We start from the raw sequence: 70717 nt of genomic DNA, 5'->3' as shown, positions 1-70717 counted from the left end.
GCCTTCTCCCAGCTGTCTCTATCCATCAAATTTGATCTGGTAGATTGGGCATGCACGGATCCCGTCAGCCAAAGAATGTCGGTTGGCGGAGAGTTGAGGGCTTGACTTTTCAGCTGTTGTGCCTGCCCTCTGGAACATTCTGCCCCCAGAGATCAGGATGTCCCCGATCCTGTTGGTCTTTCATAAGACTGTGGAGACCTGGTTATGTGCCCGGGCCTGGGCCCCCGAGTGTGGTAATGGTCCCGTTTCTTGGTTGTATTAACATCTTACATTTTTTGCTTGACAGCCATGTATACTTATTTTGTATTGTAACTATTTTAATTGTAATTGTTTAATTTTTTTATGGTTTTTATCATTATAAGCCACCCAGAGTCACTTGCTGAGATGGGCGGTTATAGAAATTGAATAAATATTTAAAATAATAATAATAATAATCAACATATGCTAAATGTATATGCAACTGGACTAACAAGCAAGATACCAATTCATACCATCTTTTAAAAAAAAATTGTTTGAGAGGAAATATGGTGCTGTTGAGAGTTGGATTAGAAATGGATATATCCAGGTAAAAATCAATATTCAGTAAAGAAATGAAATAATCTAAATTCCTCAATATCTAGCAAATTGAAAGGTTTTGTTTCTCTTAGTTAAAAAAAAAGGTAGGGTAATAAAATACAGTATCTTGGGCTATTAAGGAGCAGACAGGATACAAATAGATATATTAGTAAAAATAAATTCAAATATAGTCAGTATAATGGACATATTTGCATGTTATGTACAATAGTCTCTAGAATATGGGCAGATTATCTGACAAATACATATGCAGTACAACATGCAAATTTATCATAGTATGGATATATTATGGAGGGAAAAATAAAGAAAAAGTGAAGTAATGATAGAGAGGATCACTTTAGGCTACTAAAGGCATCATGCCATGACTTTCATATGTGTGCCTTTTAGGATTCTAAACCACAGATGGAACAGAGGACTGAAAAAAAGAAAAAAAAAGTAATGGAAGTTGGTCACTTCACAGAAATTGTTCCTGAACACCAGCACACATACATTAATGTCCCTTATGAAAAGCTTCAAATGTTACTGAAAATATTAGCAGGAACATGAGAGGAAGTTGCAGTGGGAAGTGCAAAATCATGCTAAATAAATCAGAAGAAACACAAAAACTTTTCATAACTAGAGTGTATAACGTACGTTTGCAAAATACAGCCTATACAGTCATTTTATTTTTAAAGAAAGGAAATAAACAATTTTTGTCCCTATTTTCCACATGGCTTCTTTCATGTTCTTGTTCCTGAAGCTATAAATAATAGGATTCAGCAATGGTGGCAAAACTGTGTAAAAAACAGCAGAAAGCAAATCTACAATATGTGAAGAAGGACCTTTTGGTCTCAGGTAAGAAAACAATGCAGTACCGAGAAATAAAGAAAATACAATCAGGTGGGGGATGCAGGTTGAGAAGGCTTTGTATCTACCTTGAATGGATCAAATCTTTAGCACAGCTGAGAAGATGTAGCCATAAGAAACAAAAATAATGCCACAACAATGTAAGCTAATAATGATTGCTGTCACAAAAATCAGAGTTTGACTAGTACTTGTATCAGTGCAAGAAATCTTCTGTAACTGAGGGACATCACAGAAAAATTGCTCAATCCTATACGACCTGCAGAATTTCCACTGAAATACAATTACAGTTTCTAGCAATGCATGGATCATACAGGTGAGCCAGGAAGCAGCTGCCATTTGCATACAAGTGTCCCAGTTCAGGATTAGACTGTATCTCAGGGGATGGCGGATGGCCACATAACAGTCATAAGCCATGATGGTGAGCAAGGCAAGGTCAGAACCTGCAAGGGTGAAAATTGAGAAGACTTGGGCAACACATTCAGCAAAGGTAATCACTTTGTTATCTGTTAAGGAAGTGGCCAAGGATTTGGGGATGGTGGTTGAGATGAAGCAAATGTCTGAAAGTGACAAGTTGACTAAAAAGAAATACATTGGAGTGTGAAGGGAGCAGTTCAGGGCCACTGTGATAACAAGGAAGGCATTTCCCATTATGGCTGTTAAGTAAATGAAGAAAACAATCACAAAATGCATAATTTGAACAACAGGGTCGTCAGAAAATCCCATCAGAAGGAATTCTGCCAGACCGGATTGATTGGCCATTTCATTTATTTCATTTATTTGAGACATTCTGAGGAACCAAAGGAGAATACAGTTAGGATACAAAATCAAATGATCTAAGGGCTTACTAAATTTTATTATACTCGCTGTGAAAGAGATAGTGGTGGGAATTTAGCAAAACAGGCTGCCTTCGCAACAGTAGCAATAATGTCTTTATTAAGGTCTTTGGGGTTGATGTATAGAGTTACATTCATGAAAGTAGAATAGGGATATATATACACAAACACACACAGACAAACACAAACACACACACAAACACAAATACTGTGTGTGTGTGTGTTGCATTACAATGAGGAATTATTATTATTATTATTACTACTGTCATTGAAAGATGTCATCCCTCAGTAGAAACAGAAATAATAATAATAATAATAATAATAATAATAATAATAATAATAATAAAACTGAGGACATACAGAATGGACTCAAGGACACCTCTAAAACCATCTTTCAGCATCTTACAAATCATCCTTTCTGACTTATTTCTTGATTTTTGTTTCTCACAAACAACTAAAAATAATATTTTTCTATATTTTGCACATATCTAACTAATCAAATAGGGATTCAATGGCACTGCGGGTTAAACCGCTGAGCTGCTGTTCTTGCCAATCAGAAGGTCGGTGGTTCGAATCTGCGTGACGGGTGAGCTCCCGTTGCTAGTCCCAGCTCCTGCCAACCTAGCAGTTCAAAAACATGCAAATGTGAGTAGATTAATAGGTACCGCTTCGGCAGGCAGGTAACGCTGTTCCATGTAGTCATGCCGGCCACATGACCATGGAAATGTCTATGGCCAAACGCTGGCTCTTTGACTTGAAACGGAGATGAGCACCGCCCCCTAGAGTCGGACACGACTGGACTTAATGTCAAGGGAAACCTTTACCTTTACCTAACTAATCAAATATAAGTGTAAATAACTTCCATCTGATTTACTTCTGGTAAATGGATATAAATTCTTCCTAGATTTTATTTTATAAGCACACATTAAAAAAACTGAAACTCTATCATGAATATTTGAAAATAGGAGTCAGTACTTGAATTTTTTTCTCCCCCTTATTCTATCAATCAGTTAATGGAGATAAGAAAGTTAATTACTGATAATTCCATAATATTCATATTCATTTGCAACTCTGGCAGTAAAAAAAAGAGGGGACATTAGTACTCAGATGGAATTGAATTATGGAATGGCACTAAAATCACAGCACTGAAAATGGAGGAAAGTGAAAGAGTGTGGGTGTTTTAGAAGCAAACAATATCTGTATGCCCATGTAAAAAAGAAAATGAATGCCAAATATGCAAAACCAGTTAGAAATATTTAAAACTGAATATTGGTGGTGGTAATACAATTAAAAGCATTCATATGTAAGCTGTTCTTGCAATATTATTCAGCATATATTGCTGATGGAACAAGATGCTTTAAAATGCAAGAGACAAATGCTTATGGCAAACAGCATGCCCTATACTACAAAAGCAACAAAGATTGTTTGCATTTACCAAGAAAAAAATACAATTTGGTTTGTTGCAATTGAAGCAGACATGATCCACAATGGCCATGTTAAAAAAAAGAAAATAAAGTATTTCCAAATTCGAATGGACTGACATCAAGAACACAATGTGCTGGAGATCACAGTAGTTGAAGAAAGCCAAGTATTACTAATAGGTGTGGAAAGGCTGTAAAATATCAGGATTTCACTATGGAAATCAGAGATTATGGACTTAATAAGTAAATATTTCCCTTATAATTATTGGAGCATTTGAAGCAAACACAATGGCATTGTCAAAACAGCTGACAAACATTAGAATTATTTTATCTCACAACATTTAGTTACAATAAACAGCAATGCTTGCAGAGAGAGACAGCAGTGAGAGATGGTATTTCGACAGCTATTTGTCTGGGTTTTTTTAGATGAGGATGATGATTACAAACATAAACCTATTCTTGTCTTAATTTTATTCTAATACCCTGATTTTTATACTGTTTTGGCCTACAATCTTAATTTTTAACTGAGAGTGCTATGAGAAGATGTTACTCACTAGAATAAAAGGAAGTATCACTTTTAGGTGTGGCCATACCAAATAACATTAGAGCGGCTCAAAAGAAACTAGGAAAAAAAAATGCAAAAGATCAGGATTTAACAATGGAAATACAGAGCTCTTATCCCATAGCCCTCCCCAACCTGTGGCATACTCAGAATCCAGTGCAGAAGAACCCATGCAAATTGGAGCAATAAAATGATCTCTGTCCAACCAGAAGAGAAATGGAGAAATGTATGCACTGTGGCACACTGTGGCCATGTAGCAAGCAAGCATCCAATGTGCTTCAAGACTGCAGCACAGGGAAACTTCACAGGCCGCTCTCCCTAGAGCTTTGAAGGAGTCCCTCAGACAATTAAGGGCAGCCTTGCTGGCTGACAGCAGGCAAGCCGGCTTTATTGTTCCTGTTATTCTTTGTTTAGACTCAGGCCAGAAAATGCAATCCTCTGCTCTTGTTGACTCAGGAGTGACTGCTAATTTCATAGATGAGACCACAAGACAACCGTTATGTTTGCACACCCAGGTTGTCAAAAAGCCAATGATGAGAGGCACAATAGATGGATAGGTTGGTCTTTCCGGTCTGTCCATAGAGAATCAATTCATAAGCAGAGAGCAAACACATACCATCTGTCCAACGTTGCAAGTCCAGTATGACATGTTCTTTCCATTGTAACAGAATTATCTCCTTAAAAACACAACAATTACAATAAATCCAAAGTTCTTCATCCTTGATAAATTCCAAATTGTCAATATTGAATTCAGCATAATCTAGCACATTTAAACCAAATTTCCCTTACCAAAAACCATTAAAGCAAATATTACTGCGGTGGGACAATTCTGTGCCATATCAAAAGAGGGCCCATTCCATCATATAAATTGTAAGTAATATTTCGGAGTATTTGGAAGACCCATTTAAACAATGATTGCTTCAATATGGAGAGCTTATGTGAGAGAACTGTATGCTATATGAATAAAGCTTATAAATAAAGTAAAAAAAAAAAACCCTATATAGATAAATCTTGCACTTTTACTTTTTAAGCATTCCCCGCACAGCCTTTTGGACGTCCTTGCTCCTGAAGCTATAAATGAGGGGATTGAGCAGTGGGGGCAAAACTGTGTAGAGCACAGCGGAGAGCAAGTCCAAAGTATGGGAGGAAAGACTTTGGGGACTCATGTAAGCAAACACAGCAGAGCTCAGAAATAAAGAAAAAACCATCAGGTGTGGAGTACATGTTGAGAAAGCTTTATATTTGCCGTGAACTGATGGAACTTTTAGCACAGCAGAGAAGATGTAGCCATAGGAAACAAAAATGAACCCACTGCAAAATGAGTCTACAATAACCCCTATAACTAAAATCAGAATTTGACTAATTCTTGTATCACTACAGGAAATTTTCTGTAACTGGGGGACATCACAGAAAAACTGCTCAATCCTATATGACCTGCAAAATTTCCATTGAAACACAATTACAGTTTGTAGCAACGCATGGATCATACAGGTAAGCCAGGAAGCAGCTGCTATTTGGATACAAGCATCCCAGTTCAGGATTAGCCTATATTGCAAAGGATGGCAGATGGCCACATAACGGTCATAAGCCATGATGGTGAGCAAGGCAAGCTCATCACCTCCAAAGGTGAAAACTGAGAAGACCTGAGCAGCACATCCAGCATGGGAGATCAGCCTGTTGTTGGTCAGAGAAATGGCCATGGCTTTTGGGATCATAGTTGAGATGAAGCAAACATCAGAGAATGACAAATTTGCCAAAAAGAAGTACATGGGAGCATGAAGGTGGTGATTTAGGATGACAGCTACCACCAGAAGAAAATTCCCAGTTAAGGCTAGTAAGTAAATGACAAGAAACAATACGAAATACAGAATTTGCATATCACAGTCATCAGAAAATCCCATCAGAAGGAATTCTGTCACAGTGGATTGGTTGGCCATTGAGTTTCTTGGACTCCTTCCGGACAGAAAGAGATGATCATAGGCAACTAGTAGAGGAAATAAATATGGGTAGATAATTATTCCTGGTAATATTGATATACGTGTACTATTAAATTCTTATTATCACATTGTTTGAAATATATACAGGTGTCAAGGTTACCCATTCGTAGAATGCAAAAGGGCACCTGGTACTGTTAAAAACCTTTACCCAACATTTGTTGCCCTTTCTACATGATATATGTCAAGGTATATCAAATCTCTTCTGCCAAACTAGCAGTTCGAAAACATGCAAATGTGAGTAGATGAATAGGTACCGCTTCGGCGGGCAGGTAACGGCGTTCTGTGTAGTCGTGCCGGCCACATGACCATGGAACTGTCTACAGAGAAACGCCGACTCTTCGGCTTTGAAACGGAGATGAGCACAGCCCGCTAGAGTCGGACACGACTGGACGTAATGTCAAGGGAAACCTTTACCTTTACCTATATCAAATCTACCTCTCCCAAAGTGGATTACAATGAGAAGAAAGGTGTTTTACAAAAACCATAGTAATGGCAAAATTAAAAAGAAATGGAAGCTATGGAAAACTTTGATATATTATAGCTGGTTTGTAAGAAATATATTTTTTGTTGCTAGTGATGACCATACTAAATATATGCACTAAAATACACATATTTACACCAAAATGTACTCTTTCTGTGTGTGTCTCTCTCTCTCCATTTTCCCTGTGTGAATGAATAATGCAGGTTTTTATGATATCAAAACAAAACAAACTGCATACAAGAAAGAAAATGAATGCATATATGATTTTCAAACAATAACTTTCTCTAAGTATTCTCAGCTTCCTTAAAATAATTAAGGAATTAAATAATTAATTGAATTAACCATAATTCAACAAGAAATATTTACAGCTATGTTTGGGGGGAAGAGACAGATTAATCTTATGAAGTTCGACATTTCTATTAAAAGATAAGTTTTCTTAAGCTAATCTGTATATAGCATTGCCATCCTGTACTGCACATGCATACACACACATGTACACTTTTACTGAGTATTATTTTACAGTCCTCCTGAACTTTACACATATATCTGTGTGATGTACATTCCCTGAATTCAGTGGAGCCCACAGCTATGTAAGTGGGCATCCAATTGCAGCATAAAGAAGATAATGACTTAATAGGCCCATATACGGTCTGGGTCAAATTAATCACATATTTGAAAATATAATCAGATCATTATTATTTGTTTACTGAGTCAATTTTGGAGAAAAAGCTGTAAAAACTAAACAATAGATGTAGGTTTGAATACTTACAAAGAGTTATTCTCTAGTATTATAGATATATACTGTATATATACGGAGAGAGAGAGAGAGAGAGAGAGAGAGAGAGAGAGAGAGGTCTAGTGGTTAAGGCAACAGGCTAGAAACCAGGAGACTGTGAGTTCTAATCCCACCTTAGGCATGAAAGCCAGCTGGGTGATCTTGGGCCAGTCCCTCTCTCTCAGCCCAACTCACTTCACAGGGTTGTTGTTGTGGGGAAAATAGGAGGAGAAAGGAGTATTAGGTATGTTTGCCACCATGAGTTATTTATAAAAACAATAAAGGTGGGATAGAAAATAAATAAACAATAAATAAATAAATAAATCATGACATCATGAGTGATGATGTAGCTGGCATATTTTTCCTAATAAAGCCATATTTATACCAGTTTATTCCTCTGATCATCAGACATAATGAATCGTAATGCTTGAAAACAAACACATACGCTACAGTTCATATATATATTTTAACAGGGATGAAGAACTTCTTTAGTAGGACCATACCTCAGATCTTAAAGCTGATCACTACATCTGTGAAAAGTAGCAGGCTTCTACCACCCTAGATAAAAATCACATTCAGTCCAAAAGGGGATTTTTATGGCATTAGACATTATGGTCTTCCTGTAAGAAATATTGCACAGTGATTTCATAGCTAAAATCCTGGGCACATAGGAATTGTGGTCTTTACTTAAGTGTTCTACTCACCACACTTTTTCTTGCTATGTTGAATTATGCCTGAAAGGTGACAATACAAATTCACCGGTGCTTTTCCACCATTTTATAGATTCTAACTCCTAAGAAGAATTGAAGGAAACAATAATTATGTCAGCCTTGTTTTCTATTGTGCTTCCAGGAGTCACTCCCTGGAGATTGATCAGAATTCTCATGCTGAATTGAAACTTTAAATTACAAAACAAGAAAGGGACTGATTATCATCTGCTATCTATCTGTCATTTATCATCATATTCTAAGGATAAACAACAACAACAACAACAACAACAACAACACTGAATTAAATGAGCATCTTTCCTGGTATCCTGCTGAAAGAGCCAGCCATAGATCTTTTTCCCTGACCAAAAGCTTAAGATTCACTAGTATTGCTGCATAATAACCATCAGAATAATTTCCCACAGTACTACCAATGATAAGGTATTACAAAAGGTTGCAATGGAAGATTTAGGTAGCCTTGTTTATGTAACGTTGTTCTTGCCACTTTCTCAGCAGGTGGAATGTTGTATTCGGACCTCTGTGCTGTTCAATAAACTTGGCTCAAGCAGATCTCATGGTCGTCATTGTCAATTGGATTGGGGGGGGGTTCCCCTTCCACTGGGGGCTCCTCTGGGATTGAGTGGAATACTGGGGTGAAGCCAGGAAGGGTATTAAACTTGGCTCAAGCAGACTGTGCCGGTCAATTGGTCATGGGAGTTTTTGTCCTTCAGTCTGTTTTTTTCTGGCCACACACTTACATGTTGTTGTCTTCTTCACACTGCAATTCACACAAACCCATCTAATCTATTCTCTAATGCTAGTGTGGCTTTTTGGTCCCTGCTATTGTACAGGCTAGTTAGCCCTTTTTTAAATGTAACCCATTGCAAAGGTTACATTTGAAGAATGTGCCAGAGAACAACTAGTCAGTGGCACATTCTTCCCCTCCGGAACAACTCAAACTAACTCGTACTATGGTCAAAACAAAATATAAGAAACACAAAGGTTTCAATTCCTTTAAAGTTTAATTTAAAAAAGTAAATTGGTTGCAAGTTCCTCATTCAGGTACAGATGAGATGAAGAAGGAATTTTGATTGGAAGTACTGGAAAAGAACTAGGACTTCATGGGTTTTTGGTAAGATGCTAAAAGGTCTTTGCTGATAAACATTTTCCCAAACCCTAAAAATAATATAATGAAAACTTTGGCAGTTGAATCTTATCTTCTTCATTGAATGAAGCATATGTCATAATGAGGTTGAGGATTTCTCTGACATGTCTTATTTTTTCAGGAACCTTTATTTGAATTTATAAGTTAAAACATGTTTTAGAGTAATCTGGTGAGAATTACTCTAAAACATGTTTATTTTGCCTGAAAAGTCATATTTTGACCTTTTTGAAGGTGCTTTGTCATATTTCTGCTTATTTTTTTAACAAATGTCATATTTTGGTCATATTTTGGTCCGTGGCAACCCTCCTGATAAGCCAGCAAGTTCAAGCCAGCAAAGAAAGTGAGAATTTTCCTTTTTTTTCTGATAAGGACTTGCTGATAGTGATCTTTTGCCTGATGAGGACATCAAACCTGAAAAGCAAACTGAAGATCTGTCTGATGAGACAGATGCTTCTCAGGAAAGTGATAGGAGTCAAAATTTAAGCCCTGTATTACCTCTCAAGTTTCAGAGGTGTAATAAAGTTGTTCCTCCATCACGTTTTCAGGCTGAAACAGTAAAGGCTTTTCACATATTCACACAACCTGAGTCCTTAGAGCAAGTGAATGCTTTACCACCTGAGATTGCACAAAATTGGCATTCTGCCATGAAACAGGAGTTAGCATCCTTGAAAGAAAATAAAACATGGAATGTCAGAAAACAACAATAGCTCTTAAATTCATTGGGAGTTAATCTTCCAGTCTACCAATTTGTCTCTGAGATAGCAGTTTTCGGCTTTCTTATTCAACAGCTAGAACAGCTCCTTGAAAGGGCAGAATGGTTGAAAAGGATGTACATATTGCCAGGCCTTCAAAGTAGGTCAGGACGACTTTGGAATGTTATTGACATTCCAGACTCCAACATATTGGAAGTGAGGAGTAGATAGAAAAGAATTTAGGACAGTTGGTGCCACACATACCATTCTACACACAAGAAAATACCCCAGCATAAACCAATAAAACAGTTGTTGCAAGGCCTGGTAGTGACTGATAGGTGCAAGGCCCAATATCTGCAAGGCCCAGTAGTGATTGATAGGTGCATCCTTTTTGAATTTACTTGTCCCTTTTTACAGTCATCTTACTTGCACATTTCCCTGTTCAATTTGGTGTTTCTTTGGCCAGAAGTAGAGTTTTAATTCGTAGGATCTCAGTAAGACATTAAATCACACTGATATAGTCTAATAAAGAATTTAAGTGGAAACACATAAGAAAATGCTTAAATCCCTTCCATATGGGAAATGGCTTAAGCAGTGAAACCCGTGGTGCAATTGAAACATCTTAATCTCTAATGGTTATATGAGGATTTATAATCAAGATACAGCTACCATAAGAGATAAAAGTAAAAAAATCCTTCCATGAGATAAAAGCAGATATAATTTATTTATATTTGTTACTTTTCTACTGACTGCACAAGATAACAACACTTTCCACTCCAGCCTTTGAACTGACTGTATGTTGGATAGGTCATGTTGTTTTATGGCTAGCATAAAAATCTTCTTATTCAGTTCCTTAATCTGGTAATACATGAACCCCAAAAGTAAAGTGTCAAATAATAAGAACCATACAATAGGTGTATAGCTATGTTAATAAATTTGGTAGCAGACGGTGACCATCCTATAAACTATCAAAATGGTGATATTCTAGTAATGGAGTCCCTTGTGAATTTCTTCTGTAATTTTAATAATTTGACCCGTGCAAGAATTTCATAGCTATATGCTGCCTATTGCATTATTTCTTAAACCTTGGTAGCAGTGTGGGGATGTTCCTCTGATACCTCAGTTAATTCCTGATAGTGCTTTTATTGAATTGTAATTTTATTCCTTGCTTGTTCCATACGCTGTTACTAAATCCATTATTTCGGTGATATTTATTCTGCATTGAGAGACCATCCATCAGTAACAACCCCATTTCTTTTTAAAGGATGGTTTAATTGACCCTTGTGGTGTTTAGTCTCACCTCTTGTATAGATGCCAACTAGTTATGCCATTAACTTGTCGCTACATAATGGTGCATTTGGCAATATATATGAAGGATCTGTCCTGATTACCAGGAAACACACTGAGGCGAGGACTTGGTCTCTAATATTTATTAGTAGTACTTAACAAGAATCCTAACAAACTGAGAAAGCGTGGGAAAACCCAGCCATATAAACCCCAAAGGTTAAGGCGGTCCCGATCTGTGTCTCTTTGAATGGCTGAACAGTTCCTCAGTGCTACGCATGCGCTTGACAGTCTGGGTGAGAGCCCCCTGCTCGCCATCCTTACTCATGACAGGATCCCTGTTAACTGGGCATACTAATCCTATGGCCCAGGACTGGCATGCTGTGCCCTGTATAGTACTGATTCTCGGTGTTTTTAATGATTATCCATGTTCTCATGAACTGAGGCAACCAAAGTTGATTACCTCATACTATGAGCATCACATTAATTTTATATTATATATCCCAGAATAGTGTTTTGGCTATTTTTTCATTTCAGTTGACATATCAGCCAGCGCTACTGAATAGTATTTATTTATTTATTTACTTTTCAAATTTCAATAACCGCCCATCTCCCCCCAGAGAGGGGTACTCTGGCAGTTTACAATAAAATTATCCATTTTAAACCTCGACATATAAAGACAACATCCAAAATACTAAAATAATAAATAAATATAAAATCCAAGTGGGAGAATTTACATTTGGTAGGGAGACCTCTATGCCACCAGCCACCCCCAGGAAGAGCTGTTTCCCTTCCCATCCCAGGTGAGGCAGCAGAACCAAGTCTTCAAATCCTTCTGAAAGGTCGGGAGCAAAGGGGCATGCCTCACCTCAGGAGGCAGAATGTTCCAAAGGGCTGGCACCACTGCAGAGAAGGCTTGCCTCCTGGACCCCACCTAGTGAAACTCCCTTGCTGATGGGATCTGTAGCATGCCCTCTCTGCATGACCAGGTGGGATGGGTCAATGTTATGGGGATGAGATGGTCTCTCAGGTAGCCTGTCCCCATGCTTTAAGGGCTTTAAAGGTGATAAACAACACCTTGAATTGGACCTGGAAGCAAACCGGTACCCAGTGCAGCTTGTGCAGCAGTGTTGTCATATGTGCCAATCTTGGGGCACTCATCACTGTCCGTGCTGCTGCATTCTGAACTGGCTGAAGCTTCTGGATATGCTTCAGGGGTAGCACATTCAATACTCTATTTCGGAGATGATCAGGGCATGAGTGACTGTCCAGAGGGCATCTCAATCTAGGAAAGGCCGTAACTGGCAGACAACATGAAGTTCTGTAAAGGCCCACCTAGCCATGACTGCCACCTGCTCTTCAAGCAGGTGTCATAATTCCAGGAATACCCCCAAGTTCTGTACTGGTTCTGAATGGGGTAGTGCCACCACATCCAGAACTAAACACGACAACTTCCTGGATACGGAAGAGCCATCAACCCACAGCCACTCCATCTTACCATGGTTCAGCTGAAGCTTGTTGTTCCCCATCCAGACCTCCACAGCCCCCAGGCACTGAGAAAGGGCAGCCATCGCATCACTTACATCACCTGGGATGGAGATATATAACTGAGTGTCATCAGTGTATTAATGGTAGCTCATCCTGTTGTGATGGATGATCTGACCTAGTGGTTTCATGTAGATGTTGAAAAGGAGTGGAGAGAGAAGCAAACCCTATGGCACAGCAGAGGTCGAGGGTTGGATCTCTCATCTCCTATCACCACCAACTGGGACCAGCCCTGAGGAAGGAGGTGAACCAGTGCAAAACCACGCCACACACCCCCAAGTCCCTGAGCCGCCCCAAAAGTATACCATGGTCAACGGCATCAAAAGCTGCTGAGAGGTCAAGAAGAGCCAGGATGGATGCATTCCCTTCATCCTGCTCCTGCCAGAGATCATCCATAAGCATTGCCAGTGCAGTCTCTGTCACATATCCAAGCCTGAAACCTGACTGAAAGGGCTCTAGATAATCCTTTTCATCCAGAATCCTCTGAAGTTGTAATACCACCACTTTCAAAACCACCTTCCCCAAATTGTCCAGAACAGTAGGGTCCAGTGATGGTTTCTTGAGGAGGGGGTGTACCAGTGCCTCCACCGGAAACACCCCCTCTGTCAAGAATATATTAACCATCACCTGGACCCAACCACATGTCACCTCCTGGGGCGCCATCACAAGCCAGGTAGGGCATGGGTCTAGATGACATGTGGCATTTACAATCCAGAGGATCCTGTCCACTTCCTCGGGCCGAACAGGATCAAACTGTTCCCAGATAACAGGGTAAGTACATTCCCTCAGCATCTCCTCAGACTGTGCCCCACACTTAGTGTTCAACTTGGAATGAATCTGAGTGATTTTATCCTTCAGATGTTCAGAAAACTCCTCCACATGGCCCTGTAGGTGGGAGACTAAACCCCCCTTACCTAATAAAGATGTAGTAATTTTAAACAGGGCCATAAGGTGGCATTATGCTGACATAATAAGAGCAGAGAAAAATTGAAGTTTCACTGCCCTTACCACCACATGGTAGGCCTTAATAGCAGCTCTAGCTGGTGTTTGGTCAGATTAACTTTTTGTCTTCCTCCAGCAGCTCTCTGGGCATCTCTTAACACTCTTCAAAATCCGCAATTCCTCCATAAACCATGGGCAGTGTTGAGTAGAGTGGGGCAAGAGAGGCTGCATAGGCGCAATCCTGCCCAAGGCTCCAGCCACCTCCCTATTCCAGGTTGCAGCCATGACCTCCACTGGACCGTGCAGCAGATCCCTGGGTATAACCCCCAGCCCCCTCTCGAACCCTACTGGGTCCATCAGTTGCCGGGGACAGACTAATAAATGGGTCTCACCTCCCTGCGGAGGGGGGCAGCACAAGAGAATCTCAGGGCCACCAGGGCATGGTCTGACCATGACAATGGGGATAGATCTAAATCTCCACTCAGATCACATTGCCACTGCTCCAACAGGAAAATCAAGTCTGGAGTGAGGCCACTGTCTCGAGTTGGGTCCTGAATAATACTGAATAATCTGGGACAGGCCTATGGCTGCCATGGTAGTAATGAATATTAAAAATATAGGCTAAAACTAAAAAAAAAAAAAATAGCAATGCACACATTCTGTATTTACATTTGACTTTGGGCCAACTTATCTAAAGCCCATCTCTTGATTCTCTTAAATGACCAATTCTATTTCTTTATGTTTCTAGATCTAAAGCATTAACAAAACGACTGTTGATCTCCCTGAAATAGTTTCCCCATGCTCCTCCTTGGGCTTAGTACAGATCACAAAAATGTATTTATAGAACACAGCTTGGATTAGTTAAACTAATGTTGACATATTTAGAGTCAGTTCTATCATTCAGCTGAGTGAGAATGGGAATAATTAGCATAAATTGGTCTAATATACAGGATTTCTCTTTTGCAGCAAGAATAAGAAATGCTACAATAACATGAGCCCAGGATCATGAATTATCCTGTCTATATAGTAACTGATTATTGGTAAGCAAATATTAATTACCATTGCCCCAGTAAGATTCAGTCTTTTTCTGAGCTACCTTTTTATATTATGCATACCAGTTCCAGTGTAGTAAAATGAACATCACTATAGGTGCAATACACTAGCAAGATTGCATTTAGTAGTACACTTAAGATGGACAGTCCTGATCACTGAACCAATCTTACTCATACAATATTACTCTTTTGTTTATTTAAATTTCAGGGCCACCTGACTCCTTAGTAACTCTGGGTGTTATACAGGTTAAAAAAAATGCATATAATAAGAACATAGATGAACAGAAGACCAGTCTGAAACCAGTAAAAAATATCAAGCTATAAGAGATGCCACAACCACCCTATCCTCAGCTCTGGGAGAACAACCAAGATTTTAATTATTTTCTAAATCTCATTAGGGTGGGACCTGTATGAATCTCTTGGGAGGATATCATTGTGGATGGCTTGCACCGCAACAGACAAGACATGTTTATTGTGTCTTGTAAGATGACACTGTTTAGTCAATGAAACCTGGAGCATAACCACTCTGCCTCATCTCACCAGACAGGCAGAAACACTTGGCTAAGTGATCCCTCAGATAGCCAGGCCCTATGCCATTAAGACTTTTCTAGTTGATAACTCACATCTTTAATTGTACCTGGAAGCCAAATGGTAACTACTATAGCTCATAGAACAGTGGGGTCATGAGAACATGACCCAACCCCCCATAATAGGCTGCACCACTGAATTCTGGACTAGCTGTAGTTTCTGACTAGTTTTCAAGGGCAGCCCCATGTCAAGGGTATTACAACAATACAATACAATCATGAGGTGACCAGGTATAAGTGATTATCTGATGGGCCTCCTGATGCTGGAATGGGTGCAACTGGTAAAGTAGATAAACCTGTGCAAAGGTCTTCCTGGAAACAGCTGCCACTTACTCTGAAGGAGCAGACATGGCACAATAGCAGTGGCTGAGGGAATCTCTCTGGATAAAGGAGATATTAAAAGAACACCAACCTGCAGCCATCTGTTAAATATTATGTCTTAACAACCAGTCTTCCAATATAAAAGGAAAGAAAGGGAAAGTTAAATTTTCTACATTAACATGGGATTTATGGTGGTCCCAAAGGAGCGATTTCTTGAAATGTTACAGAAAACAGAGATGACATCATTTCATTCTGCAAAGCAGAAACATCTACACAGCATCTATATTTAGACAGATTGGCAGAGTCATCTACTCGGCAAAAGAAGTGAAAGGTAAGTACAATTCTCTTTCATTTATTCCAGGTATGTAGAACACCAGTTATTAACACATTGCCAAGTGTTGGCCATTTATAATTCACACAGAATATTATAAGATGAACTATTTTTATATTGTTTTACTCCTGAAATAAAGACTACATATTTCTGGGCTTAGGTAAAAGGTCACAAAATTATTAGCTGGAATAAATTACTTACATTTTGAATCCAAGTAATATGGTACTAAAGAAAGGATGGCAAATATTTGAAGTTTGCTTTCTCATGATACAATATGTGATCAACTGGATTTCTTATTGTTTGAACAAAAAATATTAGAAATCTCATAATATTATCTAATAATAATTTGATACAAAACTGAGATAGGTAATTATGATGTTCAGCTTGCAATACTATGCTTTTCTTTTTAACAGTCATCACACTGAATGTTGATGAGCTTGGCAGGTTGGACAAAGTTTTACAGAATATATGCATATCTAAAGTCAGGAGGATTTGTAGAATTTTGTTTTTTCATGTTAGATGTAAGATGTGTTGTTTTTTTTTAAATTAATTTGTTTACCTAATTGGTTGATTAGTATCAGTTTTATGTAGGTAAAGTGTTATGAACTGGTTATTGACTATAATAAAAAAAAGAGTACTCGTCCTGTTTCCTGTTCTGGTTCTCCTTTGCCTTCTCATTGTCCTATTGCTATCCTATATCTCTCTGTAAAAGACATCCACCGGGAATACTGTAAGAGTTATAATTATAATTATAGATAAATAACAAGTACTAATACTGCTAATTAAAAGCATTGCAAATAAATAATAACAAAAGCATTAATAATGATATATAGCTATAATTCCTCCTTCTAAATTTCCTCCAGTAATTGTGGTTTGTAATCTATCATAATCCCTTTTTTTCTACAATGATGCAAATATATCTAAAGGATAACCAATTTACAACCTCAGAAATCTTTCTGATGGGAAATTCTAATGAACATGATATCCAAATTCTGTATTTTGGCAATCTTTTTTGAATGTAATAAAGATTTATAATTGCAGTGTGGCATTAAATTGTTATGAATATCAATTTACTGTCCTCATCTTTTCCCCCTACTAACCTCCAATCATAATTTGTTTTTGCCCAGAGTGATTGAAAGAACTATGTCCAACCAATCTACCGTGACAGAATTTCTTCTCATGGGATTTTTTTCTGACCGTGATATGCAACTTCTACATTTTGTCATGTTTCTATCCATTTACTTAATAGCTTTAATTGGAAATTTTCTGATTGTGATTGTTGTAATCCTGAACCACCACCTTCATACCCCCATGTATTTCTTTTTGGTCAACCTGTCCCTGACTGATATTTGTTACATCACAACCACTGTCCCCAAATCAATGGCAGTTTCACTGACAGGTAATAAAGCAATTACTCTTCCTGCATGTGCTGCTCAGGTTTTTTTAGTTTTGACTTGTGCAGGTTCTGAGATTGCCTTGCTTACCATCATGGCTTATGACCGGTACATTGCCATCTGCAATCCTTTACAATATAGTTTCATCCTGAACTGGAATATGTGCAACCTAATGGCAGTGGCTTCCTGGATCAGTAACCTGGTACATGCATCACTTCATACTGTCATGGCTTTCCAATTAAACTTCTGTGGGCAAAACAAGATTGAGCAGTTTTTCTGTGATATTCCTCAGTTACTAAAGATTTCTTGCAGTGATGCAAAAGTTAACCACATTTTGATTTGGATAATTGCATTTGTGTTGGATTCATTTACTACTGGAGTCATTTCTGCTTCTTATGGCTATATTATTTCTGCTGTGCTGAAGATTCCATCTGTTGAAGGCAGATGGAAAGTTTTCTCAACTTGTATTCCACACTTGGTTGTCTTTTCTTTATTTGTCTTTACAGCTTTTTTTTCATACATGAGGCCAATATCTCTTTCTTCTCCCACTGTAGACTTACTTTCTGCTGTTTTGTATACAGTTTTGCCTCCCGTTCTGAATCCCATCATTTATAGCCTCCGGAACAAGGACATTCAAGCAGCTGTGTGGAAATTAACATCAACCATGAAAAGGAATTTCCTAATCTGACAAATATATCATTCTGTTTAAGTAGCATCCTTTTTAAATTTTAGCAATCCTCCACCAAACATATGCCTACATTCTTCCAGTCTAATGTATAGGGTAGGCTACCACCCCTCTGTTTTGAATTGCATTTATGTCAACTCAGCCTTCCATCCTTCCGAGGTTGATGAAATGAGGACCCAGCATGCTGGGGAAGGTGACGACTGGGGAAGGCAATGGAAAACCACCCCACTACAGTCTGCCAAGAAAATGTCATGAAAGAGGCATCCGGCCAAAGGGTGAGACTTGACTTGGTGCTTGCGCAGGGGACCCTTCACCTTTCACCAAGAGGGGAATTACTCAGGAGATATCTTTGTCAAGTGATCTTTTGCAGAAGCTTTGGGGTGAGACCTCCACTTTTAGTCTGACATATTTCTACTACTCATTCAATTTATTTTCATGGCATTGATACAAGCATTTAATTCAGGTTTCATGTGCTGGGATATATAATAGGAATACAGTACATTAATCGTCTCCATGAAGCAGGACATTTTTTATATAGAGCAGGCAGAGATCATTAAGCTACTATACTAGATTAAAAGGCATGCTTGTATTTGGTTTGTTAGGCCTCTTCGTCTGTGGCTCTTACATACTCCTTTGTATTTATTTGTGTATTATCTTGTTTATAGGGAAAAATTAGGAATTGTCATATTTATATGGCTATGTGCTTTCTCTCTCTTTCCCCCCTCCTTGATTTTTCCCCCTTCTTTAAATTGGGAGATTTTCCCCTTCATTAAACTGCATCACCTTTTCCCCTTTGTTTTTATAATATTATAGTTAACAATAACCTGATTCGTTTATTCATTTACATAGGGGACATCAGGGAAATTCTATGATGCCTGATGACCACTGACTGGGATTTAGAGATTCATTTTAATTTATCACTATAGCATTATTTTATTTAGTATTTTAGATTTCTCACTTTTGTGGGTTGGGACTGGATTTTAAGTGTAATCCAGGTAAAGTATAAATGGTTAAGGTGTGTACTATTTTTCTTGCTCACAGAAGAATAGTATATACCATATCCATGTCACTCATTTTTAACTTTAGTAATACCTGATGGCACAAGTCTAAAATAAATTTTAAAAGATGATAAATTAGTTAGCCGTTTTCATCCCAGTGTGCTCAGATTTTACCTAAAGACAAACTGTTTCAGAAGTTAGGGTGGGAGGTATTTATGAACCTGGCTAAGATAACATACAGATTCTTCCTATAAATTTTATGAATCACTATTTCTTTATTTATTAGATTTATATTACCGCCCCTCTTCCCCAGTGGGGGACTCTGGGTGGTAAGTTAAATTTTTCCACTTTAAGCAATAGAATTGTATCTTTGTCATTTCCATCTTTATACAAATCAGTCAAATCTACTACTAGTCAAATGCTATCTGATTCATGTCTATTTTGATAAACTCAAACTTATTATTTTGACTGCTAAAAAATCACATGCTTAGGTTTGTTGGCTAAAACAACAGTTGAAAATTTAATATGTATAACAAATGCTCACTACTGGGTTTTGATATAATCTGATTATTTGAGTAGCAATAAATACTGTACAGTGGCATTCCAACCTCTAATCACAAACAGCAAATCTTACTTGCATGTTCTGTCAATTTCAGATTGAATTTGTCCTTTAAATTAATGAAGTTCCTCTTCTTCTTCCTCAGTGATTGAAACATAACTTCAGATAATTATCTTATAAAATATCCACAAAGTTTAACTGATATTATTTGGATGTTGACTGCATAGATGCCAAAGTTGAAATAAAAAGGAAACATAATTGGAATATATGGCCTAGGAAAAAGGAATAAAGCAGGAGAACAACTTATCAGTTTCTGCCAATCCAGTGTGCCTTTTTAAATGTGCATTTGGGGATGACAGAAGTATCTGAATTGAGATGAATTTTACTGTAAAATACTGTTTCTATCACATTTTTGTGTTACAGGATGGCTAGTAAAATTGTTATAAACAGTAATCAAACTATCAACCACAGAAATAGCTAAGTACAGCATTCTATTCACTCAAACGACTCAAAATGAACAAGTTGTGTTCTAACCTCAAATTAAAATATGGAAACACACTCATTTCAGATATTGTTAAAGACTGTGAGAACAAATGGAGCAGTTCTCTTGCTTTGAAAAATGGTATCATAACCCAGTTATGCAAGACATGGGGAGAAAATGTTTCCAAAAGACTGCCTTAATTATAGTAATTTGCTACAAGGCTTCCTGCAACATCATGTTTTTACCCATAAGAAGCAATAAAAAGGCCTTTCTCAGATCTAGGTGGTTCTATGTCTGGGTTTTGTCAGGTTTGTTGAGCTTGAAAAGCATGGAACACTCACAGCAGCTGTTTTGTGATTGGAATATTTCTAAGTTAAAATGTTTGCACATTCATATTTGTCAATTCCCAAGCCATGCAAGATGAATGGATAAAAAAAAAGAGTGGTAGGGTAGATAGGTTGGAATGGGTACCAGAGATGATCACCATATCTTTGTAAAACCCATAACAGCATACTAGAGTCCAGCAAGAAACAGTCACTATGAATAGCGTTAGTAAGATTTTTTTTCTTTTTTAATAAAGACACATGCCAAGAGTCTCAGAGCCATTTGGAACTTTTGTTCCCAGGATTTCAGAGTGAAGGGCCAACCATATTTTTTGCAAAATAGAAAAAAAAGCCTGGAAAATCCATCTGCTCATCATTAATAATATGCTCCTATTTAGGCCCTAGACTCAGCGATCTCAGCTACAGCCTGACTTTCAAGGTGCCCAAGGGTGGCATCACCAGTGCAGACGTGCTTTGCTTTGTGAACTATTATCCAGGGAGTTTCTAAAGAGGGATGTACAAGTCGTTTGTAAGATTGGAAGTATAACATCAAAATATACCCCAGCTAAAGGTTAAGGGGGAGGAGGAGCAGCTTCACAGAACTCTACTCTGTTCCGCTTTTTCCTGCCCACCTCTACTGCATGACAAGCTAAGCTATTTTGGACAAGGGTTCACAAGTCTTCCAGATGACTGTATAACTGATAGAGGAGTTTACCAGTCTTCCGGATCTGGACTGGAAGGGAAAACGAGCAGAGTCTCTGTCAAAATCAGCCAGCTCCCAAATATTTCAAGTTGGTAAGTGCTGAAGCAATGCACTCATTTGGGAGAGAACCATAGTACACCTCTTTTCAAATTAAAATCAATAGGGTGCTCTTTTTATACTTTATCAGCCAGATGAACTCATCCTTTGAAAGACCATTGAACACATGTAACAAAATACCTATTGGCCTTCCAAAAGACTAATATATCGACATATATGAGGCATCCATGTAAATGCCTGGACAGTGCTTTGATAAAGATCAGGCATCACACTGGCAGATGCCTACTTGGAAGCCCGGTGGTCAGTTGTCCTTCTCCTGTAAACCAAAGTGCCTAGTAGTGGAAATGGAACCCTAATAGTACTTCTGAACTTCCCAGTGTAATTTATATCATGTATTTATCGTATGTCACAAGAACCTTTGTATCTGCCGCTGGGTAGAATTACAGTTACTAAAACTGCTCACCATTATTTGGCTGGTTCGGGCTGAAAGGATTTGAAGTCCAGTCATCTGAAATTCTAGAAGCTGCCTGGTCTTGCCTTTTTGGGGTCACATGGCTTGTTTGGGTTTAGGGATTTGGGCAGGTACAGTAGTTTCAGAAGTAAGCTTAGGGATTGACTGATCAAAGTACTAATTGATTCACTGGGCCTTATGTGGGTCAATTGAACCCAGCAGGAGTCTGTGTGGCTTTCTTTTTTGCTTCATGACCTTTGTTGTCCTTCAGTGTTTGATATTTTTTGCCTCCCTCATGCTTTCAAACACTTACGTGGAATTGCCATCCCAGGGGTGATAATAATCTTGTGTGCTACTGGAATTTGCTATAGTGTGTTCATGGCATTATTTACATGGCTGTCTAAACAGGAAAGGGCCCAAATAGATCACTGACACACATACGTACACACTGTTCCATGCAGGGTTCCAAAGAAAACAACTCCACAAAATGGTGGCTCCTTCTGTTTTCAAACACACACTGGAGAGTTTAACCCCCCCTATGTCCCTAGCTCGGTTGTCAAAATGCTTGTACATGGAAGGATTGCCTTACTATTACAAAGGAATCAGTACCTCTATAACTTAAAATAATTATTCCATCTCCTGCCTTCGGGGATGCTAGTGAATAGGCGGTGCTCTTCATGCAGTATGCCTTGTTGGACTTCTAGAGTGATACTCTGTGCTCCCTCAACCTCTTCTCTTTAAGGCTAAACACTAAATTACTTCAGCCCTACCCTTTAGGACTTACTTTCCAACTCCCTGATCATCTTTGAAGGGAAGGGAAGGGAACTGAAGGGAAGGGAAGAGAAGGGAAGGGAAGGGAAGGGAAGGGAAGGGAAGGAAGGGAAGGGAAGGAAGGGGAGGGGAGGGGAGGGGAGGGGAGGAAAGGGAAGGAAGGGAAGGGAAGGGAAGGGAAGGGGAGGGGAGTTGAGGGGAGGGGAGGGGAGGGGAGGGGAGGGAAGGCAAGGCAAGGCAAGGCAAGGCAAGGCAAGGCAAGGCAAGGCAAGGGAAGGGAAGGGAAGGGTAGGGAAGGGAAGGGAAGGCAATGCAAGGCAAGGCAAGGCAAGGCAAGGCAAGGCAAGGCAAGGCAAGGGAAGGGAAGGGAAGGGAAGGGAAGGGAAAAAGTAGTTTTAGAGAATAAGGATTCAGAAGCAGGTGACAGGAACAAGCTGCTATTGATAAGTTTGGATATGTGAAGGATAATGACAAATCATTCTTCTGATCATTATCAAATAGATTTATGTGGATGCAGTCACTGGGAGTTAAGTTCAATTTGAATGCCTCTTTCACTTTTAATATGGATCACAATTCCAAAACAATGACTACTGATAAGGTTGAAGATCTCTGAAAAGAAGGACTCTTCCATTCTGATTTCAGGTACATTTTACATTTCCCCCAGAAAACAATGTTTGCTGGTGGCTGAAATGCTTCAAAAGTATTTAAACTCATGATGAAACACCCAGCATTGGAGGGAAGAAGGAGAAACAAAATATGTCTGATGAGGACTCAGTACACTTAAATCATAAATATGGATGATAGGTAGAGCACAAAAATGCTGAATCATCGTAGAATCAAATTCTCCCCTTGAAAAGTCAGAGACTAATGCCAAGATGTCATGGCCAAATATTAATCTGAGCATTAATAATATACATGTATAAAATATTAACAAGACTGACATTCTGCCCACTTTAGACACATGAACGTGAACAGCAATAATAGATTTCTTGAGATCTGTTGTTTGATTAACCTAATTTTCCTGCTATTTACATAATTAATTTAACATAAGACTAAAACTTAATATAACCAAAAAGATGATGATGTTGATGATGATGATGATGATGATGATATACAATAGTAGCCAACAGCAATCATCATATATAAACATCCTTCTTGAGAGCCCAGCTAATCTCCCAACTCCCATACCTGGGAAAACAGCTACATTTGAGGCTCTACAAAATGCCAGCAGAAATTGAGTCAACCAGATCTCAAGAGGTATGGTGTTCCAGAGAGTATGTGCTGCAACAGAAAAGGCTCACTTCCTAGGTCTCATTAGATAACACTTGATGATAGATAGGATCTGGAGCATGCCCATTATGTTTGACCTAATGTGGAATGTAGAAAAATTTGGAGAAAGGTGGTCCCTCAAATAACTGAGCCATGAAGGGCTTTATAGTGACAACCACCAATTCGAATTGCCCCCATAAACACACTGGAAGGTAGTGTAGCTCATACATCAGAGGTGTAACATGGACATACCAGAGTACCCCCATAACTACTTGCCACATTCTAGACAAGATGAAGCTTCCAGATGTTATTCAAGGACTAGCCCATGCATTGAAGTAATCTGCTCAGGAAGTGACCAAGGCGTGACCAAACCTAATTAGTGCCTTCCAATCTAGAAAGGGTTCAGTTGGCCCACAAATATAACCCTGGCTGCCACTTGCTCCTCTAACAGGAGCCATGAGTCCAAGAGAATGCCCAGATTGTTTCTATTTGGGCACTGGTTCTGTTTGGGGTAGTGCCACCCCAAACAGGACCAAAAATGGCAAACCACTGGCTTCAGGAGGCCATAAAACTCAGTGCCACTCCGTTGATGCCTTCCCCATTCAAACCCCTACAGCCTCCAGTCACTGAGAAAACACCTCAACTGCATCATTCGGTCAGCCCAGGGTGGAGATATATAACTGTGTAGCATCAGGATAATGTCAGATGATCTTACCAAGTGGCTTCATATAGATGTTAAACAGGAGCAGGGAAAGTATCTGAACAGAAAGTATCTAAAGAAAGTAACTCTACAAAGAAGAGGCCTTGGGCTAGACTTCTCTATCTATTAACTTCAGTTGAAATTGGTGCTGCAGGAAGAACTACTGTAGCACATTGTCCCTCACTTCCAAACCCCTGAGTCGGTCCGGAAGGATACTATAATCAATAGTATTGAAAGCCACCGAGTGGTTAAGGCAATTTAGGATGAACACACCATCACCAACCCACTTCTGCCAGAAGTCATCCACAAGCAGATTCAATGCTATCTTGGTCAAAAACCTTGGCCTGAAACCTGACTAGAAATCTCCAGATAATCTGCTCCCTCCAGGATTCTCTGAACATGCAGTATAACCATCTTCTTGACAACCTGCCCTTAAAACTGTCCCTTCCCTTTCCTTAAAAGGGAAAGACAGGATGAAGGTTGTCCAATATGGTTAGGTACAAAAATGTTTTCTTGAGGTAGGGGTACACCAATCCCCAGTCAAACCAAGAATGCATTAGTCAAAATTAGGTAAAGTCGCTCGCATCCGCTCCTCGTTGGACTCCAGCCTTAAGGCAGGGCCAGTGAAGGCTATGGGGGCTAAGTCTGGCATGGTTATCAAGGTGGAGTTTGATCTGGTTGCACCTGAGAAAGTGCACAGGGCCCTTGCAGCTGCTAGTTTGGCCAATTCTGTATTAGATCCATGCCCCTCCTGGTTGGTCAAGGCTGCCTTGGAGGAGGCATGTGATTGGGTCTGGGCAGTGGTTAATTCCACTTTGAGAGAGGGAGTGGTCCCTCCAGCTATAAAGGAGGCAGTGGTACATCCTCAACTCAAGGGGCCATTGCTTGACCCAACCAGCCTAGATAGTTTTCGTCCAAAGTTCCCTTTTTAGGGAAGTTTGTGGAGACAGTGGTCACATGGTAGCTGCAGAGAACCCTGGATGAAGCGGATTACCTGGACCCCTTTCAGTCATGGTTCAGGCCATGTTATGGGACTGAGACAGCATTGATTGCATTCTTAGATGACCTCTGGCAGGAGCGGGATGGGGGCATTGTGACCATCCTTGCTCTCCTTGACCTCTTAGTGGCCTTCAATACCATCAATCATGGTATTCTTCTGGACTGGCTTCGAGAGTTGGGCTGGGTGGCACAGTGTTGTGCTCGTTTTCCTCTTTCCTCTGGGGTCAGTTCCAGTCGGTATTTATAGGGGGGAGTTGTCCAGCCTACATTCCCTACTGTGTGGGGTGCCTCAGGGCTCGGTTCTCTCCCCTCTCCTATTTTACATCTACATTAGGCCATTGGGGGAGGTGATCTGACAGTTTGGGGTGAGGTATCATCAATATGCTGACCATACCCAGCTTTATATCTCCACCCCTGGCCGCCTGAATAATCCCATGGATATCCTGACCCAGTGCCTGGAGGCTGTAAGGGTCTGGATGGGGTGCAATGGGCTTCAGCATAACCCAAGCAAGACTGAGTAGCTTTGGGATTGTGGGCCTTCCGGAGACAAGGTTTTTCCATCATTGGTCCTGAATGGGGTTGCACTGGCCCAGACAGACCCAGGGCACAATGTTGGGGTCCTCATAGACTCATGGCTCCTGCTGGAAGAGCAGGTGGCAGCCATGGCTAGGAGGCCTTTGCACACCTTCGGGTTGTGCTCCAGTTGTGCCCATTCCTGGACTGGGAGGCACTGCTCACTGTTACTCATGCCCTCGTGACCTCCCATCTGGATTTCTGCAATGCGATCTACATGGGGCTGCCCTTGAGGGGCGTTTGGAAGCTTCAGCTGGTACAGAATGCAGCTTATGGGTAGTAAGTGGAGTCAGATATTCAACACATGTAACACCGCTGCTATGGGTGCTGCATTAGTTGCCGGTGTGCTACTGGGTGCAATTCAAGGTGCTTTAAAGCCCTTCATGGTTTGGGACCAGGTTACCTAATGGACTGCCTTCTCCCAGCCGTGTCTACCCATCCAATTTGATCTGGTAGATTGGGCATGCATGGATCCCGTCAGCCAAATAATGTCAGTTGGTGGAAACTTGAGGGCTTGGCTTTTCAGCTGTAGTACCTGCCCTCTGGAATATTCTCCCCCGAGAGATCAGGATGTCCCCGATCCTGTTGGCCTTTCATAAGACTGTGAAGACCTGGTTATGTGCCTGGGCCTGGGCCCCCGAGTGTGGTAATGGTCCCGTTTCTTGGTTGTATTAACATCTTACATTTTTTACTTGACAGCCATGTATACTTATTTTGTATTGTAACTATTTTAATTGTAATTGTTTAATTTTTTTATGGTTTTTATCATTGTAAGCCGCCCAGAGTCACTTGCTGAGATGAGCGGCTATAGAAATTGAATAAATAAATATTTTTTTAAAAAAAATCATCAAGATATGCTAAATGTATATGCAACTGGACTAACAAGCAAGAGACCAATTCATACCATCTTTTTTTTTTAATTGTTTGAGAGGAAATAAGGTGCTGTTGAAAGTTGGATTAGAAATGGATAGATCCAGGTAAAAATCAATATTCAGTAAAGAAATGAAATAATCTAAATTCCTCAACATCTAGCAAATTGAAAGGTTTTGTTTCTCTTAGTTAAAAAAAAGGTAGTGTTATTCAAATATAGTATCTTGGGCTATTAAGGAGCAGACAGGATACAAATACACATATTAGTAAAAATAAATTCAAATATAGTCAGTATAATGGGCATATTTCCATGTTATGTACAATAGTCTCTAGAATATGGGCAGATTATCTGAGCAAATAAATATGCAGTACAATATGCAAATTTATCATAATATGGATATATTATGGAGGGAAAAATAAAGAAAAAGTGAAGTAATGATAGAGAGGATCACTTTAGGCTACTAAAGGCATCATGCCATGACTTTCATATGTGTGCCTTTTAGGATTCTAAACCACAGATGGAACAGAGGACTGAAAAAAAGAAAAAAAAAGTAATGGAAGTTGGTCACTTCACAGAAATTGTTCCTGAACACCAGCACACATACACCTTAATATCCCCTATAAAAAGCTTCAAAGGTTACTGAAAATATTAGCAGGAACACGAGAGGAAGTTGCAGTGGGAAGTGCAAAATCATGCTAAAGAAATCACAAGAAGCACAAAAAAACTTCTTAACTAGAGTGTATAACTTACGTTTGCAAAATACAGCCTATACAATCATTTTATTTTTAAAGAAGGGAAATAAACAATTTTTGTCCCTATTTTCCACATGGCTTCTTTCATGTTCTTGTTCCTGAAGCTATAAATAATAGGATTCAGTAATGGTGGCAAAACTGTGTAAAAAACAGCAGAAAGCAAATCTACAGTATGTGAAGAAGGACCTTTTGGTCTCATGTAAGAAAACAATGCAGTACCGAGAAATAACGAAAATACAATCAGGTGGGGGATGCAGGTTGAGAAGGCTTTGTATCTACCTTGAATGGATCAAATCTTTAGCAAAGCTGAGAAGATGTAGCCATAAGAAACAAAAATTATCCCACAACAAAATGAGCTAATTATACTTGCCATCACAAAAATCAGTGTTTGACTAGTACTTGTATCAGTGCAAGAAATCTTCTGTAACTGAGGGACATCACAGAAAAATTGCTCAATGCTATATGACCTGCAGAATTTCCACTGAAATACAATTACAGTTTTTAGCAATGCATGGATCATACAGGTGAGCCAGGAAGCAGCTGCCATTTGCATACAAGTGTCCCAGTTCAGAATTAGACTGTATCTCAGGGGATGGCAGATGGCCACATAACAGTCATAAGCCATGATGGTGAGCAAGGCAAGGTCAGAACCTGCAAGGGTGAAAATTGAGAAGACTTGGGCAACACATTCAGCAAAGGTAATCACTTTGTTATCTGTTAAGGAAGTGGCCAAGGATTTGGGGATGGTGGTTGAGATGAAGCAAATGTCTGAAAGTGACAAGTTGACTAAAAAGAAATACATTGGAGTGTGAAGAGAGCAGTTCAGGGCCACAGTGATAACAAGGAGGGCATTTCCCATTATGGCTGTTAAGTAAATGAAGAAAAACATCACAAAATGCATAATTTGAACAACAGGGTCGTCAGAAAATCCCATCAGAAGGAATTCTGCCAGACCGGATTGATTGGCCATTTCATTTATTTCATTTATTTGAGACATTCTGAGGAAAAGAAAGGAGAATACAGTTAGGATACAAAATCAAATGATCTAAGGGCTTACTAAATTTTATTATACTCGCTGTGAAAGAGATAGTGGTGGGAATTTAGCAAAACAGGCCACCTTCGCAACAGTAGCAATAATGTCTTTATTAAGGTCTTTGGGGTTGATGTATAGAGTTACATTCATGAAAGTAGAATAGGGATATATATACACAAACACACACAGACAAACACAAACACACACACAAACACAAATACTGTGTGTGTGTGTGTTGCATTACAATGAGGAATTATTATTATTATTACTAATGTCATTGAAAGATGTCATCCCTCAGTAGAAACAGAAATAATAATAATAATAATAATAATAATAATAATAATAATAATAATAATAATAAAAAAACTGAGGACATACAGAATGGACTCAAGGACACCTCTAAAACCATCTTTCAGCATCTTACAAATCAGCCTTTCTGACTTGTTTCTTCATTTTTGTTTCTCACAAACAACTAAAAATAATATTTTTTGATATTTTGCACATATCTAACTAATCGAATAGGGATGCGGTGACGCTGTGGGTAAAACCGCTGAGCTGCTGAGCTTGCTGATCAGAAGGTCAGTGGTTCGAATCTGCGTGATGTGGTGAGCTCCCGTTGCTAGTCCCAGCTCCTGCCAACCTAGCAGTTCAAAAACATGCAAATGTGAGTAGATTAATAGGTACCGCTTCGGCAGGCAGGTAACGGTGTTCCATGTACTCATGCCGGCCACATGAACACGGAAGTGTCTATGGACAAATGCTGGCTCTTCGGCTTTGAAACGGAGATGAGCACTGCCCCCTAGAGTCGGACACAACTGGACTTAATGTCAAGGGAAACATTGACCTTTACCTAACTAATCAAATATGAGTGTAAATAACTTCCATCTGATTTACTTCTGGTAAATGGATATAAATTCTTCCTAGATTTTATTTTATAAGCACACTTTAAAAAAACTGAAACTTTATCATGAATATTTGAAAATAGGAGTCAGTACTTGAATTTTTTTCTCCCCCTTATTCTATCAATCAGTTAACGGAGATAAGAAAGTTAATTACTGATAATTCCATAATATTCGTATCCATTTGCAACTCTGGCAGTAAAAAAACAGAGGGGAAATTAGTACTCAGATGGAATTGAATTATGGAATGGCACTAAAATCACACCACTGAAAATGGAAGAAAGTGAAAGAGTGTCGGTGTTTTAGAAGCAAACACTACCTGTATGCCCATGTAAAAAAGAAAATGAATGCCAAATATGCAAAACCAGTTAGAAATATTTTAAAACTGAATATTGGTGGTGGTAATACAATTAAAAGCATTCATATGTAAGCTGTTCTTGCAATATTATTCAGCATATATTGCTGATGGAACAAGATGCTTTAAAATGCAAGAGACAAATGCTTATGGCAAACAGCATGCCCTATACTACAAAAGCAACAAAGATTGTTTGCATTTACCAAGAAAAAAATACAATTTGGTTTGTTGCAATTGAAGCAGACATGATCCACAATGGCCATGTTAAAAAAAAGAAAATAAAGTATTTCCAAATTCGAATGGACTGACATCAAGAACACAATGTGCTGGAGATCACAGTAGTTGAAGAAAGCCAAGTATTACTAATAGGTGTGGAAAGGCTGTAAAATATCAGGATTTCACTATGGAAATCAGAGATTATGGACTAAATAAGTAAATATTTCCCTTATAATTATTGGAGCATTTGAAGCAAACACAATGGCATTGTCAAAACAGCTGACAAACATTAGAATTATTTTATCTCACAACATTTAGTTACAATAAACAGCAATGCTTGCAGAGAGAGACAGCAGTGAGAGATGGTATTTGGACAGATATTTGTCTGGGTTTTTTTAGATGAGGATGATGATTACAAACATAAACCTATTCTTGTCTTAATTTTATTCTAATACCCTGATTTTTATACTGTTTTGGCCTACAATCTTAATTTTTAACTGAGAGTGCTATGAGAAGATGTTACTCACTAGAATAAAAGGAAGTATCATTTTTAGGTGTGGCCATACCAAATAACATTAGAGCGGCTCAAAAGAAACTAGGAAAAAAAAATGCAAAAGATCAGGATTTAACAATGGAAATACAGAGCTCTTATCCCATAGCCCTCCCCAACCTGTGGCATACTCAGAATCCAGTGCAGAAGAACCCATGCAAATTGGAGCAATAAAATGATCTCTGTCCAACCAGAAGAGAAATGGAGAAATGTATGCACTGTGGCACACTGTGGCCATGTAGCAAGCAAGCATCCAATGTACTTCAAGACTGCAGCACTGGGAAACTTCCCAGGCCCCTCTCCCTAGAGCTTTGAAGGAGTCCCTCAGACAATTAAGGGCAGCCTTGATGGCTGACAGCAGGCAAGCCGGCTTTATTGTTCCTGTTATTCTTTGTTTAGACTCAGGCCAGAAAATGAAATCCTCTGCTCTTGTTGACTCAGGAGTGACTGCTAATTTCATAGATGAGACCACAAGACAACCGTTATTTTTGCACACCCAGGTTGTCAAAAAGCCAATGATGAGAGGCACAATAGATGGATAGGTTAGTCATTCCGGTCTGACCATAGAGAATCAATTCATAAGCAGAGAGCAAACACGTACAATCAGTCCAACTTTGCAAGTCCAGTATGGCATGTTCTTTCCATTGTAACAAAACTATCTTCTTAAAAACACAACCATTACAATAAATCCAAAGTTCTTCACACCTTGATAAATTCCAAATTTATTGAATTCAGCATAATCTAGCACATTTAAACCAAATTTCTCTTCCCAAAACCATTAAAGCAAATATTACTGTGGTGGGACAATTCTGTGCCATATCAGAATCTTGTTTAAGGGTCTTTTGGTGTATTTAGATGTTGTCCTCGTTTATACTAAATATTCAGAAGAGCACAAACGGCTTCTTAAACAGGTTCTAACCAAGCTTAGAAATGCCAAGCTTTATGCTAAGCTTTCTGTCCTGACTACCAGGAAACACACTGAGACAATGACTTGGTCTCTAATATTTATTACTAGTACTTAACAAGAATCCTAACAAACTGAGGAAGCATGGGAAAAACCCAGCCATATAAACCCCAAAGGTTAAGGCGGTCCCGATCTGTGTCTCTTTGAATGGCTGAACAGTTCCTCAGTGCTATGCATGCGCTTGACAGTCTGGGTGGGAGCCCCCTGCTCGCCATCCTTACTCATGACACTTTCTAAATGTGAGTTCCATAAATCTTGCTTGGATTACCTTGGTTACAGGATTTCCGATAAGGGCATTGAAATGGATCCTGTTAAGGTTCAGGCAGTGCTTAGTTGGGAGTGACCCTGAACCAGGTGTCAACTTCAAAGTTTCCTGGGGTTCACCAATTTTTACAGGTCCTTTGTCAGGGAATTCGGTGAAATTGCCCTACCCTTAACTGATTTATTGCACACAAAGTGGGTGGGGGAAACCCGCAAGGTTAAGAAACTGGGGGTTGTGCTCAATTGGACTCCTGCATGTCAGGCTGCTTTTGATCGGCTGAAGGCTCTTTTTACTGAGGAGCCCATCCTCTCCCACCCTGATCCAACCTTCCATTCGTTGTTCAGGTGGATGCCTCTGATTTTCCTATTGGAGCTATTTTGTTGCAAACGGATTCTGGCGGATTTTGAAGCCTTTCACTTATATTTCCCGTAAGTTTTCTGAGATGGAGAGGCACTGGCTTGTTTGGGAAATGGAGGCTTTTGCTGTTAAAGCTGCCTTAGAGGCTTGGAGCTTCAGCAAAGGATCGTTACCTTGTCATGGTGCTGGAGCTTGAGCACCTCAATGATGCCATGAGCTAAACCATGAAGGGCCACCCAAGACGGGAAGGTCATGACAGAGATCAGACTAAATGTGATCCCTGGGGAAGGTAATGGCAACCCACCCGAGTATTCTTGCCATGAAAACTAAATGGATCAGTAAAACCAGAGATATGTCGGTATCCATCGGAAGATCAGACCCCCAGGTCGGAAGATGGTCAAAATGCTACTGGGGAGGAACAGAGGATGAGTTCAACTAGTCCCAGACGTGATGACGCAGCTAGCTCAAAGCTGAAAGGATGGCTAGCGGCCGACGGTGCTGGTGGTGAACGGCGAATCCGATGTTCTAAGGATCAACACGCCATTGGAACCTGAAATGTAAGATCTATGAGCCAGGGCAAATTGGATGTGGTTATTGGTGAGATGTCAAGATAAAACATAGACATTTTGGGCATCAGTGAACTGAAATGGACTGGAATGGGCCACTTCACATTAAATGACCACCAGATCTACTACTGTGGACAAGAGGACCACAGAAGAAATGGAGTAGCCTTCATAATTAATAGTAAAGTGGCTAAAGCAGTGCTTGGATACAATCCAAAAAACGATACAATGATCTCAATTCGAATTCAGGGCAAGCCATCTAACATCACAGTGATCCAAATATATGCCCCAACCACAGATGCTGAAGAAGCTGAAGTAGAGCAGTTCTATGAGGATCTGCAGTACCTACTGGACAACACGCCTAAAAGAGATGTTATTTTCATCACGGGAGACTGGAATGCTACGGTGGGCAGTCAAGTGACACCTGGTAAGCATGGCCTGGGAGAACAAAATGAAGCAGGACATAGGCTGATAGAATTTTGCCAAGACAACTCACTCTGCATAACAAACACTCTCTTCCAACAACCTAAGAGACAGCTTTATACATGGACTTCACCAGATGGACAACACCGAAATCAGATTGACTACATCCTTTGCAGCCAAAGGTGAGGTCATCTATACTGTTGGTAAAAACAAGACCTGGAGCTGACTGTAGTTCTGTCACAAACTTTTTCTTGCACAATTTAGGATCAGACTAAAGAGATTAGGGAAGACCCACAGATCAGCTAGATATGAGCTCACTAATATCACTCAGGAATATGCAGTGGAGATAAAGAATCAATTTAAGGGACTGGACTTAGTAGATAGGGTGCCGGAAGAACTCTGGACAGAAGTTCGCAACATTGTTCAGGAGGCGGCAACAAAATACATCCCAAAGAAAAAGAAAACCAAGAAGGCAAAGTGGCTGTCTGCTGAGACACTAGACGTAGCCCAAGAAAGAAGGAAAGCAAAAGGCAACAGTGATAGGGGGAGATATGCCCAATTAAATGCAAAATTCCAGAGGTTAGCCAGAAGAGATAAGGAATTCTTTTTAAACAAGCAATGCACGGATGTGGAAGAAGACAATAGAATAGGAAGGACAAGAGACCTCTTCCAGAAAATTAGAAACATTGGAGGTAAATTCCAGGCCAAAATGGGTATGATTTAAAACAAAGATGGCAAGGACCTAACAGAAGAAGGAGAGATCAAGAAAAGGTGGCAAGAATATACGGAAGATCTGCATAGGAAGGATAACAATATCGGGGATAGCTTTGACAGTGTGGTCAGTGAGCTAGAGCCAGACATCCTGAAGAGTGAGGTTGAATGGGCCTTAAGAAGCATTGCTAATAACAAGGCAGCAGGAGACGACGGCCTCCCAGCTGAACTGTTCAAAATCTTGCAAGATGATGCTGTCAAGGTAATGCATGCTATATGCCAGCAAATTGGAAAAACACAGGAATGGCCATCAGATTGGAAAAAATCAACTTACATCCCCATACCAAAAAAGGGAAACACGAAAGAATGTTCAAACTATCGAACAGTGGCACTCATTTCACATGCCAGTAAGGTAATGCTCAAGGTCCTGCAAGGTAGACTTCAGCAATTCATGGAGTGAGAATTGCCAAATGTATAATCTGGATTTAGAAAAGGCAGAGGAACTAGGGACCAAATTGCCAATATCCACTGGATAATGGAAAAAGCCAGGGAGTTTCAGAAAAACATCTATTTCTGTTTTATTAACTATTCTAAAACCTTTGACTGTGTGGACAATAACAAATTGTGGCAAGTTCTTAGCGGTATGGGGATACCAAGTCATCTTGTCTGCCTTCTGAAGAATCTCTATAACGACCAAGTAGCAACAGTAAGAACAGACCAGGAACAACGGACCCGTTTAAGATTGGGAAAGGAGTACGGCAGGGCTGTATAGTCTCACCATACCTATTCAACTTGTATGCAGAACACATCATGCAACATGCTGGTATTGAGGAATCCAAGGCTGGAGTTAAAATCGCTGGAAGAAACATTAACAAGCTCAGATATGCAGATGATACCACTTTGATGGCTGAAAGTGAAGAGGAACTGAGGAGCCTTATGATGAAGGTGAAAGAAGAAAGTGCAAAACTAAACCTCAAAAAAACCAAGATTATGGCAACCAGCTTGATTGATAACTGGCAAATAGAGGGAGAAAATGTAGAAGCAGTGAAAGACTTTGTATTCCTAGGTGCGAAGATTACTGCAGATGCTGACTGCAGTCAGGAAATCAGAAGACGCTTAATCCTTGGAAGAAGAGCAATGACAAATCTCGATAAAATAGTTAAGAGCAGAGACATCACACTGACAACAAAGGTCTGCATAGTTAAAGCAATGGTGTTCCCTGTAGTAACATATGGCTGCGAGAGCTGGACCATAAGGAAGGCTGAGCGAAGGAAGATAGATGCTTTTGAACTGTGGTGTTGGAGGAAAATTCTGAGAGTGCCTTGGACTGCAAGAAGATCAAACCAGTCCATCCTCCAGGAAATAAAGCCAGACTGCTCACTTGAGGGAATGATATTCAAGGCAAAACTGAAATACTTTGGCCACATAATGAGAAGACAGGACAGCCTGGAGAAGATGCTGATGCTAGGGAGAGTGGAGGGCAAAAGGAAGAGGGGCCAACCAAGGGCAAGGTGGATGGATGATATTTTAGAGGTGACGGACCCGTCCCTGGGGGAGCTGGGGGTGTTGACGACCGACAGGAAGCTCTGGCGTGGGCTGGTCCATGAAGTCACGAAGAGTCGGAAGCGTCTGAATGAATGAACAACAACAAGAACAAAATATTAATTACTGTTGCCCCGGTAAGATAGTCTCTCTTTCTGAGCTACCTTTTTATATTATGCATACCAGTTCCAGTGTAGTAAAATGAACATCACTATAGGTGCAATACTCTAGGAAGACTGCATTTAGTAGTACACTTAATTTGGACGGTCCTGATCACTGAGCCAATCTTACTCATATAATATTACTTATTTGTTTATTTAAATTTCAGGGCCACCTGACTCCCTAGCAACTCTGGGTGGTATACAAGTTAAAAAAAAAAAGCATATAAGAAGGATGTAGGTGAATAGAAGACCAATCTGAAACCAGTAAAAAATATCAGGCTATAAGAGACGCCACAACCACCCTATCCCCAGGTCTGGGAGAACAACCAAGATTTTAATTATTTTCTAAATCTCATTAGGGTGGGAACTGTATGAATCTCTTGGGAGGATATCGTTGCTGATGGCTTGCACCGCAACAGACAAGGCACGTTTATTGTCTCTTGTAAGATGACACTGTTTAGTCAACAACACCTGGAGCATAACCACCCTGCCTCATCTCACCAGACAGGCAGAAACATTTGGCTAAGTGACCCCTCAGAGAGCCAGGCCCTATGCCATTAAGACTTTTCTAGTTGATAACTCACATCTTTAATTGTACCTGGAAGCCAACTGGTAACTACTATAGCTCATAGAACAGTGGGGTCATGAGAACATGACCCAACCCCCCATAATAGGCTGCACCACTGAATTCTGGACTGGCTGTCATCTCTGGCTAGTTTTCAAGGGCAGTGTAATGATTGCCTATTCCAATAAAAGGAGTCTCATCAGTAATTACTAGAGAAAACTAATTTATTGAATGAATAGTATGCAAAGTACGAAGAAAGCTGAGAATGAGCAAAAGCGCGCCAAATGCAAACTTAAAAAGCCTTGCTCCTGTTGCGAACCCATCCTCTCAGGCTAGCATAGCAACCACCCACCCCAGATGCTAGCAACCATTAGAATCGCCCTGAGAAAGTAACCTTGAACAGCAGAGATAACCCAAACATACATTCCAGAAGATCACAAGTCAGCACAAAGGAAATTTTCCAGCGTGGCCAGGCAGGCACGCAACTGCAGATATGACATGTGAAACGTTACGAGGAACCATAAACATCGGAACGGGAACATGACATACCGCCCGCCCACAAAGAAAAAACTTAATTGTTAAGGTACAGGTTTATCAGGGTAAGCAGCATGAAACTGAGCAACCAAGTGGGGAAAGCGCACATGTTGTGCAGGGACCCACTCTGGATGAGAGAAATGCTTCCAGCGAATCAGATATTGCAGAGTGGAATGGAAACGTCTAGAGTCTAGTATTTCCTTGACTTCGAAATGTTGTTGACCATCAATCATTATGGGGGGAGGTGCAGGCGGCTCAGGATGCCAATGGGTAGACTGCACGAATGGTTTAAGCAAACTGCAATGAAAAACAGGGTGTAAGCGCTTGAGATTGTGAGGTAAGTCCAACTTAAAGGTAACAGGATTAATCTGAGCAACAATAGGAAAGGGACCTATGAACTTGGGCGCCAGTTTTTTGGATGGTTGAGGGGATTTGATGTATTTGGTGGAAAGGTATACCCTATCCCCTATTTGAAAAAGAGGTTGTGGTGCCCTTTTTTCGTTGGCATGTCGTTGATAAGTGGCTTGAGCATCGGCTAAAGCTTGCTGTAGTTTTGGCCAGGAATTTGTCAGTTGTGAGGCCCAATCGGTCGGGGAGGTGGGCGAAGTAGACGGTGGAGGCAATTCAGGAATAGGGACAAAGTCATGGCCGAATACAGTACGAAATGGAACCGCCCCAGTACTTTGATGCACAGCATTATTGTAAGCAAATTCAGCAAATGGCAGGAGGTCTACCCAGTTGTCTTGTTGATAATTAACAAAAGCACGTAAATATTGCTCCAACGTGGCATTAACCGCCTCAGTATTCCCATCCGTTTGGGGATGAAAAGCCGTGGATAGCGCCTGTTTAGTGCCCAATAGTTTCATAAATTCCCACCAAAAGCGTGAAGTAAATTGTGTTCCTCTGTCGGTCACCAAGCGGGCGGGGCTACCGTGTAATCTGTACACGTGAACTAGAAAGAGGCGTGCCAGCTGTTGTGCAGATGGTAGAGACGCACAAGGGACGAAATGAGCTTGCTTCGAGAAAAAATCCTTAACAACCCAAATGACAGTCTTTCTCTGGCTAGGAGGTAGATCCACAATAAAGTCCATAGAGATTTCCTCCCAGGGGTGGGAGGGATTGGCCACTGGCTGCACAAAGCCCTGGGTTTTCCCCCCTTTTCGTTTTGCAGTAGCACAGACAGGGCAAGACTTGACATAGGCTTTTACATCTCGCCGGAGGGTTGGCCACCAGAACTGTCGGCTCACTAGATGAATAGTTTTTGTAAAGCCAAAATGCCCAGCTGTTTTATCATCATGAGACCTGAATAGCACGGTTTTGCGCAAGGTTACAGGCACATAGAGGCGATCATCTTTCCATGCCAAACCTTGCTTCAAAGTAACCTCGCTCTGATTGTTTTGCAACCAAGTATCCGATTTCAACTCTGCCAGAAACCTTTGTTGCAAATCTGCAGGAACGGATACATGTATCGCGCTAGGACCGGCAGGGGTGTCAGGTTGCTGCGCTCGCGTCTGACTGTGAGTGACTGCTGCTAGTGCCATTTGGGAATCTGTCCAGAGGGTGCCCACCACCTCTGGGGCTGTTCCTGAATCCTGGGGTTGGCGCGACAGTGCATCAGCTAAAAAGTTTTTCTTTCCCGGAATGAATCTGAGTTTAAAATCAAAGCGGCTGAAGTACTGAGCCCATCGCACTTGCTTAGGGCTGAGCTTACGAGAGGCAGTAAGGGACTCCAAGTTTTTATGATCAGTCCACACTTCAAAAGGGTGTGCCGCCCCCTCCAATAGATGCCTCCAATTCTCCAAAGCGGCTTTCACCGCAAAAGCCTCCTTCTCCCAAACATGCCAGTGTCTCTCTGTCTCAGAGAATTTACGTGACAGATAAGCACAAGGCTTTAATTGTTCTTGCTCATCGCCTTGCAATAAGAGGGCACCAATAGTAAAGTCTGAGGCATAGACTTGCACCACAAATGGTTTGTCAGGATCAGGGTGTTGCAAGATTGGTTCAGAGGTAAACAGTCGCTTGAGTCGGTCAAATGCCTGTTGACAAGCAGGCGTCCATTTTAGGAGTGCCCCTGGATTCTTTGATTTGCGGGTGTCTCCCACACCCTTTGTTTTGAGTAATTCGGTTAGGGGTAAGGCAATCTCAGCAAATTTTTCCAAAAATGGACGATAAAAATTTGCGAATCCAAGAAACGATTGTAGTTGCTTGCGTGTGCGTGGGGGCTCCCATACTAAAATAGCCTCAATTTTGGCAGGATCCATTTCAATGCCTTTATCTGAAATCCTATACCCCAAATAATCAATTTGTGTTTGATGAAATGCACATTTGGATAGTTTGGCATACAAGTCAGCCTTTCTCAATTTGGTTAACACTTGCCTAACCAATTGCACATGTTCCCTCATGGTTTTTGAATATATTAACACATCATCTAAATAAACCAAAACCCCATTGAACAAGTGGTCATGCAAGACCTCATTTATCAACTGCATAAAAACCCCAGGTGCCCAGCCAATCCAAACGGTAACACTTTATACTGAAAAGCCCCAAATGCACAATTAAAAGCTGTTTTCCATTCATCCCCCTCCCGAATGCGAATGCGATAATACGCCTCCCTTAAGTCCAATTTAGAGAAGATTTTCCCCCCCGCCAAGTGGGCTAACATTTCCTTGATGACCGGGAGGGGAGATTTGTTTAATAGGGAGACTGCATTTAACCCACGGAAATCCGTGCATAGTCTTAAAGTTCCGTCTTTCTTTGATCTAAAGAGTACTGGAGCACCCACTGGTGAATTGGCTGGTTCTATGAAGCCCCGCTGTAAGTTTTTGTCTATGAATTCACGAAGAGTAGCCAATTCCTTTGGGGTCATTGCATAGACCTTTGGTTTGGGCAACTTGGCATTGGGAAGAATTTCAATGGCACAGTCAGTTTTCTGATGAGGCGGCAGCCGATCTGCCTCCTTCTCCCCAAACACATCGGCAAAGTCCTGGTATTGGTCCGGTAGGCCTTCCAATGGTACAGCGAGGGTATGCAGCGTTGACAGTGCTGCCCTCCCCACATTGGTATCCTCCTCCTCATCATCCCCAGGAGGGGCTTTATAGAACCCATCTGCGAAAGTAACAGTTCGGTGTACCCAGTTTATGCTAGGGTTCTGTTGAACAAACCAAGGCATCCCCGGAATGACCAAGGGACCACCCACCGGTGCAACTACAAAGGGCAACTTTTCCCAGTGGCTACCCAGTTGCAAAGCCACTAATGCTGTAGACTGGGTGACTGGTTTTCCCCCCAATATAGATCCATCCAATTGGGTGAAAATCATGGGACGTTTCAACGGGAAGGTGGGTAACTCCAAAGCAGCTACTACATCAGGATGCATTAAGGAACGTGAGCATCCAGAATCAATCATAGCCCATAGTTCCACAGTTTTTGTAGGGGAACCGAGCTTAAGTCTCACGGTTAACGTTGGGAAATTTCCACTCACCGAGACATGATCGCGCCCCTCTTCTTCCACCTGCTCTTTGGCGCTTTTTAGAGCAGGTGGCTGGAGTTTTCCGCCGGTTGGGAGGCTTCTTTTTCGTTTTGCCCACCATAAAACAAGTCCACATCCTCCACCAGCTCTGCTACTGTTGCTTTCAGCTTCCTCGGTGCCACTGGTGATTTCCCCCCCGATCTGTCTCTCCGTTCCTCTGGCTTCCTGCGGGGACATGCAGCTGCCAGGTGCCCCTCCTTACCACACCGCAGGCACAATCCTTTGGCAAAACGGCTTTCTTTTTCTTCTTGCCACGACCGTCTCACTGGTTTGCTAGCAGTAGCCGCTGGACTTGTAGGTTTCCCCATCGCTTGTTGTTTGGGACCTCTTTTAGTTTGAGTATACTTAGCTTGGGCTTGCTCAACCTTCGCAGCCAATTGTATCCACTCATACAGCGTTGCTGGGTCATCCCGTACAACTGCCCATCGTAGTATATCTGGTCTTAGTCCATCTTTGAACATCTCTACAAGGGTGGTGGCAGACCAATCCTCTACTTTGCCGGAGAGTGCTTGAAATTCCAGCGCATAATCCGAGACTGATCTGGAGCCTTGAACCAACTCCCTTAGGGCTACCTTTGCTTTTTCCTCAGCTAGAGGATCACCAAAATGCATTTTCATTGCCCACATGAAATCATCAAAGCAATCCAACTCCAAAGCGTCCATGTCAACCAGTCTCACGAACCAGTCTGCTGCCCTCTCCTCTAATTGGGTTGCGACAGCGTTAATCTTAGCCCACTCAGAACGAAACACGCTCCCAAATTCTTCCATATAGCTGTGTGCATTCGTCAAAAAAAATGACAGCTTTGTGGGATCCCCATTAAACTTCATATTAAAGTCTCGATATCGGACCCGGGTTGGGCTATCGTATCTCTTTTTGTGCTTAGCCTTTCGTGGCTGTGGTGGCTCTTCCTCCTGCACCTCTGGCGCTATTTCTTGAGCCTCTGCCAGTCGAAGTTTCACACGTCTCCCCCCCTCCCGGCTCCGTCCTCTCTCCTTCTGCTCCCTACTTGGGGAAGGTAAGGAGGCTTTCTTTGGAGGCCTGCTCGGCGGGGGCCCTCCCCCCAATATTTCCGTTGCTTTCCCTGTTTGTCTACGGGGGGAGGGGGGGTTGGGGACGCGGAGGTGTCAGGAGAGTCACTACCTTCTTCACCTCCCATCTTTTCCTTTTTCTGAGTGTCCCTGGTAAAGGTTAACTTTGCCAACAAATCCTCTATGGATTTCATCCTCGCCTCCAGCTGCTGGGATTTCTCCATCTCCATATCCATTGGTGTCACTGCTCTTGTCCTTTTGGTGATCTGCACGGTCGGAAACAGCGAGGAATACACCGGCTTGGCTGGGGGTGGTGGCGACCCATACAAGGGTCCCTCCGTCTTCTTGAATACCACTGACTTCACTGCCTTCTCCGTATCGCAACTGGAATCCGTTGCGTCGGAGAGGTCATCCGACCCTGGCGTGAGAGTCCCCTCTCTCCGCGGTCCCATGGGCCCCACCTCTGGAGAGCTGACTTTCCCCCGAGCCGGTGGTTGAGGTTGGGGCAGTTTCAGTCATCGCTAATTAAACTCCTCACAGGAAACTGGATGGATACTAGCAGACTGATATTAAAGATTCTCAGCTTTATGTAATGATTGCCTATTCCAATAAAAGGAGTCTCATCAGTAATTACTAGAGAAAACTAATTTATTGAATGAATAGTATGCAAAGTACGAAGAAAGCTGAGAATGAGCAAAAGCGCGCCAAATGCAAACTTAAAAAGCCTTGCTCCCGTTGCGAACCCTCCCCGCAGGCTAGCATAGCAACCACCCACCCCAGATGCTAGCAACCGTTAGAATCGCCCTGAGAAAGTAACCTTGAACAGCAGAGATAACCCAAACATACTGTAATGATTGCCTAAACCCAAATACTCAGTCTCACAAGCTCGGGCTTAAAGATAACTGATTTATTAAAGGAATAGTATGCAAATACAGAGAAAGCTGAGAATGAGCAAAAGCGCGCCAAATACAAACTTAAAAGCCTTGCTTGTGGGCAGGTCCCGCCCCGTCGCCCGTCCGGACGCTCCCCCTCCCAGGTGCTGAATGCCGTTAGACGCGCCTGGGAAAGTAACCTTGAACAGGAGCGCAAACCCAAACATGCATTCCAAGCCCTCAAAACAAGGGAGGGCAACAGAATGGAAAAACCCCGGGTGAAGGGATAGGGAACAGAGAATGACATGTGAAACGTTACAATGTTAACTAGACATTAGAATGAGAACATGACATATTGCCCCCCCAAAAGAAATCAGGGAGCCGGTTTGTCAGGATAGGCAGAGTGAAATTGGGCGACGAGACGAGGAGAATGCACGTCTGGAGCAGCAACCCATTCAGGATGAGGGAAATGTTTCCAGCGGACGAGGTATTGTAGAGTAGAGCGCTGGCGTCTGGAATCGAGAATAGAGGCCACCTCGAAGTGCTGCTGGTTGTCAATCATGAGGGGAGGTGGAGGGGTGGGTTGTGGATGCCAACGGTCCGATGACAGGCAGGGTTTGAGTAAGCTACAATGGAAAACAGGATGTAAACGTTTAAGGTTGTGAGGTAAATCAAGTTTAAACGTAACAGGGTTGAGCTGAGCAACAATTGAAAAAGGACCGACAAATTTAGGACCAAGCTTTTTAGAGGGTTGTGGGGACTTGATAAACTTAGTTGATAAGTAGACTTTATCCCCGACTGCAAAAGATGGTTCTGGGGAACGCTTTGCATCAGCATGGCGTTTATAGGTAGCTTGGGCATGGTGGAGAGCGAGTAGAATATTAGACCAAGAGTCTTTGAGAGAGTCTGCCCAGCCAGCGAGGGTGGCTGGGAGTGGTTGAGGATGAGGAAGTTCAGGAATCGGAACGAATTCACGTCCAAAAACTGTTTTAAAGGGAACTTGACCAGTGGTTTGATGAATGGAATTGTTGTAAGCGACCTCAGCAAATGGGAGTAGATCGACCCAGTTGTCTTGCTGGTAATTAACAAAAGCTCTGAGGTATTGTTCTAATGTAGAATTAACCGCCTCTGTAGATCCGTCCGTCTCCGGATGCCAAGCAGTAGAAAGTGATTGTTTCGTACCCAAAAGCTTCAAAAATGCCCGCCAAAATTGTGACGTAAATTGTGTGCCTCTGTCACTCACCAAACGGGCGGGGATACCGTGGAGGCGGTAGACGTGGATGAGGAAGAGGCGTGCCAGCTGTTGTGCGGTGGGGATAGAAGCGCATGGGATAAAGTGGGCTTGTTTGGAGAAAAAGTCTTTGACGACCCAAATGACAGTTTTGCGTTGACTAGGGGGTAGATCAACGATAAAATCCATGGAGATATCCTGCCAAGGGACAGACGGCGTGGCCACGGGTTGAAGGAGACCCTGGGGCTTGCCCGGTTTGCGCTTTATCGCCGCACATACAGGGCACGCAGTGACATATTCCTTTAAGTCTTTGAGTAAAGTTGGCCACCAGAATTGGCGGCGAACGAGGTGCAAAGTTTTCACGTAGCCGAAATGCCCCGCTAGCTTGTCATCGTGGCAGCGCTGGAGGATGGTTTTTCGCATTGCTTCGGGTACATAGAGACGATCGTTGCGCCAGGCAAGATCATCGGTGAAAGTTAACATGTGTCTGTTGGCTTGCAACCAAGTATCTGTTTTAAGGTGGGAAAGCAACTGTTGTTGCAAATCGGAGGGAATTGACAAGGGAGGCGGGCCGCTGGAAGGCTGAGCGAGTGGAGGCGGAGTCGATTGTGCTCGGGTCTGGCTGCGAGTCACTGCTGCCAGACTTAATTGTTTGTCGGTCCAGACGGTGCCTTGGACCGTTGGCCCTGGGCCAGCATCTTGGGGTCTGCGCGAGAGTGCATCAGCCAAAAAGTTTTTCTTGCCTGGTATAAATTTAAGAGTGAAGTCAAAGCGGCTGAAGAACTCAGCCCAGCGCAGCTGTTTGGGACTGAGTTTTCGGCTGGTGCTTAGAGCTTCCAGATTTTTATGGTCAGTCCAGACCTCAAAAGGGTTGGAAGTACCTTCCAATAGGTGTCGCCATGTCTCTAAAGCCGTTTTTACAGCAAAAGCCTCCTTTTCCCAAACGTGCCATCGTCTCTCTGTTTCAGTGAATTTGCGAGAGAGGTAGGCACAGGGTTTTAAAGCGCCAGATTGGTCAGATTGTAACAAAATTGCGCCTATGGAAAAATCAGAAGCATCGACTTGTACAACGAAGGGTTTAGAGGGGTGTGGATGCTGTAAAATTGGTTCTGTGGTAAAAAGTTGCTTCAGCGTTTCGAACGCTTGCTGACAGGCTGGAGTCCATTTAAGGAGCGCGCCTGGGTTCTTTGAACGTCGCGTATCCCCCTGTCCTTTGGTTTTTAACAGTTCAGTAAGGGGGAGGGCGATTTCTGCAAAATTTTGGGCGAATGCCCGATAGAAGTTAGAGAATCCAAGGAAACTTTGTAATTGTTTCCTGGTACGGGGCGGCTCCCATGCTACAATAGCTTCTACTTTTGCAGGGTCCATTTCAATGCCTTGAGCTGAAATTCGGTAGCCTAGGTAATCAATTTGCGACTGATGAAACGCACATTTTGAGAGTTTTGCGTACAACTCTGCTTTTTTCAATTTAGCCAATACCTGACTCACCAAGTGGATATGTTCTGACATGGTTTCAGTATAAATCAATACATCATCCAAATATACCAGTACCCCCTTAAATAGGTGGTCATGCAAGACCTCATTGATTAACTGCATAAAAACCCCGGGTGCCCCAGATAAACCGAATGGTAAGACTTTATATTGGAAAGCCCCAAGAGGACAGTTGAACGCCGTTTTCCACTCATCCCCCTCTCTTATGCGAATGCGAAAGTAAGCTTCTCTCAAATCCAGTTTTGAGAAAATTTTGCCTCTGGCCAGATGTGATAACATATCTTTGATCAGGGGCAAAGGATATTTATTTAATATTGAGACCGCATTGAGCCCGCGGAAATCGGTACAAAGCCTTAATGACCCATCCTTTTTTGGCCTGAATAGGACAGGAGCTCCTACCGGGGAATTAGCCGGCTCAATGAAACCCCTAGCCAGATTTTTGTCAATGAACTCCCTTAGCGTGGTAAGCTCTTTGGGAGACATGGGGTATATTTTTGGGTGAGGCAATTTTACATTTGGTAAAAACTCAATGGCACAGTCCGTTTTTCGGTGGGGTGGCAAGCGATCTGCTTCCTTTTCCCCAAATACTTCAGCAAAATCTTGGTACTGATTGGGTAGCCCCTCAAGAGGTTGAAGCGTTTGCACCGTGGTATACGCTACCCCTCCACCCTCCATGTCCTCCAATAGGTCCTTTTCGGGTACTTTGTAAAATCCATCTGCAAACGTCACAGTTCTATGCAGCCAGTTGATGAAAGGGTTTTGTTGCACAAACCAAGGCATCCCCAAGATTACCAGAGGACCCCCCACTGGAGCTACCACAAATGGCAGCTTTTCCTGATGGGAGCCCATCTGCAAGGCGACCAGTCCCGTGGAAAGATTGACTGCTTTCCCTCCCGCCATAGTTCCATCCAACTGGGTGAAAATCATGGGTCTTGGCAAAGGGAACGTGGGCAGTTCTAGAGCCGCTACGACATCAGGGTGCATTAGGGAACGGGAGCAACCCGAGTCTAGCATGGCCCACACTTCCACCGTTTTGGTTTGTGAGCCCAGTTTAACTTTAACAGTCAGTGTGGGAAAGTTTCCACTCACCGAATCATGGTTACGCCCGGTTTCTTCCACCTGCCCTAGGGCGCCCTTCAGGGCAGGTGGTAGGCTTTTCCCGCCGGTTGCTCGAATTGCAACTCTTCCTCCTCTTCTCCGAAGGGTAGGTCTGGGGGATCCAGTTCCGCGAGAGCTGCCTTCAGTTTTCGCGGTGGAGCAGGAGCAGGCGTCTTTATCGCGGGTTTCGTCTGTCGTTCCTCTGGACGGCGTCTCGGGCACGACGTGGCTCGATGCCCTTCTTTCCCACATCGGAGGCACTGACCCTTGGAGAACCGTTGCTCCCTCTCTTCTTCCCAGGTTTTCGGTTTGGGGCGGCTGGCAAGTCCAGATGTGCGCGCTCCTCTAGCGAGACGGGTTTGTCTAAGCTCTTTGGTATGGGCATAGGTTCGTAGGGCATTTTCTGCGCTTCCCGCCAACTGAATCCACCCATATAGCGTTTTGGGATCATCTCTGCCCAGAGCCCATCGAAGGATTTCGGGTTCAAGCCCCTGCTTGAACAATTCGATGATTGTTGGCTCAGACCAGTCTTCCACCTTTCCTGCCAAAGCTTTAAACTCCAACGCATATTTGGCAACTGAGAGGGACCCTTGGTAAAGTTTCCGCAGGTCATTTTTTGCCGTTTCTTGAGCTAGGGGGTCTTCGAAATGCTCTTTTAGTGCCCACAAGAATTCATCGAAGTCCTCTAACTCAGTGGCCTCAGCTTGGCATAGTTGCACATACCAATCCGCTGCTTTTCCTCTCAGCTTGTTGGCAATGAAATTGACCTTGCCATGTTCAGACCGAAAATTTCGACCCCAATCTTCTATGTAATGCTTGGCATTAGTAATAAAGAAGGAGATCGTGGTGGGATCTCCATCGAACTTCACTCCAAATGGTGGGAAGGATCTTGCCGGCTCAGCTGGCTGTGGCGGTGCCGCTAATGTCAGCGTGCGCCGAGCCCCCATGGGTGGTCGATCCCTAGGAGGTCTTGCCTCTCGCTCCCCCCCTTGACGGGCTGATCGAGTCTTGCTTCTCCCCCGGGTCACCATGGTACTATGCCTGGGGTACTGTGACGGCTCTTCCTCCCAATCCTCCGGGGTGGGCTCTGCCTCTCCGGGTAGATCCTCTTTGGGTAGATCCTTGAGGATCGTCACTATTAAATCCATTTTATCTTCTAATGCCCTCATACGGGCCGGAGTGACCGGCTCCTCCGAGGGCTGGTTGGTTACCACCACCTTCGGTGACAAGGGGACTTCGTGCTCCCAGGTCAATTGTGGAGACCCCCTCCCCTGTGCTCTTTCCATGACAGTTCTATGTTCACTCCTGAGACTCTCCTGCATGGATATCAGCAGCTCGTCCAATTGGATATCTCGCAACTCCCGACGGGCTGCTCTTTGCGCTCTCGAAGTTAGCACTGGCCGGCTTTTGACCGCCTCCCGCTCTTCTTCGCTTCCCTCACTCGCGCGAAGTTGAGGTTCTGTCATCGCTAGCGTTCCCTCTTATCCAATGATTGGATGGGGCTAGCGGAAAATGGATAAAATGATTCTCAGCTTTATGTAATGATTGCCTAAACCCAAATACTCAGTCTCACAAGCTCGGGCTTAAAGATAACTGATTTATTAAAGGAATAGTATGCAAATACAGAGAAAGCTGAGAATGAGCAAAAGCGCGCCAAATACAAACTTAAAAGCCTTGCTTGTGGGCAGGTCCCGCCCCGTCGCCCGTCCGGACGCTCCCCCTCCCAGGTGCTGAATGCCGTTAGACGCGCCTGGGAAAGTAACCTTGAACAGGAGCGCAAACCCAAACATGCATTCCAAGCCCTCAAAACAAGGGAGGGCAACAGAATGGAAAAACCCCGGGTGAAGGGATAGGGAACAGAGAATGACATGTGAAACGTTACAATGTTAACTAGACATTAGAATGAGAACATGACACATACATTCCAGAAGATCACAAGTCAGCACAAAGGAAATTTACCAGCGTGGCCAGGCAGTCACGCAACTGCAGATATGACATGTGAAACGTTACGAGGAACCATAAACATCGGAACGGGAACATGACAGGCAGCCCCATGTCAAGGGTATTACAACAATACAATACAATCATGAGGTGACCAGGTATAAGTGATTATCTGATGGGCCTCCTGGTCCTGGAATGGGTGCAACTGGTAAAGTAGATAAACCTGTGCAAAGGTCTTCCTGGAAACAGCTGCCACTTACTCTGAAGGAGCAGACATGGCATTATAGCAGTGGCTGAGGGAATCTCTCTGGATAAAGGAGATATTAAAAGAACACCAACCTGCAGCCATCTGTTAAATATTATGTCTTAACAACCAGTCTTCCAATATAAATGGAAGGAAAGGGAAAGTTAAATTTTCTACATTAACATGGGATTTACCGTGGTCCCAAAGGAGCGATTCCTTGGAATATTACAGAAAACAGAGATGACATCATTTCATTCTGCAAAGCAGAAACATCTACACAGCATCTATATTTAGACAGATTGGCAGAGTCATCTACTCGGCCAAAGAAGTGAAAGGTAAGTACAATTCTCTTTCATTTATTCCAGGTATGTAGAACACCAGTTATTAACACATTGCCAAGTGTTGGCTATTTATAATTCACACAGAATATTATAAGATGAACTATGGTTATATTGTTTTACTCCTGAAATAAAGACTACATATTTCTGGGCTTAGGTAAAAGGTCACAAAATTATTAGCTGGAATAAATTACTTACATTTTGAATCCAAGTAATATGATACTAAAGAAAGGATGGCAAATATTTGAAGTTTGCTTTCTCATGATACAATATGTGATCAACTGGATTTCTTATTGTTTGAATAAAATATATTAGAAATCTCATAATATTATCTAATAATAATTTGATACAAAACTGAGATAGGTAATTCTGATGTTCAGCTTGCAATACTCTGCTTTTCTTTTTAACAGTCATCACACTGAATGTTGATGAGCTTGACAGGTTGGACAAAGTTTTACAGAATATATGCATATCTAAAATCAGGAGGATTTGTAGAATTTTTTTTTTTTCATGTGAGATGTAAGATGTGTGGATTTTTTAAAATTAATTTGTTTACCTAATTGGTTAATTAGTATCAGTTTTATGTATGTAAAGTGTTATGAACTGGTCATTGACTATAATAAAAAAGGAGTACTGGTCCTGTTTCCAGTTCTGGTTCTCCTTTGCCTTCTCTTTGTCCTATTGCTATCCTATATCTCTCTGTAAAAGACATCCACCGGCAATTCTGTAAGAGTTAAATTGCATGAATTCTCCTGACAGTAGCAAATTAGAATACAGAGAAATAGAGATTAATTTCCCTTGCAAAAAGGAAGGAAGGAAGGATGGCAGAAAGGAAGGCAGGCAGGCAGGCAGACAGGCAGGCAGGAAGACAGGGAGGGAGGATCAGATTTTATTTGTTTGGATGGATTACAGAAACATATTCTTATTTAAAAAACCCTCATCTGCATGCATAGTTTATTTTAGCCAAATTGGTAAGAGTTTGTTGTTTTCTTGGAACCCTAAAGTACAGAAGATTTTTGCAGAATTCTATTTATATTACTTTATTATAATGTATATCTGTCTAGCTATCTAGCTATGTTAAAGCAATGGTGTTCCCCGTAGTAACATATGGCTGCGAGAGCTGGACCATAAGGAAGGCCGAGAGAAGGAAGATCGATGCTTTTGAACTGTGGTGTTGGAGGAAAATTCTGAGAGTGCCTTGGAGTGCAAAAAGATCAAACCAGTCCATCCTCCTAGAAATTAAGCCAGACTGCTCACTTGAGGGAACAATATTAAAGGCCAAACTGAAATACTTTGGAAACATAATGAGAAGACAGGACAGCCTGGAGAAGATGCTGATGCTAGGGAGAGTGGAAGGCAAAAGGAAGAGGGGCCGACCAAGGGCAAGGTGGATGGATGATATTCTAGAGGTGATGGACTTGTCCCTGGGGGAGCTGGGGGTGTTGACGACCGACAGGAAGCTCTGGCGTGGGCTGGTCCATGATGTCAGGAAGAGTTGGAAGAGACTAAACAAATAAACAACAACAAATCTAGCTATCTAAGTAGCTATCATTATAGAAAAAAAGAAAAGATATTTTGGATGAGCAAACATCCATCCCCGTAACCTGAATAATGTCTCCTCCTACTTTTGGCATTAGTAAATTATGTTTGACAATTAAATCTATATTAAAACCAATTATAATTATAGATAAATAACAAGTACTAATACTGCTAATTAAAAGCATTGCAAATAAATAATAATAAAAACATTAATAATGATATATAGCTATAATTCCTCCTTCTAAATTTCCTCCAGTAATTGTGGTTTGTAATCTATTATAATCCCTTTTTTTCTACAATGATGCAAATATATCTAAAGGATAATCAATTTACAACCTCAGAAATCTTTATGGTGGGAAATTCTGATGAACATGATATCCAAATTCTGTATTTTGGCAGTCATTTTTGAATGTAATAAAGATTTATAATTGCAGTGTGACATTAAATTGTTATGAATATCAATTTACTGTCCTCATCTTTTCCCCCTACTAACCTCCAGTCATAATTTGTTTTTGTCCAGAGTGATTGAAAGAACTATGTCCAACCACTCTACCGTGACAGAATTTCTTCTCATGGGATTCTTTTCTGACCGTGATATAGAACTTCTACATTTTGTCATGTTTCTATCCATTTACTTAATAGCTTTAATTGGAAATTTTCTGATTGTGATTGTTGTAATCCTGAACCACCACCTTCATACCCCCATGTATTTCTTTTTGGTCAACCTGTCCCTGACTGATATTTGTTACATCACAACCACTGTCCCCAAATCAATGGCAGTTTCACTGACAGGTAACAAAGTAATTACTCTCCCTGCATGTGTTGCTCAGGTTTTCTTAGTTTTGACTTGTGCAGGTTCTGAGATTGCCTTGCTTACCATCATGGCTTATGACCGGTACATTGCCATCTGCAATCCTTTACAATATAGTTTCATCCTGACCTGGAATATGTGCAACCTAATGGCAGTGGCTTCCTGGATCAGTTCGCTGGTACATGCATCACTTCAAACTGTCATGACTTTCCAATTAAACTTCTGTGGGCAAAACAAGATTGAGCAGTTTTTCTGTGATATTCCTCAGTTACTAAAAAATTCTTGCACTGATGCAAAAGTTAACCACATTTTGATTTGGATAATTGCATTTGTGTTGGATTCATTTATTACTGCAGTCATTTCTGCTTCTTATGGCTATATTATTTCTGCTGTGCTGAAGATTCCATCTGTTGAAGGCAGATGGAAAGTTTTCTCAACTTGTATTCCACACTTGGTTGTCTTTTCTTTATTTATCTTTACAGCTTTGTTTTCATACATGAGGCCAATATCTCTTTCTTCTCCCACTGTAGACTTACTTTCTGCTGTTTTGTATACAGTTTTGCCTCCCGTTCTGAATCCCATCATTTATAGCCTCCGGAACAAGGACATTCAAGCAGCTGTGTGGAAATTAACATCAACCATGAAAAGGAATTTCCTAATCTGACAAATATATCATTCTGTTAAAGTAGCATCCTTCTTAAATTTTAGCAATCCTCCACCAAACATATGCCTACATTCTTCCAGTCTAATGTATAGGGTAGGCTACCACCCCTCTATTTTGAATTGCATTTATGTCAACTCAGCCTTCCATCCTTCCGAGGTCGGTGAAATGAGGACCCAGCTTGCTGGGGAAGGTGACGACTGGGGAAGGCAATGGCAAACCACCTCGCTACATTCTGCCAAGAAAATGTCATGAAAGAGGCATCCCTCCAAAGGGTGAGACCTGACTCGGTGCTTGCGCAGGGGACCCTTCACCTTTCACCAAGAGGGGAATTACTCAGGAGATATCTTTGTCAAGTGATCTTTTGCAGAAGCTTTGGGGTGAGACCTCCACTTTTAGTCTGACATCATTCTACTACTCATTCAATTTATTTTCATGGCATAGATACAAGCATTTAATTTAGGTTTCCTGTGCTGGGATATATAATAGGAATGCAGTACATTAATTGTCTCCATGAAGCAGGACATTTTTCATATAGAGCAGGCAGAGATCATTAAGCTACTATACCAGAATAAAAGGCATGCTTGTATTTGGTTGGTTAGGCCTCTTCGTCTTTGGCTCTTACATACACATTTGTATTTATTTGTGTATGATTTTGTTTATAGGGAAAATTTAGGAATTGGCATATTTATACGGCTATGTGCTTTCTCTCTCTTTCCCCCTTCCTTGATTTTTCCCCTTTCTTTAAATTGGGAGATTTTCCCCTTCATTAAACTGCCTCATCTTTTCCCCTTTGTTTTTATAATATTATCGTAACAATAACCTGATTCGTTTATTCATTTACATAGGGGACATCAGGGAAATTCTATGATGCCTGATGACCACTGACTGGGATTTAGAGATTCATTTTAATTTATCACTATAGCGTTATTTTATTTAGTATTTTATATTTCTCACTTTTGTGGGTTGGGACTGGATTTTAAATGTAATCCAGGTAAAGTATAAATGGATAAGGTATATACTATTTTTCTTGCTCACAGAAGAATAGTATATACCATATCCGTCTCACTCATTTTTAACTTTAGTAATACCTGATGGCACAAGTCTAAAATAAATTTTAAAAGATGAGAAATTAGTTAGCCTTTTTCATCCCATTGGGCTCAGATTTTACCTAAGACAAACTGTTTACCTAAGACAAAACTGGTTTGTTGGATAAAATAACAGTTGAAAATTTAATATGTACAACAAATGCTAACCACTGGGTTTTGATATAATCTGAATATTTGTGGAGCAATAAATACTGTACAGGGGCATTCCAACCTCTAATCACAAACAGAACATCTTACTTGTATGTTCTGTCAATTTCAGATTGAATTTGTCCTTTAAATTAATGAAGTTCCTCTTCTTCCTCAGTGATTGAAACATATCTTCAGGTAATTATCTTATAAAATATCCACAAAGTTTAACTGATCTTATTTGGATATTGACTGCATAGTTGCCAAAGTTGAAATAAAAAGGAAACATAATTGAAATATATGGCCTAGAAAAAAGGAATAAAGCAGGAGAACAACTTATCAGTTTCTGCCAATCCAGTGTGCCTTTCTAAAAGTTCATTTGGGGATGACAGAAGTACCTGAATTGAGATGAATTTTACTGTAAAATACTGTTTCTATTACATTTCTGTGTTACAGGACGGCTAGTGAAATTGTTATAAACAGTAATCAAACTATCAACCACAGAAATAGCTAAGTGCAGCATTCTATTCACTCAAACGACTCAAAATGAACAAGTTGTGTTCTAACCTCAAAATAAAATATGGAAAAACACTCATTTCAGATATTGTTAGAGACTGTGAGAACAGATGGAGCGGTTCTCTTGCTTTGAAAAATGGTATCATAACCCAGTTATGGAAGACTTGGGGAAAAAAAGTTTCCAAAAGACTCTGCTTTAATTATAGTAATTTGCTAGAAGGCTTCCTGCAGCATCATGTTTTTACCCATAAGAAGCAATAAAAAGGCCTTTCTCAGATCTAGGTGGTTCTATGTCTGGGTTTTGTCAGGTTTGTTGAGCTTGAAAAGCATGGAACACTCACAGCAGCTGTTTTGTGATTGGAATATTTCTAAGTTAAAATGTTTGCACATCCATATTTGTCAATTCCTAAGCCATGCAAGATGAATGGATAAAATAAAGAGTGGTAGGGTAGAAAGGTTGGATTGGGTTCCAGAGATGATCACCATATTTTTGTAAATCCCATAACAGCATACTAGAGTCCAGCAAGAAACAGTCACTATGAATAGCATTAGTAAGATTTTTTATTTTTTTTTTATCAAGACACATGCCAAGAGTCTCAGAGCCATTTGGAACTTTTGTTCCCAGGATTTCAGAGTGAAGGGCCAACCATATTTTTTGCAGAATAGAAAAAAAGTCTGGAAAATCCATCTGCTCATCATTAATAATATGCTTCTATTTAGGCCCTAGACTCAGTGATCTCACCTGCAGCCTTACTTTCAAGTTGCCCAAGGGTGGCATCACCAGTGCAGACGTGCTTTGCTTTGTGGACTATTATCCAGGGAGTTTCTAAAGAGGGATGTACAAGTCGTTTTTAAGATTGGAAGTCTTTCATCAAAATATAGCCCAGCTAAAGGTTGAGGGGGAGCAGGAGAAGCTTCCCAGAACTCTACTCTGTTCCACTTTTTCCTGCCCACCTCTACTGCATGACAAGCTAAGCTATTTTGGACAAGGGTTCACAAGTCTTCCAGATGACTGTATAACTGATAGAGAAGTTTACCAGTCTTCCGGATCTGGACTGGAAGGCGAAACGAGCAGAGTCTTTTTCAATATCAGCCAGCTCCCAAATATTTCAAGTTGGTAAGTGCTGAAGCAATGCACTCATTTGGGAGAGAACCATAGTACACCTCTTTTCAAATTAAAATCAATAGGGTGCTCTTTTTATACTTTATCAGCCAGATGAACTCATCCTTTAAAAGACCATTAAACACATGTAACAAAATACCTATTGGCCTTCCAAAAGACTAATATATTGACGTATATGAGGCATCCATGTAAATGCCTGGACAGTGCTTTGATAAAGATCAGGCATCACACTGGCAGATGCCTCCTTGGAAGCCCGGTGGTCAGTTGTCCTTCTCCTGTAAACCAAAGTGCCTAGTAGTGGAAATGGAACCCTAATAGTACTTCTGGACTTCCCAGTGTAATTTATATCATGTATTTATCGTATGTCGCAAGCACCTTTCTATCTGCCGCTGGGTAGAATTACAGTTACTAAAACTGCTTGCCATTATTTGGCTGGTTCGGGATGAAAGGATTTGAAGTCCAGTCATCTGAAATTCTAGAAGCTTCCTGGTCTTCCCTTTTTGGGTCACATGGTTTGTTTGGGTTTAGGGATTTGGGCAGGTACAGTAGTTTCAGAAGTAAGCTTAGGAATTGACTGATCAAAGTACTAATTGATTTACTGGGCCTTGTATGGGTCTTTTGAATCCAGCAGGAGTCTGTGTGGCTTTCTTTTTTGCTTAACGTCCTTTGTTGTCCTTCAGTGTTTGATATTTTTTGCCTCCCTCATGCTTTCAAACACTTAGGTGGAATTGGCATCCCAGGGGTGTTAATAATCTTGTGTGCTACTGGAATTTGCTATAGTGTGTTCATGGCATTATTTACATGGCTGTATAAACAGGAAAGGGCCCAAATAGATCACTGACACACATACGTACACACTGTTCCATGCAGGGTTCCAAACAAAACAACTCCACAAAATGGTGGCTCCTTCTGTATTCAAACACACACTGGAGAGTTTAACTCCCCCTATGTCCCTAGCTCGGTTGTCAAAATGCTTGTACATGGAAGGATTGCCTTACTATTGCAAAGGAATCAGTACCTCTGTAACTTAAAATAATTATTCCATCTCCTGCCTTCGGGGATGCCATTGAATAGGCGGTGCTCTTCATACAGTATGCCTTGTTGGACTTCTAGAGTGATACTCTGTGCTCCCTCAACCTCTTCTCTTTATGGCTAGACACTAAATTACTTCAGTCCTATCCTTTAGGACTTACTTTCCAACTCCCTGATCATCTTTGAAGGGAAGGGAAGGGAAGGGAACTGAAGGGAAGGGAAGGGAAGGGAAGGGAAGGGAAGTGAAAGGAAGGGAAGGGAAGGGAAGGGAAGGGGAGGGGAGGGAAGGGAAGGGAAGGGAAGGGAAGGGAAGGGAAGGGAAGGGGAGGGAAGGGAAGGGAAGGGGAGGGAAGGGGAGGGGAGGGAAGGGAAGGGAAAAAGTAGTTTTAGAGAATAAGGATTCAGAAGCAGGTGACAGCACCAAGCTGCTATTGATAAGTTTGGATGTGTGAAGTTGTTGTTTATTTGTTTAGTTGCTTCCGACTCTTCATGACTTCATGGACCAGCCCACCCCAGAGCTTCCTGTCGGTCGTCAACACCCCCAGCTCCCCCAGGGACGAGTCCGTCACCTCTAGAATATCATCCATCCATCCTGCCCTTGGTCGGCCCCTGTTCCTTTTGCCTTCCACTCTCCCTAGCATCAGCATCTTCTCCAGGCTGTCCTGTCTTCTCATTATGTGGCCAAAGTATTTCAGTTTTGCCTTGAATATCATTCCCTCAAGTGAGCAGTCTGGCTTTATTTCCTGGAGGATGGACTGGTTGGATCTTCTTGCAGTCCAAGGCACTCTCAGAATTTTCCTCCAACACCACAGTTCAAAAGCATCGATCTTCCTTCGCTCAGCCTTCCTTATGTTTGGATGTGTGAAGAATAATGACAAATCATTCTTCTGATCATTATCAAAGAGATTTCTGTGGATGCAGTCACTGGGAGTTAAGTTCAGTTTGAATGCCTCTTTCACTTGTAATATGGATCAAGATTCCAAAACAATGACTACTGATAAGGTTGAAGATCTCTGAAAAGAAGGACTCTTCCATTCTGATTTCAGGTAATTTTTACATTTTCCCCAGAAAACAATGTTTGCTGGTGGTTGAAATGCTTCAAAAGTATTTAAGCTCATGATGAGACACCCAGCATTGGGGGGAAGAAGGAGAAATGAAATATGTCTGATGAGGAATCAGCACACTTAAATCAAAAATATGGATGTTAGGTAGAGCATAAAAAACCTGAAACATTGTAGAATCAAATTCTCCCCTTGAAAAGTCAGAGACTAATGCCAAGATGTCATGGCCAAATATTAATCTGAGCAATAATAACATACCTGTATAAAATATTAAAAAAGACTGACATTCTGACCTCTTTAGACAATGAACGTGAACACCAATAATAGATTTCTTGAGATCTGTTGTTTGATTAACCTAATTTTCCTGCTATTTACATAATTAATTTAGCATAAGACTAAAACTTAATATAACCAAAAAGATGATGATGATGATGATGATATACAATAGTAGCCAACAGCAATCATCATATATAAACATCCTTCTTGAGAGCCCAGCTAATCTCCCAACTCCCATACCTGGGAAAACAGGTACATTTGAGGCTTTACAAAATGCCAGCAGAAATTGAGTCAACCAGATCTCAAGAGGTATGGTGTTCCAGAGAGTATGTGCTGCAACAGAAAAGGCTCACTTCCTAGGTCTCATTAGATAACACATGATGATAGATAGGATCTGGAGCATGCCCATTATGTTCGACCTAATGTGGAATGTAGAACCATTTGGAGAAAGGTGGTCCCTCAAATAACTGAGCCATGAAGGGCTTTATAGTGACAACCAGCACTTCAAATTGCCCCCATAAACACACTGGAAGGTAGTGTAGCTCATACATCAGGAGTGTAACATGGACATACCAGAGTACCCCCATAACTACTTGCCACATTCTAGACAAGATGAAGCTTCCAGATGTTCTTCAAGGACTAGCCCATGCACACTGCTTTGAAGTAATCTGCTCAAGAAATGACCAAGGCGTGACCAAACTAAGTAGTGCTTCCCAATGTAGAAAGGGTTCAGTTGGCCCACAAATATAACTATGCAAAGTTTTTCTGGCTCTGGCTGCCACTTGCTCCTCTCACAGGAGCCATGAGTCCAAGAGAATGCCCAGATTGTTTCTATTTGGGCACTGGTTCTGTTTGGGGTAGTGCCACCCCAAACAGGACCAAAAATGGCAAACCACTGGCTTCAGGAGGCCCTAAAACTCAGTGCCACTCAGTTGATGCCTTCCCCATTCAAACCCCTACAGGCTCCAGTCATTGAGAAAGCACTCAACTGCATCATTCGGTCATCCCAGGGTGGAGATATATCACTGAGTAGCATCAGGATAATGTCAGATGATCTTACCAAGTGGGCTCATATAGATGTTAAACAGGAGCAGGGAAAGTATCTGAACAGAAAGTATCTAAAGAAAGTAACTCTACAAAGAAGAGGCCTTGGGCTAGACTTCTCCATCTGCTATTAACATCAGTTGAAATTGGTGCTGCAGGAAGAACTACTGTAGCACATTGTCCCTCACTTCCCAACCCCTGAGTCAGTCCAGAAGGATACTATAATCAATAGTAGTGAAAGCCACCGAGTGGTTAAGGCAATTTAGGATGAACACACCATCACCAACCCACTTCTGCCAGAAGTCATCCACAAGCAGATTCCATGCTATCTTGGTCAAAAACCTTGGCCTGAAACCTGACTAGAAATCTCAAGATAATCTGCTCCCTCCAGGATTCTCTGAAGATGCAGTATAACCACCTTCTTAACAACCTGCCCTTAAAACCTTCCCTTCCCTTCCCCTAAAAGGGAAAGACAGGTTGAAGGTTGTCCAATATGGTTAGGTACAAAAATGTTTTCTTGAGGTAAGGGTACACCAATCCCCAGTCAAACCAAGAATGCATTAGTCAAAATTAGGTAAAGTCGCTCGCATCCGCTCCTCGTTGGACTCCAGGCTTAAGGCAGGGCCAATGAAGGCTATGGGGGCTAGGTCTGGCATGGTTATCAAGGTGGAGTTTGATCTGTTGCACCTGAGAAAGTGGACAGGGCCCTTGCAGCTGCTAGTTTGGCCACTTCTGTATTAGATCTATGCCCCTCCTGGTTGGTCAAAGCTCCCTTGGAGGAGGCACGTGATTGGGTCTGGGCAGTGGTTAATTCCTCTTTGAGAGAGGGAGTGGTCCCTCCAGCTCTTAAGGAGTCAGTGGTGCATCCTCAACTCAAGGGGCCATTGCTTGGCCCAACCAGCCTAGATAGTTTCCGTCCAGTCTCCAACCTCCCCTTTTTAGGGAAGGTTGTGGAGAGAGTGGTCGCATGGCAGCTGCAGAGAACCCTGGATGAAGCGGATTACCTGGACCCCTTTCAGTCAGGGTTCAGGCCGTGTTATGGGACTGAGACAGCATGGATCACATTCTTAGATGATCTCTGGCAGGAGCGGGATGGGGGCATTGTGACCATCCTTGCTCTTCTTGACCTCTCAGTTTCCTTCAATACCATCGATCATGGTATCCTTCTGGACTGGCTTCGGGAGTTGGGGGTGGGTGGCACAGTGTTGTGCTCGTTCTCCTCTTTCCTCTGGGGTCAGTTCCAGTCAGTGTTGATGGGGGGGAGAGGTTGAGCCCACATTCCCTACTTTGTGGGGTGCCTCAGGGCTCGGTTCTCTCCCCTCTCTTATATAACATCTACAAGAGGCCATTGGGGGAGGTGATCTGACAATTTGGGGTGAGTTATCATCAATATGCTGACCATACTCAGCTTTATATCTCCACCCCTGGCTGTCTAAGTGATGCCATGGATGTCCTGACCAGTGCCTGGAGGCTGTAAGGGTCTGGATGGGGCATAATGGGCTTCAGCTCAACCCAAGCAAGACTGAGTGGCTTTGGGTTTGTGGGCATTCCGGTGACAAGATGTTTCCATCATTGGTCCTGAATGGGGTTGCACTGCACCAGACAGACCCAGTGCGCAACCTGGGGGTCCTCATAGACTCATGGCTCCTGCTCGAAGAGCGGTTGGTAACCATGGCTAGGAGGCCTTTGCACACCTTCGGGTTGTGCTCCAGTTGTGCCCATTCCTGGACCGGGAGGCACTGCTCACAGTCACTCATGCCCTCGTGACCTCCCATCTGGATTTCTGCAATGCGCTCTACATGGGGCTGCCTTTGAGGGGTGTTTGGAAGCTTCAGCTGGTACAGAATGCAGCTGATGGGTAGTAAGTGGAGTCAGATATTCAAAACATGTAACCGCGCTGCTATGGGGGCTGCATTAGTTGCCGGTGTGCTTCTGGGTGCTATTCAAGGTGCTTTAAAGCCCTTCATGGCTTGGGGCCAGGTTACCTAATGGACTGCCTTCTCCCAGCTGTCTCTACCCATCCAATTTGATCTGGTAGATTGGGCATGCACGGATCCCGTCAGCCAAAGAATGTCGGTTGGCGTAGACGTGAGGGCTTGGCTTTTCAGCTGTAGTGCCTGCCCTCTGGAACATTCTCCCCCCAGAGATCAGGGTGTCCCTGATCCTGTTGGCCTTTCATAAGACTGTGAAGACCTGGTTATGTGCCCAGGCCTGGGCCCCCGAGTGTGGTAATGGTCCCGTTTCTTGGTTGTATTAACATCTTACATTTTTTACTTGACAGCCATATATACTTATTTTGTATTGTAACTATTTTAATTGTAATTGTTTATTTTTTTAATGCTTTTTATCATTGTAAGCCACCCAGAGTCACTTGCTGAGATGGGCGGCTATAGAAATTGAATATATATATATATATATATATATATATATATATATATATATATATATAAAATCATCAACATATGCCAAATGTATTTGCTACTGGTCTAACAAGCAAGATAGCAATTCATACCATCTTTTTTTTATTATTGTTTGAGAGGAAATATGGTGCTGTAGAGAGTTAGATTAGAAATGGATAGATCCAGGTAAAAATCAATATTCAGTAAAGAAATGAAATAATCTAAATTCCTCAACATCTAGCAAATTGAAAGGTTTTGTTTCTCCTAGTTAAAAAAAAGGTAGGGTTATTCAAATACAGTATCTTGGGCTATTAAGGAGCAGACAGGATAAAAATACATATATTAGTAAAAATAAATTTATATATAATCAGTATAATGGACATATTTGCATGTTATGTACAATAGACTATAGAATATGGGCAGATTATCTGAGCAAATACATATGCAGTATGATATGCAAATTTATCAGAATATGGATATATGAGGGAAAAATAAAGAAAAAGTGAAGTAATGATAGAGAGGATCACTTTAGGCTACTAAAGGCATCATGCCATGACTTTCATACGTGTAGCTATTAGGATTTTAAACCACAGATGGAACAGAGGACTGAAAAAAAGAAAAAGGTAATGGAAGTTGGTCACTTCACAGAATTTTTTCCTGGACACCAGCAAACATACACATTAATGTCCCTTATAAAAAGCTTCAGATGTTACTGAAAATATTAGCAGGAACATGAGAGGAAGTTGCAGTGGGAAGTGCAAAATCATGCTAAATAAATCACAAGAAGCACAAAAACTTTTCATAACTAGAGTGTATAACTTACGTTTGCAAAATACAGCTTATACAATCATTTTATTTTTAAAGAAAGGAAATAAACAATTGTTGTCCCTATTTTCCACATGGCTTCTTTCATGTTCTTGTTCCTGAAGCTATAAATAATAGGATTCAGCAACGGTGGCAAAACTGTGTAAAAAACAGCAGAAAGCAAATCTACAATATGTGAAGAAGGACCTTTTGGTCTCATGTAAGAAAACAATGCAGTACCGAGAAATAAAGAAAATACAATCAGGTGGGGGATGCAGGTTGAGAAGGCTTTGTATCTACCTTGAATGGATCAAATCTTTAGCACAGCTGAGAAGATGTAGCCATAAGAAACAAAAATAATGCCACAACAAAGTAAGCTAATAGTGATTGCTGTCACAAAAATCAGTGTTTGACTAGTACTTGTATCAGTGCAAGAAATCTTCTGTAACTGAGGGACATCACAGAAAAATTGGTCAATCCTATACGACCTGCAGAATTTCCACTGAAATACAATTACAGTTTCTAGCAATGCATGGATCATACAGGTGAGCCAGGAAGCAGCTGTCATTTGCATACAAGCATCCCAGTTCAGGATTAGACTGTATTGCAGGGGATGGCAGATGGCTACATAACGGTCATAAGCCATGATGGTGAGCAAGGCAAGCTCAGAACCTGCAAAAGTGAAAATTGAGAAGACTTGGGCAACACATTCAGCAAAGGTAATCACTTTGTTATCTGTTAAGGAAGTGGCCAAGGATTTGGGGATGGTGGTTGAGATGAAGCAAATGTCTGAAAGTGACAAGTTGACTAAAAATAAATACATTGGAGTGTGAAGGGAGCAGGTCAGGGCCACAGTGATAACAAGGAGGGCATTTCCCATTATGGCTGTTAAGTAAATGAAGAAAAACATCACAAAATGCATAATTTGAACAACAGGGTCGTCAGAAAATCCCATCAGAAGGAATTCTGCCAGACCGGATTGATTGGCCATTTCATTTATTTGAGACATTCTGAGGAAAAGAAAGGAGAATACAGTTAGGATACAAAATCAAATGATCTAAGGGCTTACTAAATTTTATTATACTCACTGTGAAAGAGATAGTGGTGGGAATTTAGCAAAACAGGCTGCCTTTGCAACTGTATTAATAATTAATAATCTCTGTATTAATGTCTTTGGGGTTGATGTATAGAGTTACATTCATGAAAGTAGAATAGGGATACACACACACACACACAAACACAAACACACACACACAAATACTGTGTGTGTGTATTGCATTACAATGAGGAATTATTATTATTATTATTATTATTATTATTATTATTATTATTACTACTGTCATTGCAAGATGCCATCCCTCAGTAGAAACAGCAATAATAATAATGACAATAATAATAATAAAACTGAGGACATACAGAATGGACTCAAGGACACCTCTAAAACCATCTTTCAGCATCTTACAAATCATCCTTCCTGACTTTCTTTATTTTTGTTTCTCACAAACAACTAAAAATAATATTTTTCGATATTTTGCACATATCTAACTAATCAAATGGGGACGCGGTGGCGCTGTGGGTAAAACCTCTGAGCTGCTGAGCTTGCTGATCAGAAGGTCAGTGGTTCAAATCCCTGTGACGGGGTGAGCTCCCTTTGCTAGTCCCAGCTCCTGTCAACCTAGCAGTTCAAAAACATGCAAATGTGAGTAGGGGAATAGGTACCGCTTCGGCGGGCAGGTAACAGTGTTCCATGTAGTCATGCCAGCCACATGAACACGGAAGTGTCTATGGACAAACGCTGGCTCTTCGGCTTTGAAACGGAGATGAGCACCGCCCCCTAGAGTCGGACACAACTGGACTTAATGTCAAGGGAAACCTTTACCTTTACCTAACTAATCAAATATGAGTGTAAATAACTTCCATCTGATTTACTTCTGGTAAATGGATATAAATTAGAATGCCAAATATGCAAAACCAGTTAGAAATATTTTAAAACTGAATATTGGTGGTGGTAATACAATTAAAAGCATTCATATGTAAGCTGTTCTTGTAATATTACTCAGCATATATTGCTGATGGAACAAGATGCTTTTTAATGCAAGACACAAATGCTTATGGCAATACAGCATGCCCTATACTACAAAAGCAACAAAGATTGTTTGTATTTACCAAGAAAAAAATACGATTTGGTTTGTTGCAATTGAAGCAGACAGTGGAGTAAAAAATGAGAAATTGGTTACTGAAGAACAAGCAAAGAGAGGAGGTTAACAAATGTTTGCAAGCAAAACAATGTGAATGTTACGGAATCAAAGTGGCATATCACACTGACCAGTTACAATGGCAGATGGAACATTGGAAAGATAAACATTAGTGTTCGATTCTAGAAAGAAACTGAAGGCAAGATAAATAGTAGTAAAACTTGGCAATGGCTTCAAATTAGATCCATCAGGAAGGAAATAAAAGCCTTAATCTTTGCAGGACAAGAATAAGAACTAGCAACAAATGCTACATATATAAAAAAAAAATAATAAGAACTAGAAACAACCTCCAGTGGAGGTTATGCAGAGAAAGATGACTATTGACTACCTAATCAGTGCCTATAGTAAACTTCATGCCCCAAAGTGTTGATACAGTCATAATGTTGAAAAAAATGATCCACAATGACCATGTTAAAAAAAAGAAAAGAAAGTATTTCCATATTCAAATGGACTGATATCAAGAACACAATGTGGTGGAGGTCACAGTAGCTGAAGAAAACCAAGTATTACTAAAGGTGTGGAAGGGCTGTAAAATATCAGGATTTCACAATGGAAATCAGAGATTATGGACTAAAAAGGTAAATATTTCCCTTATAATTATTGGAGCATTAGGAGCTAACAGAATGGCATTGTCAAAACAGCTGACAAACATTAGAATTATTTTATCTCACAACATTTAGTTACAATAAACAGCTATGCTTGGTGAGAGAGACAGTATTGAGAGATGGTATTTGGACAGATATTTGTCTGGGTGTTTTTAGATGATGATGATGATGATGATGATGATGATGATGATGATGATGATGATAACAAACATAAACCTATACTTGTGTTAATTTTATTCTAATACCCTGATTTTTATACTGTTTTGGCCTACAATCTTAATTTTTAACTGAGAGTGCTATAAGAAGATGTTACTCACTAGAATAAAAGGAAGTATCACTTTTAGGTGTGGCCATACCAGATAACATTAGAGTGGCTCAAAAGAAACTAGGAAAAAAATGCAAAAGATCAGGATTTAACAATGGAAATACAGAGCTCTTATCCCATAGCCCTCCCCAACCTGTGGCTTACTCAGAATCCAGTGCAGAAGAACCCATGCAAATTGGAGCAATAAAATGATCTCTGTCCAACCAGAAGAGAAATGGAGAAATGTATGCACTGTGGCACACTGTGGCCATGTAGCAAGCAAGCATCCAATGTACTTCAAGACTACAGCACTGGGAAACTTCACAGGCCCCTCTCCCTAGAGCTTTGAAGGAGTCCCTCAGACAATTAAGGGCAGCCTTGATGGCTGACAGCAGGCAAGCCGGCTTTATTGTTCCTGTTATTCTTTGTTTAGACTCAGGCCAGCAAATGCAATACTCTGCTCTTGTTGACTTAGGAGTGACTGCTAATTTCATAGATGAGACCACAAGACAACCGTTATGTTTGCACACCAGGTTGCCAAAAAACGAATGATGATAGACACAATAGATGGATAGACACTGTGAGTGGGCTTGGTGTTAGTGATATGCATTAACCCATTGCAGCTGACAATACAAGATCACAAGAAGCTTTTACCGCTCTAGGAGACTGCTTCCTTGCAAGTTGGACTCTGAGGTTGAGGCAGTGTCTGGGGAGATGCCCAGGGGACATTCTTACTCTGTTATCTGGGAACGGTTTGAGACTGTTGAGCCTGAGGAAGTGGAAAGGATCCTCTGGACTGTAAATGCCACCACTTGTCAACTAGACCCATGCCCCTCCTGGCTGGTGAAGGCAGACCTGGTGGGGATGTGTGGTTGGGTCCAAGCGATGGTAAATACTTCCTTGAGAGAGGGGGGATTCCTGGCGGCCTTCAAAGTGGCACTGGTGTCCCCCCTCCTCAAGAAAACATTGCTGTACCCTAGTGTATTGGACAACTTTCTCCCAGTCTCCCACCTCCCCTTTTTGGGGAAAGTGGTTGAGAAAGTGGTGGTACTGCAGCTCCAGAGGATCCTGGATGAAACGGATTATCTAGACCCCTTTCAGTCAGGTTTCAGGCCCAGTGATGGGATGGAAATGGCATTGGTTGCACTTATCGATGATCTCTGGTGGGAGCGGGATGGAGGGAGTGCATCCATCCTGGCTCTTCTTGACCTCTCGGCGGCTTTCGAGACCATCGACCATGGTATCCTTTTGGGTTGGCTCAGGGAGTTGGGGATGGGCAATGTAGTTTTGTGCTGGTTCACCTCCTTCCTCCAGGGCCAGTCCCAATCAGTGGTGACAGGGGAGGAGAGATCAGCCCCACGGCCCCTTCTTTCTGGGATGCAGCACAGATCAGTATGTCCCCCTCTCCTTTTTAACATCTACGTGAAACACCTGGGCAAGATCATCTGTCACCATGGGATGAGGTATCATCAGTATGCTGATGATACTCTACTGTATATCTCCATCCCATGTGAAGTAAGTGATGCTGTGACCACCCTTTCCGAGTGCCTGGGGCTGTGGAGGACTGGATGGGGAACAACAGGCTTCGACTGAACCCTAGTAAGACAGAGTGGCTGTGCATTCATGGCACCTTGGGTGCCAGGAATTTGTCATCTTTAGTACTGGATGGGGTTGCACTGCCCCAGACAGACCCAGTACATAACTAGGGGGTCATCTTGGGCTCACAACTCCTGCTTGAAGAGCAGGTGGCAGACATGGCCAGGAGGGCCTTGGCTCAACTCCGTGTTGTGTGCCAGTTACACCCATTCCTGGACCAAGAGGCCCTTCAAACAGTCACTCATTGTCCTAACAGCCAGGAACCATGCTGAGACAAGGAACAGGTCTCTAGTGTTTTATTACTGCTACATAACAGAAAATCCTAACAAACAAGAAGCGTGGGAAAAACCCAGACATATAAACCCCAAAGGTTAAGGTGGGCCTGATCTGTGTCTCTTGGAATAGCTACATAATTCCTCAGTGCTATGCATGCGCTTTACAGCCTGGATGGGAGCCCCCTGCTCGCCATCCTTACTCATGACACTCATGCCCTGGTCATCTCCCATATAGACTACTGTAATGCACTCTACATGGGGCTAAACTTGAAGAGTATACAGAAATTTCAGCTGGTTCAGAATGCAGCCACACGGACAATCTTGGGTGTTCCAAGATTTGCACACGTAACACCGTTGTTGAATGAGCTGCACTGGGTCCCAGTCTGCTTCCGGGTCCAATTCAAAGTGTTGGTTATTACCTTTAAACCCCTACATGGCATCAGATCAGGATATCTGAGAGACCGTCTCATTCCTATTACATTGCCCTGCCCCACCCAGTCATGCAGAGAGGACATGTTACGGACCCCATCCATAAAGAATTCCATCTAGCAGGGTCTTGGAAGTGTGCCTTCTCTGCTGTAGCTCCTGCCCTTTGGAACATCCTTCCCCCAGAGGTCAGAGAGCCCCCCTCGCTCCCTGACTTCCAAAAAGACTAAAGACCTTGTTTTGTCAGCAGGCTTGGAATGGGAGGGGGAATAGTTATAGCTGGGGATGGCTAGCACCCTAAGTGATTTTGAGGTGCCTGTTACACTCATGGACAGATTAAATCTTTTGCCACTTAGATTTTATTATATTTTTATTTTATTGTATTGCTGTATTGAAATGGTTTTAAATTTTAACTGCATTTTATTGTAAACCACCCATAGTCTCCCATGAGGTGGAGATGGGCAGTGAATAAACAAACAAGCAAACAAACAAATAAATAAAATTACCCCTTGTCTTGGGAACTGAGGGGCTGCAATTACCTAATCCATCTCCAACATGCCAAAAACACTGTTCTCCCCACCAACCTGGTCCAGCACAGCAACTTATCTACCTTGTCAGAGATATGCTCAGACTTTGCAGATGTGTTTGGGGAGGAAGAGACAACTGCATTGCCACCCCACTGAGCATGTGATCACACCATCAATTCAAAACTGCGGCCCCAGTTTCCAAGAAAGAGACAGTATTCCAAGTCTACTTGAGATTTAGCTATCCTGAGGGAATATCTGGTAACAACAACGACAACAAAAACAACAACAACTGATTTATTCATTGTTGTGAGAAAAGTGCTTACTTTAAATAAGAAACCAAAGCGTTTGGAAATAGAGGCAACAAAGTATACTCTTATAGGAATGCTGGAGTGATTACTGGGTTCCTCACCAACAGACTGCAGGAGAGAGAGCCCTGAATGAATCAATGAAGATCAATGAAGAATAAGAAGTGAGAGGAGATATAATCTAAAATCTAATTTCTAGCAGTATTTGGAGACAGTTGGTCTAACAATAAAAGTCATTTTAGCAATCCTCCTCCTCCTCCTCCTCCTCCTCTCCCCCCCCCCTTCATTTTTGGAAGTATGGAGTAATGGATGGAGTGCTAGACTGGAACAGGGCAGGTCTAAGTTTATAGTACCATTGCCTACTCAGTCAATACGTGCATTGGTTAAAATTCCTCAGTTTATTGCAGTTCAGAGTGTTGATTTTCTTAGGAAAAGGAGGGTGGGTAACAACATGGAATGCCTTGAACTAGAAATGAGTGCACCAATAAACAGTAATACTAATTCTAAATAGCATCTGTATAATGGACACATGTTCAATGGTCCCTAGACCATGCACAGATCATTCAAGTCAACAGCTAGACTGTGTAATGTACACATTTTCATTCTGGCAATGTGGGTGGGGTGGAGAAACAGTGAAGAAATGACAGACAGAGTCACTTGGGTTATTCATACTTTGTCATTCCTGACCAAATACATTTGGCTATCCACTTATTAAACACAAGTGAGTACAGAGAACAGAAAACAGTAACTTACATGCAGACATCCATAACAATTGAGAAATTGTTGGATTTCAGCTATACAACCAGAAACTCACTTTCCAAAAATATTTCCAGAACTCCTGCACACACACACAGTACATGAATTTCTCTGTGTAAAGGACTCAGAAGGTGTTCCAAAATATTAGAGAGAAAGTGAGAACTTGCAATCGGAGGATGAAAATCATTACAAACTCTTCATAATACATTTGCTTTGGTAGAGTTATGTCCGCAATATCTTAAGCAAATACATTATTTTTGTTTTTGAATAAGCCAAAATATTTTCACTGCTGTTTTTGACCTGGCTTCTTTCATCTTCTTGTTCCTGAAACTATAAATGATGGGATTCAGTAATGGTGGCAAAACTGTATAAAAAACAGCAGAAAGCAATTCTACAGTATGAGATGAATGACTTTTTGGTGTCATGTAGGAAAATAAAGCAGTGCTGAGAAACAAAAAGGACACAATCAGGTGGGGAGTGCAGGTTGAGAAGGCTTTGTCTCTACCTTGTATCGAATGAATCTTTAGCACAGCTGAGAAGATGTAGCCATAAGAAACAAAAATAATGCCACAACAAAGTAAGCTAATAATGATTGCTGTCACAAAAATCAGTGCTTGACTAGGACTTGTGTCAGTGCAAGAAATCTTCTGTAACTGAGGAATATCACAGAACAATTGTTCAATCTTACGCAACCTGCAGTATTCCCACTGAAATACAATTACAGTTTCTAGCAATGCATGGATCATACAGGTGAGCCAGGAAGCAGCTGCCATTTGCATACAAGCGTCCCAGTTCAGGATTAGACTGTATCGCAGGGGATGGCAGATGGCCACATAACGGTCATAAGCCATGATGGTGAGCAAGGCAAGCTCAGAACCTGCAAGGGTGAAAATTGAGAAGACTTGGGCAACACATTCAGCAAAGGTAATCACTTTGTTATCTGTTAAGGAAGTGGCCAAGGATTTGGGGATGGTGGCTGAGATGAAGCAAATGTCTGAAAGTGACAAGTTGACTAAAAAGAAATACATTGGAGTGTGAAGGGAGCAGTTCAGGGCCACAGTGATAACGAGGAGGGCATTTCAAAATAATAATGATCTTTGATGGAGTTGCAACTGGTTAAAAACAAAAACAAAAACAGAGCTGTGGTGTAGCATACTACATTGATGTTGGTTAAAAAAATGAAGTGCTTTAAAATCAGCCATTAATAGTATCATTGTTACTGTTCATACTGCTGTCATAAGATCTCCTTCTTCTATCCAAAGTGAACAATAACAAAAACACTGAGGACATAGAGAATGGACTGAAACAAAAGGAAACCTCTCTGTTTCTGCCTCTTTCAATTATCTTTTTTTCATTTGTCCTCATTTTTGTTTCTCACAAGCAATAAAAAAAATCATACCTTTGCATAATTTGTACCAGCCTGAACAAAAATGAGAGTAATTAAGTTTTGTGCTTAATTCAAGTTTTGTGCTTAATTCAAGTTAAGGGATGTACTTTTACTTGAATGGATATCTCTCCCTGGAGTCTATCTTGCAAACCCACATTAAACAACAACAACAAAAAACTAAAATGTTATAATGAATGTCAGAAAGTAAGACTCAATTTTTGCAATCGGTTTTGTACTATAATAAGTGATTGAAGGGATAGGAAATTAACTTCCTGATAACTCCAAAAATAATTTTAAAAATATGCATATTCATCTATAACACTGGCAATTAATTAATAAATAAGAATACTTAGACGGAATTGAATCATGGAATGGCACTAAAATCAAAGCACTGAAGATGGAGGGAAGTTATAAGTGTTTGGGTATTTTAGAAGCAAACAATATTTGTATGCCTGTGTGAAAAAGGAAACAAGCACCAAATATGTACAAAGCATTAGAAATATTTTAAAATCACAAGCAGATGTTTATAAAACAATCAAAGCCATCAATACTGGAGCTGTCCTAATAGACAGCTGGATGGCAGATGTTGAGTGGACACAAGTGCAACTAGATGTTTTACAATTCAAGAGCCAAACACTCATGACAATATCATGAATTACACGACAAAAGCAACAAAGATGGCTTGTATTTACCAAAGAAAATTGGTGATTGTGGTTTGTTGCAACTGAAGCAGGCAGTGGAGGATGGAATTGGAGGTCTACATTATTACATAAAAGCAAGCAGAGAGAAATGTCTGCAAGGAAAATATTCTGAATGTTACAGAATCAAAGGTAGCAGACAAAACTGAATGGTTACAATGGCAAATGAAGCACTGCACAGATAAACCTCTATCTGGTTAATACCTGAAAGGAAATTAATGATAAGGTGAGTAAGAGGAAGACTTGGCAATGGCTTCAGAAGAAGGAAAGAGAAGGCTTAAAATTTACAGCACAAGAACAAGTACCAACAAATGCTATAAAAATGTAAACTAAAAAACAAAACAAAACTGGAAACAACCTCAAATGAAGGTTATGCAGAGAAAGATGAACACGGTGACCACCTAATCAGGGCCTGCAGTGAATGAACAAATGAACAAAAATAGCTCAGACTGTAAGACAAAATATGATCATGTCAGGA

The 70717-nt window shown here is 41.4% G+C and overlaps 3 protein-coding genes and 3 pseudogenes across 3 annotated transcripts; 2 read left to right on the top strand and 4 right to left on the bottom strand.

The window, feature by feature from the left end:
- Positions 1–1230: 1230 nt before the first annotated feature.
- On the bottom strand, positions 1231–2190 carry LOC134496566 (olfactory receptor 14A16-like; annotated as a pseudogene).
- Positions 2191–5254: 3064 nt separating this feature from the next.
- LOC134497308 (olfactory receptor 14A16-like) lies at positions 5255–6172 on the bottom strand. Its single transcript, XM_063302975.1, has one exon. The coding sequence runs from the start codon at positions 6170–6172 to the stop codon at positions 5255–5257; it is 918 nt and encodes a 305-aa protein (XP_063159045.1).
- Positions 6173–17248: 11076 nt separating this feature from the next.
- LOC134496565 (olfactory receptor 14A16-like) lies at positions 17249–18196 on the top strand. The gene has a single exon (XM_063302287.1). It carries the CDS (start codon positions 17258–17260, stop codon positions 18194–18196), a length of 939 nt encoding a protein of 312 aa, XP_063158357.1. The 5' UTR covers positions 17249–17257.
- A 9526-nt stretch (positions 18197–27722) lies between these two features.
- Positions 27723–28682, bottom strand: LOC134496564 (olfactory receptor 14A16-like; annotated as a pseudogene).
- A 21988-nt stretch (positions 28683–50670) lies between these two features.
- Positions 50671–51618, top strand: LOC134496563 (olfactory receptor 14A16-like). Its single transcript, XM_063302285.1, has one exon. It carries the CDS (start codon positions 50680–50682, stop codon positions 51616–51618), a length of 939 nt encoding a protein of 312 aa, XP_063158355.1. The 5' UTR covers positions 50671–50679.
- A 9530-nt stretch (positions 51619–61148) lies between these two features.
- Positions 61149–62114, bottom strand: LOC134496562 (olfactory receptor 14A16-like; annotated as a pseudogene).
- Between the last annotated feature and the right edge of the window lie 8603 nt (positions 62115–70717).

Source organism: Candoia aspera, chromosome 4 (assembly GCF_035149785.1).
Source record: "Candoia aspera isolate rCanAsp1 chromosome 4, rCanAsp1.hap2, whole genome shotgun sequence".
Lineage (NCBI taxonomy): Eukaryota > Metazoa > Chordata > Lepidosauria > Squamata > Boidae > Candoia > Candoia aspera.
Note: the sequence above shows the minus strand (reverse complement) of the source record. Positions and strands in the feature narration are given on the sequence as shown.

Excerpts from the sequence above, each read along its gene's own strand:
- LOC134497308 (XM_063302975.1), bottom strand. The coding sequence starts at position 6,172 with ATGGCCAACCAATCCACTGTGACAGAATTCCTTCTGATGGGATTTTCT.
- LOC134496565 (XM_063302287.1), top strand. The coding sequence starts at position 17,258 with ATGTCCAACCAATCTACCGTGACAGAATTTCTTCTCATGGGATTTTTT.
- LOC134496563 (XM_063302285.1), top strand. The coding sequence starts at position 50,680 with ATGTCCAACCACTCTACCGTGACAGAATTTCTTCTCATGGGATTCTTT.